We start from the raw sequence: 72,089 nt of genomic DNA, 5'->3' as shown, positions 1-72,089 counted from the left end.
CCCTTAATCTACCTCCAGCATGAGTACCTCCTCTACCTATTCACCACTTTATTACCCTAAACCTTAAATCTACCCCATCAGAACCTCCTACACTACCCAAACACAAGTTTATTTCCTACAACACTCCCCTATCACGACCCCCTATACTACACAACACCACTGCACTACCTTAAAACCTAAAACGCTATCCTCAGCATGATCTCCTATGGTACATAAATACCACTGCTCTATGCTAGAACACTACCCTAGTATGACTCATTATACTACCTAATCACCATTTCACTACTCTAAAGCTTAAACGTATCACAACAGGACCCCTTCTACCCCAGCAGAACCTCCTTCACTACCCAAACACCATTTTATTTCATAGACCCCTATCCTACCACGACCCCCTACACTACACAAACACCACTGCACTACCTTAAACCCTAAAACGCTATCCCTACCATGACCCTGTACACTACATAAACACCAACGCACTACCCTACAGCACTACCCCAGCACGACCTCCTACACTACCCATTTACCAATGCACTACCCTAAACTCTAAAACACTATAACAGCACCATCCACTACAGTACCCAAACACCATTGCACTACTGTTAGAACTGGCTATTTCTGGTAGGCTAAGGCTGACGCCAAAGCCAGGCAGAAACCACCATTCTAGTCAGGGCAAGGAAGTCACTAAAAAGTCCTTCAGCAGTCCAGGACCTCAGAGAGGGAGCAGCATAGCCCCCAGCAGGAAAAGTCCATCAGGAGTCCAGGGGCTGGGCAGGGTTTAGGGATTCCCTTGAGCCCCAGCAGCAGCACGCCCCTGGCAGATTCAAGTTAGAAACAAGAACATTTTGGAAGGGGACACAGCCCCTTCTTATACACAGAAAAGTCTTTGAAGTCTTTGTGTAGGCAGTGTGAGAACCAGCTAGGACTGGTTTATAGGGAAGTCCCTTCAGTATCAGGGACAGAGGTGACAGTCACCCAGCGGGGGGTGGGGCCAGCATTGTGGCAGGCAGGCACAGCCCTTCACTATCAGGTGCTAATCTCCTCCCACTTCCCTGGCAGCAGATGCTGCCTTTCATCCACAGGCTGACTCAGACAACCTCCTGGGGCTCTGCAGCCCCTGTCACACTCAAACCAGACAGTCAATCCACAAGCAGGCCCAGGCACTCCTGGGCCAGGCTCACCAGCCAATCACGTGCCAGCAGACTCACTACACAAATATGCCCACTTCTAAAAGTGGTACTTCTAGACTAGACACAACAATGCCGCATACACCATTACACAGCATTCAATCTCACGAGTTCACACATATCAAACTCGACCCTGCACTCCCCACACATCAGGAACTGCCATGGGCATACATATTCCCCATTCATTCCTATGGGAGGGCAGGTCACTCACCACACATACACAGAGAGCACACGCACTTTACACTGTGCCACAGTGAAAAAGTGCGCAGAGGCCTAAAATCACCAACCCAGGTTCCAGGAACAGGCTAGGAAAAAGCAAAAAGTCTCCGGGTGAACCTGCCCAAAGGGCCGGGTCCAACAACTACCCTAAAACAATACCACAGCACGACCGTATATACTACAAAAAAAACAGTGCACTACTCTAAACTCTAAATCTACCCCTAGTATGACCCCCTACACTACATAAACACTACTGTACTACCCTAAAAACTAAAACATTACCCAGCATGACCCTGTACACTACTTAAACACCATTGCACTACCCTAAACATTAAATCTATCTCACCACGACCTCCTACACTACCCAATCACGACTGTACTATCCTAGAACACTACTCCAGCATGACCCCGTACACTACCCAAACACTACTGCACTACCGTAAAACACTACTCCAGCACGACTCCATACACTACACAAACACCACTACACTACCTTAAACTCTAAAACACTATCCCTAATATGACCCCATACACTACATAAACACCACTGCACTACCCTAGAACAGCCCCTCAGCATGACCTCCTACACTACTCAATCACCATTGCACTACCCAGCATGACCGCCTACATTACACAAACACCACTGCACTATCTTAAATCCTAAAACACTATCCCTAGCATGATCCGGTACACTATATAAACACCACTGCACTATTCTAGAACACTGTCCCAGCAGGACCTCCTACACTGCACAAAGACCACTGCACTACCCTAAATCCTAAATCTACCCCCAGTACATCTACCTACACTACTGATTCACCAATGTAGTACCCTAAACTCTAAAACACTACCCTAGCACGACCCCCTACACTAATGAAACACTGTTACACTACCCTAAACCTTAAAACTATGTCATCACGACATCCTACACTACTGAAATACCACTGTACTACCCTAAAACAGTACCTCAGCATGACTCCCTACACTAGAGAAACAACACTGCACTACTGTAAATTCTAAATCTGTACTGTTGCAAAACCATAGTGAGTGTTTATGTACCATGTAGTAATCTATTTACTAAAGTAAAAGGGATCCAATTATGAATTCACTCAGTGTCTTTCCTTATAGGATTGTAATCATTTATCGGCATATGCATAAAAATTCGGTAAAACAAGTCCTTATTTGCGAAAAATAAGGAATCGCAAATAAGGACTCGCATACCGCGATGCATCAACAGATTCGGTATTAACTACCGAATCGCAAAAAATTGCTAAATAAATCGGAAAACACGATTGCGAGACTGCAAATTAAAGAATAGCAAATACCGAATTAGCAAATACCAAATCGGTATTTGTGATTTCGGTATTAGCGAATTCGCTAAAAAAATAAGTCGCATCGGAAGCAGGTTGATGACATCACAAGCAGGAAGTAACACAGCCCATGCTACATTCAGTGCCCTGAGGAGCTTAGAGGAGGAGGAGGCAGAGCACAGGAGCTGAGGAGTTATACAGTAATAGCACAAACCAGCTATTGCACAGACATCCAGGATGGAGAAGAATGCACCCCAGGACAAGGTCACGCCCAGGAAGAGGAAGCGAAGGTTTTCTGATAAAGAACTTGAACTACTCATCAAGGGGGTGAGCAGCAAACATGACAGGCTGTTTGGCAAGCTGTCCCTAAAGGTGCCTGAGGCACAGAAGGGCAAGATCTGGCTGCGCATCAAGGAGAGGGTAAATGCTGTAGGATTCACCCACCGCAGCATAGACGATCTGAAGAAGAGGTGGTATGACCTCAGGAAAAGGGCAAAGGAGAGGATTGCATAAAGGGTAAAGGATGCAGCTGGCACAGGAGGGGCAACATCCAGCGTCACACCAAACACAGCCCTCGAGGACCTTGTTGAGGCTACCATTGAGCCAGAAGCTGTTGTGGGGGTCACCCAATTGGACACTTCCGGCGCTGCAGCAGGAGGACAAGGTAAGATGCATGCCAGTGCAGATACGCAGTGTGTTGTCTACCCCTGCCCATTCCCCCAGTGCACATGTATCCGTGCCTAAAGCATATCCCCTCACCAGAGTGTTGCATCATGGGAGTTGTAGTCATATCATGAAAGTGTGCATGTCTGATCCCTGATGTTAATGAAATGAAACCATTAGCACAGGGCCAAATATCAGTCCAAATATGTCCTTTATGTAGATGAAAGTATGCAATACAGATACATCCTGACAAAATAATACCAATGCACTGTTTCACACACAGATGCATCACTCCTGGATTCAGATGACAGCAGATGCCTCATCATCTTTGAAACCCCAGTAGTGACCGATACTGAGACTCCGCAGGGACGTCAAACCACGACACCACCAACACCATCACCACCGCCACCATCACCACCACCACCATCATCACCACGGCGGACAACCCCACCACCATCACAGCAGATAACAACACCAATACCACCACCACCACCGCGGAAATCAACACAAAGCCGCAGGGAAAATGTCCCCTCCCTGCAGGTGATAGAGACGGAGCAGAGGCCAGCAGCCACAAATGTTCCACGATAGTCAGTCGTCACTCTGCCAGCTCAAACACCAGCATGTGTCCGAGTCCGACAGTGGGGCAGGCCCCTGGGTAGAGCTGCAGAGAGATCTGAGGATCCAACACACAGCTACGGAGTGGTTGAGACACAGATGCTGCGTGTCCAGCACCTGCAGGGGAGACACATGGGTGCTATAAACATTAACATATCAAAATTGGCAAACAAAATTGGCACCATGACTGACGCTGTGCGTGAGATGACCACAGCCGTTGCTGAGGGTAACAGAGACATGAAACTGTGCCTGTAGGATCCCACACGTGCTGTCATAGCAGGGCAACAGAGCAAGCGCAAGAGGCATTGGCAGAACATGCTCCGTTCCAATGCCTCCATTAGGGCCATCAGTAAGCTGTGCAACAGCACAGCTGTACTATCACGCAGATCTGTTTCCCTGCAGGTCGACTTGGGCCATTACTGTGGAGATGTGGCAAAGTCCTTAGAAAAAGTGACCACTGCAGTGGAGCATCTGCAGTCCGGGACTTTTAGTGCCAGCAGTTTGGGAGTGGAGGAGGGGAGTGAGGCTGCTTCAAGCGTCAGCAGCGTCTCTGCGCTGGAGGCCAGGGAGAAGAGGCGCAGTGCATGCAGCTCCACAGCCACTGACACACATCGCGGTGATGTGGAGGAGTCACGCGACTGAAGGCTGGGGGTACGTGGGAAGCACAAATAGTCATGTTCCATTGGCTCCCTAGCCATGGTGACGTAACCATGGGCCACCTATACTACCACAAGATACTCCCGTGATGACAACGGACATGTATCCCAAACTATTTTTTTGTATCTGCGTCATGTTGGCGTCTCATTTATATGCACCTGACAAGTGCTCATGTGCATTAAACAATTGCAAACAAGATCATGTTGTGATGGCTCATTCATACCTGTCTCAGAAGTGATGTTGTGTGATGTATGTCCGCCTCCTTTGGCCTTCAGCTGTGTTAGGCACGTGTGCCTGTTGGTGTTGTGGGGGGGGGTTGCTGTGCAGGTAAGTCGTCCTCTCCGTCCACCTCTATTGGTATCTCCTTCTTGTGGCAATGTTGTGCAGCATGGCGCCACCGCTATCATCTGGCAGCAGGTCACTGGGTCATACTGCAAGGCACCTCCGGTCTTGTGTAGTATCCGGAAGCGACTCTTGAGGATGCCAAAGGTTTGCTCTACCACATTCCTGGTGCTGATGTGTGCTGTGTTGTAGCGCTGCTCCTGAGGTGTTGCTGGGTTGAGGTAGGGAGTGATGAGATATTCCCGCAAGGCGTAGGTGCTGTCACCTGCAGGGTGGGGAGAAAAGGGTTAGCAGCATGAATACAATTACATAGATGAGGATGGAGTTAATGATGAGGCATTAGTATGTACCTAGTAAGTGTCCCTCTCCAAATTCACCGTTGATCACACGCCTGTGGATGCCATTGTGTCTGAATATGTATGCGTCGTGTAATTTTTAAAATAACTGTGTGCTGAATTGTCATTCTTGTGTCTTACCTGCTTGCCGACTCCCGCCCCGTTCCGCCGCGTCCATTTCTGGGCGTTTGCTGCGGAGGGCGAGGAGGAGCCTACCACTTCCGGGCTCGGGCGGCCAGGTCAGCGCTCTAGTTGCGCTGTAGAGGCGTGGGTATTTAGTCTGCAGCCTCGCACAGTCGCGCTGTGGAGAAGAGTCTTGCCGGTGGCAGTGGCAGGCTCTATCCGCTCGCGCTCTGTTGCTCTGTTGTGCCACACTGTTTTAACGCTGATCTATAGCGTCATATCTTATGCTTAGCGACTAAGGCTAATTTTTAAAATACTGTGTGCTGAATTTCAGTCACATACCACATATTTTATGTTTAGCGACTAAGGCTAATTTTTAAAATAACTGTGTGCTGAATTGTCATTCTTGTGTCTTACCTGCTTGCCGACTCCCGCCCCGTTCCGCCGCGTCCATTTCTGGGCGTTTGCTGCGGAGGGCGAGGAGGAGCCTACCACTTCCGGGCTCGGGCGGCCAGGTCAGCGCTCTAGTTGCCCCTACCGCCTATAAATGTGTGTTGCCAGCGACCGCGCAGCGGACGCGTGCAGCGGGCGCGCCGGAAGCGCGCCGAAGTCGAGCCAAAGTCAAGCCCGTCTGCGCCCGTCCGCGACAGGACGGGGCGCGGGGCCAGACTCCCTGGCCAATTACGATCTAAACCTATATCCCCTCCAATACGTTATGATAAACAGACTCTACTAAATCTTCAACATGCTATAACCGCACCATGTTTACATTCCATGGATGCTCTATCACTGCACAATTGTCCCGTGTGCCCTTTCAAGCCAGTAGTGGAATCTTCTAAAGCCCCCCCTACAAACCTTATAAAAGCAGCTTTGCTTAATTGCAGATCCCTTAGGAAACACTGCACTCAAATCTACCATCTACTCGAGGATGAGGCACTCGACATGCTATTACTAACCGAAACTTGGCTGGGCGAACACTCCGACCCAGACATCATAGAGGCGATGCCTCCAGGCTACTCCCTCGCCAGGCTTGATAGGCATAACGGCCGAGGAGGTGGAATAGCTATTGCTGTTAAAGCCCCCTTACAATGCTCCTTATCTCCCCTGACAATTGATCACTGCGAAGCAGCCTCATTTACTATCATACTGGGGCCCCAACACTCCCTATCAGGTATTCTGATTTACAGACCCCCAGGCACGCTGTTTGACTTCATTGCTAGTCTAGTAGAGGCTACTGCACACCTCGCCTTAAGGAAATCCAGACTTATGGTGCTCGGCGATATGAACATCCATTTTGATGATGTTCTAGACAATGATGCTTCCTGCATAAAAGCTGAACTACTCTCCCTGCAACTCACTCTAAAAAATCTGGACCCTACTCATAGACAAGGCCACTTACTCGATCCCATATTCTGTAACTGGAACGGAGCGGAAGTGCTTTCTCCTATCCCCGTTCCCTGGTCTGACCACTTTGTCATTCCCATACACATATGGATATCTGAGTCTGAACTAAGAAATGAGAATACGCAGGTCTATTTAAATCGAAAGTGGAAAAACTTTAATTTACCCACTTTCGTGGATGAACTTGCAGCAACTGGACCTCCCGGAGGGCTTGATTGTGAGACTGCTTATACGTGCCTGAAGAATTGTGTCCAAACTGCCCTAGATAAGACTGCTCCGATTCATAGGTCACGTGTCAACAAAAAAATGAGAAAATCCTCCCCTTGGTTCACGTCAGAACTTCAGACTACTAAGACCGTCTGTAAAAAATTGGAACGCGAATGGCGCACCAAATTCTGCCCTATAGCTAAAAATCACTATAAAGAAGCCCAAGCGCCCTACTACAAACTCATTCGCTCCGCTAAAGCCCTCCACTATAAAATCCGCATTGGAGAAGCGGAAAACTCTTCAAAGGAGCTCTTTAAAATTTTTAAGGAAATATCTGTGGTATCCAACGAGAGTACTGCTCTGAATGACTCAGTTGATACGTGTAATAACATCGCCAAATACTTTGCCAGTAAAATTACCAACATCTACGCCAACTTCTCAACTGAGCCACCCTCTGGTTCTGACTTCATGGAGGACGTTGAGATTACCCATGCTAGAACTTGCCTAAACTGCTTCTCGGTCCCTCCGACTCCTAATTTAACCAGTATCTGCAAAAGCATTAATTCTGGCTCTCCCAGGGACCCTGCCCCCCCGAAGATTCTGGCAGCCAGCCTTGAAGTCTTAGAACCTCATTTCAGGCATATCCTTCAGTTATCCTTTGCCTCGGCCACTCTACCTGTGGAATGGAAGAAAGCTATTGTTCTTCCAATAAAGAAAAAACCTAATGTCAGTCAAGACACCCTCGAGAACCTACGGCCCATCTCGCTGCTACCTTACCTGGCGAAAGTAGCCGAGAAAATAGCGAATAAACAACTTATGGCTCACCTTGAGTCTAATGACGCCTTCCATATTTCTCAATCTGGTTTTAGGGCTGGATACTCCACAGAAACTGCCCTGCTGAGAGCAACAGAAACCCTACGGGCGGGTGCTGATCAGGGCCAGATTATGGCACTAATTATGCTGGACCTCAGTGCCGCGTTCGACACTGTAGCACATTCCATCTTGCTGCAGTGTCTGAACAAAGCCGGGGTCACCCAGGAAGCACTGGGCTGGTTGAAAGCATTCCTCAACGGCCGCTGCTTCCAGGTTCAGAGAGGCGTACACCTCTCTGATAGCATACCTCTGGAACAGGGGGTTCCTCAGGGCTCTGCCCTGAGCCCTACCCTGTTCAATCTTTACTTGGCTCCTCTGGCTGCTGTGGTCCAATCGTTCGGCATTGAACTAGTTTCATATGCCGACGATACCCAACTTCTCATCTCCTTGACCCAATCACCCTGCAGGGCAGCCGACAACTTTAAAACTTGCATGCAGGCATTGGCAGGCTGGATGAACCAACACTGCCTGAAACTTAATGGCTCCAAAACGGAGGTTCTGGTGATTGGTGGCAGGGACACGAGTTGGACCAAGGAGTGGTGGCCATCTTGTCTAGGGCCATTACCCACCCCATGCCAATCAGCCAAAAATCTGGGGATCTGGATTGATCCCAGACTTTCCTTCGACAGCCATGTGCACAAAATGGTGGGGAAGTGCTTTGGTGTTATGAAGACCTTAAATCGCACCCTTGACCTCCTTCCTCTTGAAGCAAGGCGCACTATGACCCAAGCTCTTGTGACCTCGAGGATGGACTATGGCAATGTGCTTCTGCTCGGAACAACGCAGAAAAACATCAGGAGACTTCAAGTGCTCCAGAATACCGCTGCACGCCTAGTCCTTAGACTTCCTAGAAGAGCGGCATCTAAACCTGCCCTTGCCACCTTGCACTGGCTGTCTATAAAGAAGAGAGTCCTATTTAAAGCCCTCCTTATGTGCTATAGGATCCTCGCACACTCTGCCCCTCCCTACATGACCGACCTAGCTATCCCCTATGAACCCACTAGAACTCTCCGGTCTGGGGGAACAGGTCTGCTGAAAATTCCCCGTGTAAAAAAAGCCAGAATGGGAGGCCGCTCCTTTTGTGTAATGGCAGCCAAAGAGTGGAACCAGCTCCCGATGAGCATCAGACTAGCTGACTATGAAACCACCTTTAGAAAGCTTCTGAAAACTCATCTGTTTTCCCTGTAATCTCCTTCCGGTTTCTTGACTCTTTTCCACAGCGCGGGGACACGCCGTGATGGCGTCACCAGGCGCTTTACAAGCCCCTTTATTATTATTATTATTATGCTTCCTGGAAATTGGGCTACAATGTCCGTTATGATGTGCTTGGCATTGCACACAACCTGCACGTTGATGGAATGATATGACTTCCGGTTGCGGAAGTTGTATTCGTTGGCTGAGGGGGGACAGATGGGGACATGCGTGCAGTCAACGCATCCTATCACAATGGGAAATTGTGCCACCTGGTAGAACTCCTGTTTGGTGCGGTTCAAATGCTGTGGGGTTGTGGAGAAGGTGATGTGGTGATGTATCAATGTCAGCATGGCATCTAGGAATTTGTGGAAGAAGTGTGAAAGTGTGCTTTGCGACACGCCTCCGGCTTCTGCTTTGACCCCCTGGAAGCCTCCAGACGCCAGCAGGTGCAGGCTGCATAGGACCTGGACATGGGCTGGGATGGCGTTGGTCCTACGGGTCTGGTGCTGCAGTAGTGGTTCCAGGTCAGCAATGAGGTGCATGATCATAGCCCGGTTCAGCCTGTACTTGTCGTAGATCAGTTCCTCTGTCTGGCCCAGCAATGTGATGCGCACCCTGAAAACCCTGTCCTGGATTATCCTCCTGCGCTGTGCAAGAGCGTTGATTCTCCTCCTCCTAGCAAGCACGTAGGGGGCAGCCATTTTGGTAGACATACAGGGTCTCCAATGGCATATTTGAAGGGTTTCTGATTGTCTGCACCTGTATACTTTTTTCTTTTTTCTCTTCCTTCCAAAAACTTTACCTCCAGTTTGAGATTCCCCTTATTTTGCTCATGCAAAATAGCGATTTTGGGCATTTTCGGTATTTGCGAGTTTTAATGCATTTCGTTGCGATTTTTTAATAGCGATTCGGTATTTCCGGGGGCTGATTTCTTTCTGGGTACCGCGGGGGTTATATGCGATTCTTTATTTTTTTAAGATTTGGGGTTGATGCATTGGATTTTCAGGTTTTGCATGCGGTATCGGCCTGTTTTACCGATTCGCTATTTTACCGGGAGCGATTTTGTTTGATGCTTCTGCCAGTTAGTAAATATGCATGTAGTCATACAGTGCTTCAGGTTCTAGTGCTATGGAGTGCTTCAAACTGCTATGCATTATGTAGTTAGTGCTCTTATCACCTTTCCAGTTGTGCTTCAGGCCTACAGTTTTTTTGTCAGAATTTGTATGAAATGTGTTTGTATAGTAATAAAAATGTATAATTTTTAAAAGTTTTTAATAAATACTTATTTATGTTTATGTTTTACAGGTACTGTTTATCATCGTTAAAATAAAGTTATCATGACGCAGAAAGAAAGAAGAAGAAAAAGTAATAATAAGGATATTTATTTGAAAAAAACTCAACCACAAGTATTGGAAGACCAACATAATGTGACTAAAACCAGAACAATTTCTGGTAAGACTACAAAAGGCTTGATAAAAAAAATATTACTAGATTCAGAAAAAAAATGCAAATGTGCAAAGCAGTGAAAATCACAAAAAAAAGTGCAAAGAATAGGAAAGGCAAAAAAGGCAATGTAAAAACAAACGATACAACTTATAGTAAAATAAGAGAAAATCAATGCAAAGAAATTAGCCAAACATTATTTTACAACAGAGTTATCCATAATATACGTACGGAAACACACAAAGAAATATAGAAAGAGAACACAATTTTATAAAAAGAAGAAGCATATCGAATCCATTGTTGAAAAGGCTTTTGAAGTAAAGAGGAAACTCTTCATTTTAGTATTGAAGAGAATTCGATCACTAGATAAACGAATCCATTTAATGAAGGCCAAAAGTAAGAGGAAAAGAGTGATTAACAAAACTAATTTTTGTGATATTTTCTTAGGTCAAAGGAAACATAGTTCAAGTTCAGAGCCTTTTTTTAATGAAGAGAGTTATTTACAGAGCAATAATTAGTTGCATGCAGTTGACACCAGTGGTCGAGCTTATGAGGTTAGAGATGGTTGTCCAATTGAGAAAGAGCAAATGGTTGCTAGAAATGCAGGAGAAGTGATAGATGATGAAGTTCTAGGCAGACGTCCTAAAGCCCCAGTGTACACCTGGGATTGAATTAGTATTTGTAGTGTACGACAAGAATCTATTGATAAATTAGGCAATTTCTTACAAGCATATTGTAAAAAAGGGGTAAACAAAAGATTAAGCTGTTGCAAGGACTAGACCCTTGCAGAGTGAGAAATCATACTGGTTTGCAAGGTCATTCTCTGGCTTGTCTTTCTAGGAAAGTATGTCAAAGTGATTTTCATCATTTCAGGATGTTGGCAGTACATCAAACTCAAATGCGAAAGTTAGTGAGAAGATTGTATTATGCAAAAAGTCCAGCACTAAAGTTAAATGAGTTGAACAGTGCTCTTTTGCGAGGGTCAGTATCCGATGTGAAAAAGTTTTGTGATGATATTGAGTTTTGTTACTTTGGTCCTGCAGAAGAGAGTGAAGGAAGAAACTCAGACATTAATAGAAGAAAATGTTGTAGAGAATGTTGAACATAGTTGTACAAAGAATTTCGAAAATGAAATTACAAAGTTTAAGGTGATTTCAGGTGAAAGGCCAAATTTTTCTTGTATTTGTTGTCGCCAAACTCACTGCAAAAATCAGACTAGGAGTGTTGATCTGTATTTAAAAAGTGAAAAAGAAAATAATGATTCGTGGAAGGAATTTGCAACTTATTTGTTGGATGAGAATTGTTTTGATTTGGGCTCTGATCAGCATATTTGTAAATATTGTTATAACAATTTAGATGAGAATAGAATGCCTGCTAGAGCTGTGCATAATAATTTAGAGTTAGTTGCTATTCCTCCAGAACTGACAGATCTCAAAACCAATTACTCTATTCTCATTAAATGTGTGCACCCATTTCAGGCTCTTGTTCGTATGGAGCCTAAAACAGGTAAATTGCCTCTTTCAGATTTACAAAGAGGATTAAAAGGAAGATTTGTGTATTTACCGTTAGATTTAAAGAAAAATATTGAAACAATTGGTGTAGACAGTGTAGAAAGTGAACCACTAGTTATTCTTGTTAATGGTGTGCCGACTAAGATTAAAAAAATCTGGCAGGAGTTAGTGGATGTTAGGAAAGTGCAAAAGACAAAATTGTATTTGATAAAAAACAATACATACTATAAGAATGTTTATATAGGAGAAGAAGAAATAGTTTTAGCAGAAGATACTGAAACGTCAAGTGGATACATTGGAAAAGTGGATATGTTAAGATGTCAAGAAATCTATGAACATTACAGTGTGCATCCACTTCATTCAAAAGAAGTGCTGGGAAACACTTTTGATTTGTTCCAAATCAAAAAGCAAAAGGAAGTCCCATGAGTGTATGGGAAGAGAGCATGGAAGCTTGTTGTTTTCCACAGTTGTTCCCAACTGGAAAAGGAGGATGATATGATAAACGTCCTGTGCAGATTCTTGCATCTGAATATTGGACAACAAGATTATATGCAGAAGATCCAAGATTTCGAAAGTGTATCCCTTATATATTTCATCTTTTGTTTGAAAGTGACTTGTCTGGACTTTCATATGCAGTCAACGATATTCTAAAATCTGGAATACATCTGCAAAATGTATCTGCAAAAGATTTTTTTATTTTTTTATTATTTTTTTATTTTTTAAAAACCTTTATTAGCAAGAAAGGATTACAATTACAGGCCTACAACCGCCAGGGCCGGCCAGTCACATAAAATAACAGTAGCGCATTAGAACAAAGCTCATCAGCCGACAACCAAAGGTCCGGCAGCGATATCGCATGACATTACTCAAAATGCTACGGATGAAAGGATGTTAAAAAGGTTTCACATTTTATACAAATAAACAAAAAAACGTAATCAAAAAAAGAGTCGAGGCTGTACCCTGCAATATAGTATCAGTTCCATATGGCGCGGGGAGAGGCGAACAAAGAACAGTGTTAAGAAACAGGAGAGATACCAGGAGAAGGGGGGGACACAGAGCAAGAAACAAATCGTAGAACACGGGAAATTAGGAAACCGAAACGTACAGTCAAGGAGAACAAGGAGTGTCGGGAGGTTCAGTAAGGGGGGGATCACATATCCCCCCTCGATATGAGTTCCATTGGTCCTAAATCCTGCCCCACTTCTTGGGCCTGCCACGGGAGACATACACAATTTTTTCTCTGAACAGGCACCAGTCCATGTGCTCTTCCCAGTTGTGAACTGATGGTGCCCTCTGAGATCCCCACAATTGAGCAATGTCTCTTTTCGCAACCATGTTCCCTAGCATGACCCATTGCGTCTGAGCAGCAGTGCAGTCATTCGGCTCCCAGATGTTCAACAAACAGCGCCTGGCCTCAGGCAACAACTCAACGCCCGTCACCTCACCCATCACCGCATGCACTCTAGTCCAAAAAGACACCACTTCCGGACATTCCCATATGATGTGGAGGAAAGTAGCAAGCACACCACAGCGACGCCTACACAGCCCATCCGCAGAAAAACCCATATGCATCAATCGTGGACCCGTGACATACACTCGGTGCAGAATCTTCAGCTGTACGAGTCGCAGACGCGCCGGGATCGCGACCTCTTTAGGAGAGGATATCGCAGCCTGCCAGTCTTCATCATCCAACTCCAGCCCATCGTTAGTCCAAGCACTCCGAAGCTGAACAAGCAGGTCCGAACGATCATTGATGAGTTTTTTATAGATAAGGGAGATAGTGCTGTCCGGAACATGCCCATCCAGCACCCTGTCCTCCAGGGGAGAACACTCCGGGATAGTAGATCCGGCTGGAAAAAACGATTCAATGGCATGTCAAACCTGGAAATAGCGAAAATACTCCGTGTCATTCAAATTATATTCCTGCTTCAATTCAGCAAAGGTCTTAACTCTATTTTTAGCCCAGAGATCACCCACTTTACTAATGCCAATGAGGTCCCATCTATCAAAACCCTTCGACGTCCATAGCTCCCCCAGTCTCTCAGCGGCAAACAATGGGGTTGCTCTGGTCAGTTTATCCGCCCACCCCGTAGCCGTGGTCGCACTACCCCACACTCGCACTGCCACTCCAGTAGGACCCGCCAGGTTCCTCCTGGCGCCTCGAGAATAGAGCGCCCTATAATAATCACCCCCGGGCAACAGCCACCGATCCATCTCAAATGCAGGATTCGAAGCTGGACCATACATGGCATGGTTCACAGCGCTCAGCTGAGATGCCCAGTAGTATCTTTTAATATCAGGCAATGCTATACCACCTTCGTACCAGGGCAACGTCAACTTCGCCAACGCAATGCGGGGCCGTCCAGCCCACACTAGTCTCCTCTGGAGGCCCTCGATTTCACGAAAGTAACTGGCTGGCACCAGATCAAGCGTGTTTTGGACAGCATACAGAAAACGGGGAAGAGACATCATCTTAAACAGGGCAGCTCTTCCCAAAGGGGACAAGGGTAAACTACACCATGCCGCAACATCCGACCGAAGCCGGACAAGCGGAGGTAACAAATTCCGCTCGTAGCGCACCATGGGGTCCAGTGAAATATTGATCCCCAAATACTTAAAGCCACCTCTAGAAACCGGTATCGGGCAAGCACGGGGCAGGGAGGGCGAGTCTCCAGTCAGTGGGAAAATACAAGACTTGGCCCAATTGATAACTAAACCGGAGTTTCGCCCGAAGGAATTCAAAGCGTCGAAGAGGACTCCTAGTGACTTACAGGGGGAGGTCAGGTACAGTAATATGTCGTCGGCATTTAGTGATATGCGATCTTCGAAGTCAGGGGACCATCGAATACCCTTGAGTGAGGGCTCCCAGCGGAGCCACGCGGCAAGGGGCTCAAGCGCGAGCGCAAATAGAAGCGGCGACAGAGGACACCCCTGCCGCGTGCCTCGTCCGAGAACAAAGGGCTCCGAGGCTCTGCCATTAACCACAGCCTGAGCCAACGGCTGCTCATACAGAAGCTTGACCCACGCGATGAACTTCGGGCCGAAACCAAATTTAGCAAGAGCAGCCCACAAATACGGCCACTCGACCGTGTCAAAGGCCATTGAGGCATCAAGGGAAACCAAGATGGCCGGTTCATTGAGAGACCCCGCCCTCGCAAGGACACCGTGAAGACGGCGGAGATTGAGCGCAGTATTCCGATGAGGAATAAAACCAGACTGGTCCGGGTGTATCAAATCGCTAATCACCGTGACCAATCGATTTGCCAAAAGCTTCGCTAATATCTTGGGTTCCGCATTCAAAAGAGATATCGGTCGATACGATGAGCAGCGCTCGCGGGGCTTGCCATCTTTATGGATAACCACAATGGACGCCAGCCTCTGGTCCCTATGCCGCAAACATCCGACTAAGATACGGCGCCATTTTGTCCGGGCATAGCTTGTATAATTCAACTGGTATACCGTTCAGACCCGAGGCCTTCCCCGAGCGAAGGGAGCGTATAGCAAGTGCAACCTCATCAGTGGAAAAGTCCGCCTCCATAAGCACCCTGTCCGACTCTGAGAGACTAGGCAGCACGAGATCACGAAGCAACAAGTGCGAGTCCTCTTATGGCATATTCGAGACCGGCGCGTATACAACCCGAAAGTGCCGGGCAAACACCTCGACTATCTCAATCGGGTCCACCACTCGTGTACCGTCAACTGTCTCACCCACAGGCACCACTCGATTCAGTCTGTCTCGTTTGTCCAGCCAAGCAATCAGCTTTCCCGCTTTATCACCCACATCATACAAACGCCCCTGTTGCACACGGTTCATCGCCTCAGCCGCGTCAGTCACCAAAGCCCTGTATTCAGATTGTTTAAGAGCTAAAAAGTGCAATCGCTCGGGTGTAACCCCAGACTCCAACTGTTCCTCCAACCCAGCAATTTCAGTTTCCAAGCTCACCACCTCCTCATTTTTGTGCCTTCTCTCGCCAGCGATCAAAGACAGAGTCTGACCACGGATCACAGTTTTATAGGCCTCCCACAGGGAGACCAGGGAGGACACCGATCCCTCATTTTCAGCAAAGTAGAAGTCCATACACTTGACCACCTCCGATCTAATTTTGGGATTCTGAAAATGCCATGGATTGATCGGGGCAATCCGACCCCCAGCCCCCACCTGTACATCGATTTGAAGCCAAAGCGGGGAGTGGTCGGAAATCCCCCTAGCCAAATGCTTGATTTCACGTACCGAGACCAACTGCACCCCCGGCACGTGGATATAATCGAGTCTCGAGAGACTCCCATGAGCTTCCGAGTGGAAGGTGTACTGGAGCTGTCCAGGGTGCAGCTGTCTCCAACAATCCGCCAGCCCAAAAGCATCCAAAAATTTCCCCAACCATAACTGCGATGCGGGAAGAAGCCTGGGGGGGCTACGGTCACTCTCTCCATTAACCACAGAATTAAAATCGCCACCCAATACCAGCAAACCATCAGGCAGCCCCAGAATCACCCCACCCAAATCGGTAAAAGTAGTAGACTGCAGACCAGGCGGAACATAGACAGACAATATGGAGATCAACTTTCCCTCCCACCTCCCCGTAATAGCCGCGTAGCGGCCTTTGTCATCCAGCACCGTGCCATCTATCTCCAGGGGGAGGGAGTTCCTAACCAGGATACCTGCCCCCCTCGATCCAGTGGTAAAGCCGGAATGGGCCACCAAACAGTAACCTCGCCTATTCAATGCCCGACACGTATTACCCACCAAGTGCGTCTCCTGGAGCAAAACCACATCTGGGGAGGAGCGCTTCAAATACTGCAGTACTATCCCCCGCTTTATCCTGTCACCAAGACCGTTAACGTTCCAGCTCCACACTCTCAGCCCCCTACCCCCATCCCAGAAGTAAACAGTCTGCCCCCCCACCATGAAACAAGCACACAGCAGCAAATATAGAACAAAGCGCAGCCTCGATACAAACAAGAAAGAAAGAACCCCCCCACCACCCCCAGTGAACCCACAAAACACAAACCTCCCTCCCTGCACACCTGCGGTAGACCGAAAAGCCACCCCAACTTGCAGTGTGCCTGTCGCTCCATTAAACTAACCTACAAAAAGAGAGAAAAAGTCCCCAGAGGAGGAAGATTCCCCATTCCCCCCTACCCCCGGGTATCCATATTATAAAAACACAGTCTCTGAGCCACTGCCGTGAAGTCAGGTTCGCCGATGCAGACTCACTACTCCTGTTCCGCCAAACCGCCTTCAGCACCCCTCGAGCTCTCCGGGCCATCATGGCGCATCGGCAAAGTGTCTAACCAGTCACTGGCCACCTCAGGGCGATCAAAGAAAAACGCACAATCCTCATTCTCGATCCTCAGGCGGGCCGGGAAAAGCATAGCATATTTCAGTCCCATATCTCTAAGGCGCCTTTTCACTCCCATGAAGCCCATTTGTTGTGTCTGCACCGCCTGAGTAAAGTCCGGGTAAAAACTGATCGATACATTCTCAAATTTGGTGGGTCCATTCGTGCGGGAGGCTTGCAGGATAGCGTCTCTGTCCCGGAAATTAAAAATCCTGGCTATTATGGGCCGCGGAGCGGCTCCCAACTTCGGCTTCCCACCAGGGACTTGATGAGCCCGCTCCACAGCGAAAAGTTTACTGAGGCCCTTCGGTGCCAGGTGTTTCAACACGAGGTCCTCCACCAGGACGTCTACGGGCAGGTCCACGGAGGTCTCCGGAACACCCACGATGCGAACGTTGTTGCGTCTGGCCCGGCCCTCGAAATCCTCCAGCCGACGGGCAAACAGATCATTAGTCGTCCGGAGATTGCGAACTGTGGCCTGAAGATCCGAGACATCCGTGGTCAGACTCGCAGTCTTGATATCAAGGGACTTGACCCGGTCATTAGTTTTCCCCAAGTCCGCCCTGATGAGGGTGACCTCGATGGCCACCGTGTCTATCTTAGCTGCCAAGGTTTCATATTGCTGGCCCATGGTGGTCCGGACACTTACAATGGCGCCCATAACGTCCTTCAAAGTTGGCTCCTCAATTTCAGGAGCACCGTCACCAGTTTCCTCGAGGGCCCCACTCGACCCGCCCGGGGATCCCTTAGGGCGAGTAAAGCGATCGATAGTCTGGGATTGGGCAACCCCTCCCCGGGACGGGCCTCTGGTGGTGCGCTTCTCAACAACCGCCCTGCCCGCCATGATGAGCAACAAACTCCGACGGGACCTTTAGGATCTGGTCAAAGTGATTACCGTCGAGGCAAGTTCGTAAAGGCGAGAGGGCAGGGATCCAACGCTGACTGAAGGTTGGCCACAATAACAGAGCCGGTGCGCCGATCGGCTGCAAGTCGCTGACCACAATGACCGAAAACGAAACCGAAAGTAACCCAGCGGTAGAGGGCGTGGCGTATCAGCCGTTGTTGTTCGATTACCACCTGGGTACCTCGGGGACTCGAGCCCCCGGTTGGCATACGATGTGGGCCTCAAAGTTCAAAGTGCAGTAAGTCTGGTGTCCGGCGGCCAAATCGATTTTCGAAAAGAATGTGGGCATCAGCAGGGCATCAATAACAAGTACCCGTCGTCCAAATCAGGATTATTCACAGGATAGTTGCGGGAGGCGGAAAGGGTCTCGGGAGCCCTTAGCTCACACGTCCATCTTGGAAACGCGCGAAGCTCCTCCTGCAAAAGATTTTATGGATAAAGTGCACCAGAGAGATGATCATCTAAAATCTCAGCTCATTCATGTGATAGCATGTCAGTGTGGGACTAATGAATATTGGTACCGTCCTCATGGAGAACTGAAATGTATGCTACGGAAATTAGGAACTCCAACATGGTTCCTTACCCTGAGCTGTGCTGAGTACGCTTGGGATGATTTACTAGAATTTCTTCGAGAGGCAAATTTGAATGTAAAAAACATTGAATACAAGACACCTGAATTGTGCTCTTTGAATCCTGTTAATGTATCAAGGTATTTCAATCATAGATTTGAGGCTATGATGTCTTTTATCTGCAATAAAAAATATCCTCCTCTTGGAGAAGTTGTGGATTTCTTTTGGAGAAAGGAGTATCAAGCAAGAGGTACTCCTCATATACATATCCTGTCATGGATTAAGGACGCTCCCAAATTTGGAACAGATATGGATGATACTGTTTTGAGTTTTATTGAACAATATGCAACATGTGCTGTACCCAAAAGCACAGAAGAAAACAACGTAAGAGCACAAGTCTTACGATTCCAAAGCCATCGATGTGGAAAATACTAATACAAATCAAAGGACAAGTTCTACACCAAATGTCGTTTTGGATTTCCACGTCCTGTAATATCGAAAGGAAGAGTGAACAGTTTTATGTCATCTTTGTGACATACTATCACAAGAAAGTCTCCAAAAAATTCCTACAACTTAAGAAGAAATGAAGAGTCAAAATACATAAATGAATACAACCCAGTCATTTTGTCCATGTGGAATGCTAACATGGATATTCAATATGTTGCAGACAATTCCGTTGCTGTTGCTCGATATGTAACATCTTATATTACAAAATCAGAAAAGACAGAATTGAAAGAAATGTGGGAAGAGATTTCTCACAAGAAGACTCTAAGTAAGAAATTATACAGTTTCAGTTTGAAGATGTTATCGCATCGAGAAATCGGAGCATATGAATGCTCAGATCGGTTATCATCTGCAAGTCTATACTCCAAATCTACAAGAATCATTTATGTAACTCTAGGTCTTGCAGCAATGCAAAATTTAGTACTGAAATCTCTACAAGAAATCGAATATTTAGCAGCAAAAGATCTAGAAAGTACAGATATTTTGAAAACGAATATGTTGGATACATATTACCCAAACAGAAGTCATCATCTTGAGAACTTGTGTCTCTATGAAGTGCTGCAAAATTACACTTTTAAACAGAATACTACAGAGAACATCAATGATGGAAAATATGGAGTCATTGGTTCCAAAAGATGATTGGTGAAACAAACAAAAGGAAATTTGATTAATCACAGGAAGCTGAATTGTGACACTGCTGATAAAAGGTAATTTTACTATTTAGTTCTTTTACAACTATTCAAACCATGGCGTTCAGAAGTGGAATTACTTGGAGATTTCCAGAGCTATGAAGATTCCTTTAATGCTTGTAAAGATAGCATTCAATGCAGTGCTTTCGCAAATTATGTGAAAATGTTGAACGATGAAATTGATCAAGAAGCTACAATTGCAGCTGAGATTTCTAGAGACAGTTCTCAAGACAGTCAAAGTTCTGCTGCGCTGAGTCAAGATCCACTAAGACAACCAATTGTTGAAAACGAAGCAGCAATCGACATGAATGAGGTGGAGAGAGCAATGTATCAAGCTCAAGAAGATGTAACAAACTCAGGCAACTTGGAAGAACAACTAAATGTTGAGCAAAAACAAATATATGAGCAAGTGAGACAACAGATTGACCATGGATTACTTCATGAAAAGAAAGAGTGCTCATGTACGTCATTTCAACCTATGTACGTGAGTGGACAAGCTGGAACAGGAAAAAGTTTTTTCATTAAAGTAATTACAAGTTATCTACAGAAAACAACTGTCGCATTTGTCTTGTGTTGTCACTGCTCCAACTGGTTTGGCAGCACACAACATTAAAGGAATTACTTTATATCATTTACTAATGCTACCAGTAGAGCATGAAAACAAATTGGAATACCACAAGCTATCTGGAGAAGCTTGTTGTGAAGTTTCAAGAGTCTTGAAGAAAATGAAACTTCTCATTATTGATGAGGTAAGCATGGTATCAAACTTAATGCTTGCCTTTGTGCATTTAAGAATGCAGCAAATTCTTAAAACAGAGTATGACGTGTTATTTGGAGGAAAACACGTCATAGTTTTTGGAGATCTACTGCAACTGACTCCTGTAAAACGACAACCAGTTTTTAAAACACTTGTGCATGAAGACACCAGAAAGTCTCTGGGTAGTGTTGGAAACATGAACATTTGGTCATATTTTAAATACAAAGAACTCATTACAAATAGGCGACAGGCAAATTATGTTGATTATGGAACTATTCTCTAAGATATAAGAATTGGACTATTGACAGAACATGGCAACAAGCTTTACAGACTCGATTACTTTGCAATTTGTTTCCAAATGAAAATGTAGTTCCTGAGAAAATATACATGGAAATTGCAGATAAGAAATTTGTAATCTGCATAATGCCAACACTCCATGAGTGTTCTATATTCAATGAACAACTTTTGAAATTGGGAAATGAAGCAACAATAAAAATGGAAGCCATCAATAAAATAGAACGTGAAGGAATCACTATTATTTTGACCAAACAATTTAAGACAAAATTGGATTCTTTAGAAAAAACAATATCTAAAACTGCTGGTTTAGAAAAGAATCTATATGCATGTAGGAACTGTCGGATAATTTTAAGGCGTATTTTGGATGTAGAAAAAGGTTTAGTTAATGGAGCAATGGGCATAGTTGTGGATTTTGTTATTTATCAAAATAAAGATGGTATTGAATTCTTAAAGATTAAATTTGATCGGATTGAAGAAGTGAAACAAATTGGTCATTGTTCTGTTCGTTTTTTGCTTGTTAAAGATTTATATGTCCATAGAAAACAGTTTCAATTTTCTCTGGCATATGCAGTGACTATTCATACATCTCAAGGTTTAAGTGTTGACAGTGCTTTGGTGAACATTGGAAATTCTGTGTTTAAAGAAGGTATGGCATATGTTACTTTGTCTAGAGTCAGAACATTATCTGGTTTGTTTTTAATGATACTAAGATTATTGCAGATGCCAATTGTGTCAAAGAGTACAATAGGTTAAGAAGAACATATGCTCCTAATTTAGGTCAATATCCTGTATATGAAAAGCGTGTGGTTGCTCGAAAAGAAGGTATGAGAATATCTGTACTGAAGGTGTAGAGAAGGGAGAAAAACAAGAAAATGTTGTGATTGCAAGGAAAAAGGAAAAGGACACTGTTGAAGAGATTGTTGGTTTTCCGTTTGAAAATAGTTCTGGTGTCAACTGCTATGCTAATGAAGTGGTCAATGTTGTTTTTTTTCTTGAAGGTTTCCAACAGCAAATTATGGAGAATCGTGAAAAAAGATTTTGATCCTTGTTACATTCTCTTTATGAAAAATTGAGAACAGATAAAAGTAAAATACAAAGCGTTTCTGATGTTCGTAATCTTTTAGATGTATGTTCTGGTTCTACACAATTTACACAAAATATCTAACCAGATGCTCAGGAACTTCTAATGTATATGCTTACAGACTTGGAAAATGAAGGTGTAGACATAGAGAATATTTTTGGCCTTTGTTATAAATGGGAACATGAATGTGAAAATTGTATGTATACATGTTGCACTAATGTAGACACTGAAAGATTTTTATATTTGACATTACTGGACTGTAAATCAGTGTCTTTCAGTAAATTAGTTGAAGCTGCAAACCAAAACATGGAGTGTAGGCAATGCAAATCAGAAATTTTATCAACATTATTTATCCAAAGATATGGAAAATATATAATTTTAATGATGCAACGTTGTACAGCTGATGGAAGAAAATTGGACACTTTAATAAAACATTTTGTAGCTACACAACTATCAATATCTGGAAGGACTTTTGTAGCAGTAGCAATAATGTTCCACAATGGTCCTTCAATAACATCTGGACATTACACTGCATATCTCAAAAGTGAGAAAGGCTGGAGTCTTTGTAATGAGGCTGAGTTGGTTTTCAAACAACGTTTGCCTTTCGAATTACCAAATTCCTACCTAATATTTTTAAAGCCAAAGTTTTAGGAAGATAAATCAGACTCTGAGGAATTTATTGTTATCATTTCATAGGATTATCATTGGACAATTTACATAAAAATTACTGCAAAAATACAATTTGGCATCAAAGAAATGGATTTCTTTGAATTATGGACTTTTTGTTGCACATTGTCTCGGTGTATAATTTTAACTGGCATTATTTGTAGTGTTTATAAATTTAAGTTATAACATTTTCTTAGCAGTAATCCTTTTTATATACGTTTGATTTGTATTATCTAGTATTTTACTATAGATGTATTATTGTTTTTTTTTGTCCGTTGTTATGTGATGAGTATAATTGAAATCACTGTTTCTAGTGAAATTCAATACATTCTAAGAACAGCAAAAAAGGCAAAGAAATTACTTTGTAAAATGTTAAAATTATGATGTGCTCTTAAAAATGTATTATTATGTTATAACTATTTTTTCTTTTTTTCACAGATCTTAATTTTAAGATATCAAATTTACCACCATTTAGATAATAAAAAACAAGTGAATAAAATGTGTACTGTTTTGTACGTGTATTACTGTTGAGGTACGTTTTAGTAAGTCTTCAAATGCACAATGGACTGTGTTTCCACATAGTTGACCAAAAGGAACATGGATGGACTAGATTTCTGTCAGAAAATTGTAATGCAAAAAGGTATAAAATAGGGGATAGCTTTAGAACACCTGTCTGCAAGATATATGGTATAGTGCAGAATATACTAATATGGTTGTTTTGCAGGTCTTGATAATTTCAGAATTAAAAGGAATGAAACTCTTTAACTTAAACCACATCAGTCAGTGTTTTTGCATATGTCATATTAGATCACATCCCTTCCCTTCAGTAATATATAATTATGTCCTATCAGTTTCCTAAAACGTAAAGAGTGTAAATGGTTGTTAATCTTTGTTATCAGTACACAAATTTACTCCTATAATAACAATTGGCCTACCCATTAACTCTCTTTCTTATTTATAAGGTGAGGAAAAGGCATACTGTATACATTTTCTTTTCCATGTAAATATATCATCATACACAGTACTTTGCGTTGAAAAGGTGTTCTATAGGTTTTGCTGTGCGTGTTTGCACAGAACACTCAAAGAACAAAACACTTCTGAGAAATCATAAATCTGGACATGTTTGTGAATGCTGCACCATCCTCCTATTGGTGTAGCAAAGCATAAGAAGGAAAATTGTTTTCACTTCTCATTTTTTTCACTTTCAATATATGCTGCAATGCACAGCATATATTGAAGGCGAAAAATGCCTTTACTGATTGTTTTTGTGCAGGAAGGTGTCCCTTCTTGCACACAAACAATCTCCACATGACACGGACATCTTTGCACCATGGTGCAAGGGTGGCTGTCTCACCACATGGCTGCAGTTTGTGCAGCTGTGCAGAGCGAACCACAGAGTTGCAACATATTTATGTACATATGCTACATCCCTGTGCTTCGGAAGTACGTACCACAGCACATTGTAGTTAAACAGTTTACAGTGTCATGCTGCTGCACTTCCTTATAATTCTGTACTTATGCATTCACCACACATCAGAAAAGTATTTTTACAGTCAATTATGCACTACCCATACATTCATCTTAACTTTAACACACTAGCATACTAGTTTAGATCTTTCTTTAACCAGTGTAGTTAGTTTTTTTTTTTTTTTTGGGGGGGGGGATTATTTGAACGATTTTGTATTTTTTTGTTTTTTTAAAACAGGGGAAAAAGGAGAACTGGCAAAAGAGAACTAAAAACTGGGAGGAGAGGAGTAAAGAAATCTAACAATGGTGATGGTCAACAGCTTGACACACCAGATCCACCGACTGCTCTCCATATGCTATCAGCCGTCCACATTTTACACAGTTCATTCTAAGTTTCCCTAATTGGGTGACGAATATCTGGGTGTGCAGTACTTGCTCCATTCGTTCTCGGGACTTCTGATGAAGCAGGAGGAGCCTTTCTCAATCTCCTTAACTCCTCCCTTGCAAAGTTGACTGGATGCTTAGATTGCAAGTGCTTCCGCATACTTGCAGTTCCGCACGAACACTTTTTGTTGGGGTCTCCCCTTGAAAGCACTTCCTTGCATATACGGCAAGTAACTTTTGTTGCATTTACCTTTTTTAAGCCTGGTGGAAAGGTGAAACATTTCCAGACAATGCTGCTATATTTTTCCTTTGGTGGAGATTCAGGAACAAATTCTTGCTCTGAGTTCTCTGAATCAGAGTATGGTGGTGGATTAGCAGCAATAGTATCTTTAAATGAATCTCTTCTCCAAAAAAGAAAGAGCAGCAGATCTTTTCAGGAGGTCTTTCCCTAAGAAAAGTTCTAATAACAGTGATTAAAATGGGTGGGGTCCTTCAATAGTTTCAATAGGAAGTGTAATGAACCAATCAAACCTCTGTTTTTGAAATCACATGGGGTGCACGTAGGTTGCGTGTAGGATGCGAAATTGCATTAAAAAGTGATGTACTTTTTAAGAATATTATTTTTATAATAACCTCAGATAATCTCTTGTCTCAATATTTATATTAAATTTACATAAATAAGTTTTCCAACATTAAAGAAATCGCGGAAGTCGCACACCCACCATATCCGATATGCATATTATGTCACGCGCTTCCGCGCGTCCATCACGTTGCGTTATACATATCCCGTATGCGGCAAGCATCGCGCACAAGTTGCATAGCAAAAAGTCGTACCCGTCGAACACCCTACGCGGATCCTAGACAGTGACCCTAAAATGTCGGACACGTTTCACGCAGTAAACAAGCAGGGTGTTCGTAGGGTGCGCAACTCCAAAAAAAAAGAAAAAAAGAATAAAAATGATTTAAGTATATTATGAACAATATATAATAATGAAAAAAAATATTTATATGTAAAAAAATGTAATAAAAAGATTGTAATGTAATTTAAAAAATAACATCTAAAAATAAAAACATTAAAATAATGTAGTTAGAAAATATACAAAAAACCAATAAATATATTTAAAAATTATTACTTAAAAAATCTTTGAAAGTCACTAAAAAAACATAGGTTTTGCATATGTTATAGTTATGAATTAGCATTTAAAAAACCTTAGAAATTCACTGAAAAAACCATATGTTTCAGACACGTTATAGTTAGGAATTAGCATTTAAAAAACTTTTGAAATTCACTGAAAAAAACCATAGGTTTCAGACAAGTTATAGTTAGGAATTAGCATTTAAAAACCTTAGAAATTCACAGAAAAAACCTTAGGTTTCAGGAGTGTTATAGTTAGCTGGACATTTCACTCGGTGAAAACCATTGAAATTCCCCCGTTATAGTTAGTTGTACTAACAATAACTCGCGTGCCCGAAATCCACTGCTGATGATGTCACATATTACATCATTCATGACATGGTCAGTGACATCACCGATGACATCACTGATGACATCTCAAATGACATCACTGATGACATCATCCATGTGACAAGCTGATACTCCTCATCATACAGTAGCATAACCTTTCAACACACATTATAAAGTATGGAGCATCATGTTTGAAACCAGTGACACACCAATGCAAGTTTCTAAAAACCCACTTAGTGATTCCTACATGTATACACAAATCTAAACACTTACATATACATTCAGTCATACATGCTAACAAGATCAATAGAATACTATGAAATATACTTATACACCTAAATCAACATTAAACACTAGCACACATCCTATTCGCTAATGCAAAAATCTTACTTATGCAAACAATTGATCATACTTATATTCACTAAGCTACATACTTACACAAACACCACTTTATTTATTCATATAGTTAGAAAGTCATACTTAGTGTGTGTTTTTTTTGTCCTCATTTGCCTTGACCCTCTTATAGAAAACACCAACCAATTTGCGTGTCTTAACGGGGCGAGCACAGAGATCTAATTTATAACTCACACCCGGACACGAGTTAACTTATTGGCGGAAGAAGCATCTAGAGTTAGAGGGCTGACTGGTTTACTCCACCGAGGTATCTTTCAACCTGTTGGACCACATTATTTACCTGAGGAACCCGTAACATTGATCCATGGAGCAGAGAAGGCATAAAATCATAGGTCCTGGAAAAAAAAAAACAGAAATCCTATCTCCACTGTACCAATAAGTCCCAAAATGCTAGCTTTTTCCTGCTGCAGGATCTAGCCAAGTCCACTCTAGATGTTTCATATAGGGACGACAGCCAGCCCGAATGTGTTGGTGCGACGGTGTCTACCCAGAACTTACAAATTTGTCCTCTTGCCAGACGGATTGCGTAAAAGAGAAAAGATCCTGCATGACCGGAGATATTATCATCAGTGCCAAAAATAATTAGTGGAAGGCTGATATTCAGTGTTCCCTTGAGGATAGAATCCAACAACATCTTTACTTCCTCCCAAAAAAGACGTATAGGGGGGCAATCTTTAAACATGTGCACATCAGATGCTTCTGACAAACAGCATTTATTACATGTTTTCCCTGGCTGGAATTTTGATAGCTTTAAGGGAGAAAGATAGGCACGATGGGCTGTGAAGAGATGATTGCGCTTCAGCCATGCAGGTTTGACTAGTTTGTGCAGAAGAGTGAATGAATACGTCCACGTCTGCTCCCACTGAATGCCCAACTCATCTCCACACAAATCATCTGCAAGTTTAAAATCCCCATCGACCTCCTCCAAGATTGCCCAGCACCAAATGGAAACCTCTTTACTACCCCCTGGCCTTGCCACCAACAGATTTTCCAAGTTGCTGTCTTTCCCCAGGGGGACGCCCTTCCTGCGCTGTGCCTGAGCCCAACTATTCAGCTGCATGTATTTAAACCTGGATTAGCCGTGGCCTACTCTCCCCGAAGCTCTTCCCAAGACAGCAATGAACCCCCTGCTAACAAGTCTCCCCACTTCAAAATACCAGAATCCTTCATGGGAATAGCCAAACTGTCCTGTAAACAAGATGGAATACCTGGCGAATCCCACAGTGGTGCAAAATTTGAAACATAACAAAGCCCTATTTTCTTTCTTATTGTTGCCCAACTTTTAGCCAAAGATTGGAGAATTTTTTATTTGACTTTTTTGAAGAACTTTTGATCCCCAAACTTGTACAAGAAGCCATCGGCTGGTAGATCAGCACCTTTTAACATGGCCCGGAACATTTCTCCTCCTGGTGTAGTAGAGGGTATGTTTAAAAGCATTCTCGAATGCGAGAGCTGAAAAGCCCATGCATAGTATTGAAGGTCAGGTAATGCCAGCTCTCCTTTTTCCCTCCTCCGCCTGAGCTTCTTCCACGCCAATCTGGTGGCTCTATATTTCCAAAGGAAAGAGTTGATCTCCCGTTGACATTTATCTAGTTGTTTAGTGTCAAATGCCAAAGGGATGGAGTTAAAAAGGAATGTAAATTTGAACAGGATGGACATCTTCACTAAGTTTGTCCTCCCCAAGATAGATAAGGGGAGGTAGGCCCAAGACTTTAGCTGTTTCTGACATTCTTTAAACACCCGATCTAGATTGTGTTCAGCGATTTTCCCTACCTCCTGTATGATTCTGATCCCCAGATAACACATGGAGGAAGCTACATCGAGTTGTGTATTAGTAATGTTCCAGGCCATGATTTCGGTTTTGTTTGCATTTATTTCATAACCTGAAACCTTACCGAACTCCCCCGCCCTCTTTATAACAATGGGAAACGCAAGGTCGGGGTCAGATGTCAAAATGAGAATATCGTCTGCATATAGGGCTACCCGCCTTTCCCATCCTCCAAATTTAAAGGAAGGACTATAGGGATCCTCTCTAAGAACCTGAGCAAAGGCTCAATTTAGAGGTTGAAAAGGAGGGGGGAAAGCGGGCAGCCCTGCCTTGTGCCCCTTGTAATTTTAAAAGCCTCCGTCAATGAGCTATTGACAAGCAGTCAAGCTGTTGGGGCCTTATATAGGAGTGCGATCGCTCGACAGAATCTGTCCCCTAAGTAGAATTTTTTCAGAACCGCAGCCAGATAAGCCCAATTCACCCTATCAATGCCTTTTTTTGCGCCCAGGGTGAGAGCAGCCAAGGGAAGAGAAAAGGTGGAAGCAATGTCTATGGCCCCGACAAGATTGTACGTGAGATCTGCTAATTGACGCCCTTTTACAAAGCCCTTTAGGTCTTGATGGATGATGGTGTCTACTACACCCCCCAGCCTTTTAGACAGGATGGCAGCAAAAATTTTGTAGTCATTATTGAGGAGTGAAATTGGGCGGTAAGACCCACACTCTGTCGGGTCTTTCCCTTGTTTAGGGATCAGGACTACCGGCGCCTCACTCCATGAATTCGGGGGATCCTCTCCCTTCAGGAGGATGCTGTTAAAAAGTTTCGCCAAAGTTGGAGTAATGGCCTCTCTAAGAGCACGATACAGCTCCCCTGGTAAGCCAGCTGGGCCTGCCGCCTTCCCTCGCTTAGATTGAGAAATAACCTTGCTCACTACCTCCTCCGAGATTTCTACCTCCAAGCCAATTCTTTGGTTTTGAGAGAGTCTAGGCATGGAGACTCTGCCAAGCCAAGTGTTTCTCTCTGTATAGTCCTCACTATTATCTTCCTTCTAAATAGTCTGGAAAAATTTCTGAGATGCGCTCCCAATATCGGAGTTCGAAAGACAGGGAGCTGACTCGCCCTCCACCCTGATCTCTCTAATGTGATTTCGCGCTTGGTCTGATTTTATTTTCCAAGCGAGCATCTTGCCTGCTGCCTCTCCGAATTTAAAATGAGAGATTTTACTCGCTTCCCATCTTCTAGCAACCCTATTTTGGAGGATGGTTTCAGGTTGGTTTTTCAATGAGACTAATTTTTCTTGATCTTCCCTTGATCCTATATGGGGGCCTAGCTTAAGCTCGATAGAATTCATTTCCACCTCGAGACCCTTGATGTTATCCCTAAATAGCCTTCTTCTGTGAGAGGCTCTGCTAGTAATACAACCTCTCCAGAAGGCCTTCAAAGCATCCCAAACAATGGAGATATTTGCTGAGTCTACATTTACCTCAAGGAAGTATTTAGTTTCAGATTGGAGAAAAATTATTTCATCCTCCTCTAATAAAATAGTGCGATCAAAGGACCATGAACTATGTCTATATTGCTGGACAGGGATTAGGCTCAAAAGGATAGCTGAGTGGTCAGAAAGATGGGATGGGAGCTATACTATATCTTCCACTGAGTCTTTAAGACTGTAACTGAACAGTGCATAGTCTATTCTTGACTTGTGCTTGTATTTTAAGTTCTTAAACGAAACCCCCAATTGATCCCCCGCCCTTTCCCTTCATATATCTGCCAACCCTAGTTGTGTCATTATTATCAAAAGCAATTGCCTGGGTTTAGAAGAGACACAGGCTCTGGAGTTAGGTGATTTATCAAGTTTGGGATTTAGCACAATGTTAAAATCACCAACCCAGATTACAGGGTCCTGGAAGTCCAATAGGTGACAGTGGATAGTGTCTAGATAAGAAGGGTTGTCCTGATTTCGACCATAAGAGCCTACCAGAGAGCACAACAAACCTCCTAGAGAGACTCTTAGTAAAAGCCATCTCCCGCTGTGATCTTCCATATATTCCACTATTTGGGCCTTAGCTTGTTTTTTAAAAATAAACAGAATCCCTCTGATATTTGCAGTTTAGTCCGTACACACGAAAATGTCTATCCATTTCTGATTTTTTAATAGATCTGTAGTCTCGGATTTGAGGAGATGGGTTTCCTGTATGGCAATGACCTGCGCCAGGGAGTCTCTCAAATATTGAAAAATTCTATCTCTTCTACCCTTTGTGTGCAGGCCATTGACATTCCAGGATAAATACTGAAGCAGCATCATGTAATCCCATCCTCCTTCACCATCCCCAAAAAACCATTATCACGCAACCCTCGATGCGTCCCTGACCTAACAAAAAGAAACCTACGAACTCCATAACACAAAACCTGATGGAAATCAAAACTTAAATGGATCTGAAAGGGTACTAGCATATGAGGACATTTTGAACTTTCACCCCCACCACCCCCGTGCCCCGGTCCCCCACCCACCCCTTGGGAAACCCATCCCTACTTACACTGGCCTGATGTATGACCAGTATTTGCGCCCACTGGCTAGCCCCCTCTACCCTACCCACTGATACTATGTTCCTGATGCTAAAGAAGTAATAAATATTTTTAACCTCACTTTTAACTCCATTTTTGTTTTTTTAAACTCTTTTTTACTCATCATTACAGTCTTTATTACACCTATATATATATATATTCACTGAAAAAACCATAGGTTATAGACCATATATAGTTAGGAATTAGCATTTACAAAACCTTGAAAATTCACTGAAAAAACCATAGGTTATAGACCATATATAGTTAGGAATTAGCATTTAAAAAACCTTATTTTACTCACACAAAACCATTGAAATTCCATATATAGTTAGTTGCACTAACTATATATCGCGCACCCGCAATCCACTGCTGATGATGTCACATATTACATCATTCATGACATGGTCAGTGACATCACTGATGACATCACTGATGACATCTCAAATGACATCACTGATGACATCATCCAGTGACTGTGTGTTTCTGTAAAGTTTAAATATGTTTTACATATTGAAGAATGAGTAGATGTAGAAGTGTCTGGATGAAGGATTTAGTAGGTGCGTGACTGACTGTATGAGTGAGTGATTAAATGTGTCTCACTGAGTGCATGGGTTAGTGACTAAACTGTCTTAATTTGTGCATCATTATGTCTGTTGTTCTGTAAACTGCTGCATGTGTTGATCAGTAGCTATATGAGTAACTATATGGGTTATTGATTGATTGCCCAAGTATTTGTATGGGAGACTGAGTGTGTGTGTGGCTGGCTGGGAGGTGTGTGACTCTGTGCAGATCAATGTGTACTTGTATCAATGATTGTATAAGAGAGTAATTATGTGTTAGTATATGTTTCAAAATGTAAGGTGCTCTATGTTTAACTGTATAGATTAGAAAATGGAAGTGTGATTGATTCTTTACAGGACTGACTAGGTGTGTGAGTAACTCCATGGATGAGTGACAGAGTGTGAGAGTCTGTATAGGTGTATGAGTGCATATGATAGTGTTGTAAAGATGAGTGATTGTATGTATGAATGATTGTATGGGTAAATGAGTGAATGTGTGTGTAAACATAGGAATCACTGAGTGCGTATGTAGTAACTAGTATTGGTGTGTCAATGGTTTCAAAAATTATACTCTGTATTTAACACTGGGTGTAACAGAGGTTATATTAAAGTGTGAGGAGATGCATTGTATTGTCACATGAATGATATCATCAGTGATGTGGTCATTGATGTCAAATGAGATGTCATCAGTGATGTCATCAGTGATGTCATTTGAGATGTCATCAGTGATGTCATCAGTGATGTCACTGACCATGTCATGAATGATGTAATATGTGACATCATCAGCAGTGGATTGCGGGTGCGCGATATATAGTTAGTGCAACTAACTATATATGGAATTTCAATGGTTTTGTGTGAGTAAAATAAGGTTTTTTAAATGCTAATTCCTAACTATATATGGTCTATAACCTATGGTTTTTTCAGTGAATTTTCAAGGTTTTGTAAATGCTAATTCCTAACTATATATGGTCTATAACCTATGGTTTTTTCAGTGAATTTTCAAGGTTTTGTAAATGCTAATTCCTAACTATATATGGTCTATAACCTATGGTTTTTTCAGTGAATTTCAATGGTTTTTTAATAGCAAATATCATAAGCTGTCGAATGTCAAGTACGTGGTAAGTAAAAACATTTTCGTGTTTATGCACACTGATCTGCTTTGATTGCTGCCCCCCACCCCTCATTTCTATTAGGAGTACTCTCTCTTTGCAGATAGTGAAGGGTAGTTAACGCAGCCCTTTGCCCCCTTTGTAATCCGTCGTGCCTGCTTCTCTCTCCATTTGATTGATTGTTCTCTTTGGTTCATTCTCTATTTACAAACAAGCACAGAGTCGCAATACTCTGTTTAGTCTTTGCAGATAGCGAAAAATCGTGTAAAAAAACAAAAAGAATCGAGCAAAATCAGTAGGCCACTAATGGGATCTCTTTTGACCTCGCTAAAATAGAAACATTAGGAACAACCTGTTGAAAATAGCAATGCGTATGTATATAAGCGGCGTTCATTTGTGTTCACAGTACCCCTTGTTGATTGTTTCAATCGAGCATTGAATTGTTCGAAGTTAATTCTCTTAAGGATCTTCTCTACCTGCAAACGAGGAAGAATAGGAATATTCTATCTCCCTTTGCAGATAGTGAAGGGTAGGTAACGCAAGCCTTTAACACGTCGTACCTATTTCATTCCTCATTGATTGATTGATTGTCCGAACATTGACTGTTTGGGAATTAGTTCTTTTTGGAGGTATTCCCTGTTTGCAAATAAACGTAGGAAAATCTTTGCAAGTAGTGAAAGGGTACGTAATGCGGACCGTTCTACCCCGTTGTAATCTGTCATGCCTATCTACTCCCCACTGATTGATGCACCTTTTTCACCCGGACCATTTACTAGAGATACGTCATCTGGCCCGACCAGAGAGCACCCCTAGTGAAAAGGACATATGCAATAATAACGAAGTGATCACTGTATCCTGTTAACAGAAACTTTACCATGAAACAACCTGGAAAGAAAAAAATAGGAAAACGAAAATCAGTAGGCCACTGATGAACATGAACTTTTATTAAACAACGAACAAAGAAACGATAACATAACGTAATGATAAAACCTATTCATGTCCTAGAAACAAGAAAACGTTAAAATATGCCAGTGGTGAGAGACCAGAAAAACAGTAAGAGAAACCAAATCACCCCTCGCTGTCCCACCGCCTGCCACGCCAAAAAAATCGATAGACTAGGGAAAATGCAAGTCAGTAGAACATCCACCCCCACTCTGGAAACTTCCAAGGTGGGGCAGGGTTCCGGCTACGCCCAGCCGGGAGCAGCCCATATAAGGCAGGTCCTGCTGCCACGCCTCGGCCAGGAGATCCTAACGTAGGGTGTAGCCGAAGGAGAGGCTGAGGCCAACGGGACCCGGCCAGGGGATTGCCTTTACAACGCTGGACAGTTGCAGGGGGGGGGAATGTCTCCTCGACCCTCCCCTCTCTCTCCCAGTCCGGCCGCGGTGGCCCTTGAGAGTTGCAGGTAGTCCCGCCACATGCTCTTCCGGTCCGACCACCAACGGTCGGGGGGCCGAGGCCGACGGGATCCGGCTGCAGCCGATAAACCAAGAAACCCGTTCATGGGGCCAGAGCCAGGGGCGTCCGGCCGACATCCACCGGAAGCCCGGCCCGAAGACAGACGGGACACTTCTTTCTTTTATAATGGCTGCGACAACACTGGGGGGGGATGTCTTGCACATGCCTCCGACCCCCCCCTCGTCCTCATCGCCTGGTCCGGCCATAACAAATCTCAAGCGAGACGCCGTGGGATGCACTGGGAGGGAGAGACGGTGCGAACAGGCCTCTCCCGCCTCCCCAGGTGGAGACTTCCCAGCTGCACCCTCAGCGCTCCAGGCGCCCGGAAAACGGTTCTTCCACTGTGGCCATGCTGCAACGTCTCGCCCGGCAGGGTGGAGCCCGTCCGCTCATGTGACCCCGCGATCGCCGGTAGCTGCCGAACTCTCAAAATGGCGGTCGACCTGGCAAGAGCGGGCCCAGCATAAAGAAATGGCCCGGTCACTGGTTGACTCCACCACCGTAGTCCTCCACGACCTTGAAGATTCTAGAGGAGCCGCGGGAGTCTCCGACCCCCGATGGGGAATGACTGCCATGATCGCCCGTGGAGTGACGAAACTGTATCCGCGGGACGTCGGCGCTCCCATGCTGGCGCCAGCCTCACTTTGAATTACTAGAATCCTGCAGACCTCACTTCCGGTGAAAGCACAGTGTGACCCGGTAGGAAAAATTATTGCACCCCCTCCCCTTTTTGACTGATAGTTCAAACCACCGATCCTTTCCTTTGCCCTTTTAACGGAACTTTGGACTGCCTCCCCCTCTTTTACATTTTCTAGAGAAAACAAAACATTAACCACTACATTAGCATAGCAGTTGACACCAGAACTGTTTTCAAATTGAAAACCAACAACATCTTCAACAGAATCCTTTTTGTTTCTGCTGTGACCCTGCTACAGCACAGGCATTGTCCCCAGCAGTAATTCTGCAATGCCGGTAAGAATAGCTGTGGTGCCTACTGGACTCACTCACCCCCGCGGCGCCCCACGCCGTTTTTTGCTGGGCGGCAACTTACTAGACATCACTTTCGTGCCATCTAGATTTCAGCGCGTTCTGCTGCCTTGGAACTATTCGCACAACAGACCGCTACTGACAAGAATATTTCATTATTGGTGCTGTCAATTTCAATAAATCTATTGGATAATTAAAAAGAAATTGCCACGGTCTCTTCGTTGTTTAAATGTTTTTACTGTTTTTGTTTTGTTGTATATATTTATATGTTATTAAAGTTTTATATACCTACTACTTTGTTGGAGTGCTATATATTTTTAATGTGACACATAATTGTAAAAACTTTGATGTACAAAGAGTCATTCCTGGAATCTTCCGCTTCAGGCTCGGTCCCCTCCCCAATCACAATACAGGATGGTTTTCAGATAGTAGGAACACGTGTGGTGTGACGGATCTCATCGAGTGTGGGCCTTGATCTACTATAACTCCTTTGAAGAGGGGTGATTCTTTACAGCTGGGGCCATAAACTACATCTGCAGGGCTAGCTGATAGCCTGGACAATCGGACACAGAGAAAGAGGAGTGTCAGAGGGTGCGGTAGTGAATAGGGCGAAAGGGAGGTGTCGGGCGGGCACAGAGTGTGATTCTCAGGGAAGAGCAGCGCAGATGGGGGGAGGTTTATTGCCCATGCATAAGACAGAGAGCGGTGGTAACCAGTGCCCAGGGAAGATGCTTGCGTGGGTGAGGAGCCATGCTACGAATCGACAGCGTGCAGAGAGTGGGTCTGGTCAAGACACCTAAAATGGCTGCCGTGCACGACAAAAGTGTGGCATTTCAAAAAAGGCAAGATGGCGCAGACAATGTTTTTCAACACTTCCTCATTTCCTTCGAATCGAACGTTAACAGACGTTGGGGCATATTACCAAAGTTAAGCGATATTTATCGCTAACGATGCTTACCAACCAATTTTTTACCACTAAGCATCATCAGAAATTATCGAAGATAAACCTTACTATTATCAAGGTTTATCGCAAATGCGATAATAAACGGCCGCAATGCATGAATATCGCTAAAAACTCAGCGATATTCATGCATTACCGAGCTAATGCTCTTAGCCATGTTATCCACCTCCCATTGGATAACATGGCTAAGAACTGCTCAGGGCAGGTGTTACTTTTTGGAGATATTCGCGCTTAGCGCGAATATCTCCAAAAGTTGGTAATAGGAGATAGATATCTTGCATGTTGTAATGCAAGTTATTGTGGTATATGGAACTCATACCATAATCTCTCAGGAAAGCAGAAACTGATCCTTTTGGGACCGCCTAAAAAGGCCTAGGGGGTGAGGAGTACTCTACTTTGCCCCCTTTTCACGTTCCGAACTATTTTATTTTACTCTCTTCTGTAATTACACAAAATACCAGCGATAAGATGCATCGGAGACACACAGTGAGAGAAAGGAGGCCGGAGATGAAGAAGACATGTCAAATACACATTGGAGATAATATAGTGGCAGAAGGGAAGTAAATATGAGTAAACTTACCATGTAACATAAAAATGTTGCACTCTATACTATAAGTCTCATTTTATACTACAATCACTTCGCTACAACCTCATAAATTAAAAATAAAAATGAATAATGTCTCAAACAATTTTTGATTTCTAAATATAAATTTATTCTTCAGAATTTTCTAAATTTGAAAGAACTAGTAACATGTCCTCATCAGCAATGTCCTCATTAAAAGTCTCCAATGATGATTCTTGTAACTCTATGGTCTCCAAACACTCGATAAATTCGCCATCAAGAGATTGATCAAAAAAATCATTCAAGTCATCTCCTCCTTGTGACAATATTTCATTATTGGTGCTGTCAATTTCAATCAATGTAGTGGAATCATTCAAGTCATCTCCTCGTGACAATATTTCATTATTGGTGCTCTCAATTTCAATCAATGTAGTGGAATCATTCAAGTCATCTCCTCCTTGTGACAATATTTCATTATTGGTGCTGTCCATTTCAATCAATCTAATGGAATCATACAAGCCATCTCCTCCTTGTGACAATATTTCATTATTGGTGCTCTCAATTTCAATCAATGTAGTGGAATCATTCAAGTCATCTCCTTGTGACAATATTTCATTCTTGGTGCTGTCCATTTCAATCAATCTAATGGAATCATACAAGTCATGTCCTCCTTGTGACAATATTTCATTATTGGTGCTCTCAATTTCAATCAATGTGTTGGACAATTCAAAAGAAATTGCCACGGTCTCTTCATTGTGAGCCATTTTATTTTGAAATTGCTTGCTGTAAATTGCAGAAAAAAATAATCACTTTCATTTATCGTTTTTAGTAATACATAATATAAAACTAACTTTATCAAGTATTTAGTATAACAGAAGGACTGCAAATAAATAACAGAAAACATTTTTCAAATTATCTTCAAGTGTACAACATAGTTCCCCTTACAAATTAACAACTCACCTTTTTAAAAGTAGCAGAAGTGTTAGTACTGTGTAAATCAAACACCAGAAATTCACCACCAAAAATTCCTCACAAATGTACCTCAGACAGTAGTATCACAAAATGGCTGTGGTTTCCTCTCATTTGACATATATACATAACCAATTAACTTTCATCACACACAAATACAAAACCAAAGTAACATTTTAATTGGTTCTAAATTTCAACACTTTCAAATGTGTTTTCCCCATGCAATTTTCCATAGGACATTTACATACGTCTACAGCCTGAATGGCTGAACGGAATTACACCAAACTTGGCAAAATGGTACATCAAACCTAAGAGGTCAGGAAGGATCTACTATGCCCCCTTATGGTCATTTCCCCCTTCGCTTTGGCCTCCTCTTGTCTCTCAATCCTACCGAGGGACAAGATGGCGGCCGCTACGGACTGTTTGGAATGTTGACAGACGCCGGAGAACCAATCAGCTTCGCAAAGCTCCGTAACGCGAAAAGTACGCGAAGCGGAGCGCTGTTACAGATATATATCTTTTTTTGAACGTTAATTTCTCAAAATCCACTGGAGCACATATATTGAGACCTAGCAAAGGCACATCGGGCTACCAGTCCCTAATATTTTGCCAAGTTTCGTGCAAATCCATTCAGCCGTTCGATTATTATTATTTTGTTTTTTTTTTGCCCCGCGGGGCCCTTTTAAAACCTCCACATCAAACCTAGGGGGTCAGCGAGGATCTACTATGCCCCCTTATAGTTATTTCCCCCTTTGTTTTGACCTCCTCTTGTCTCTCGATCCTACCGAGAGACAAGATGGCGGCCGCTACGGACTGTTTGGAATGTTGACAGACGCCGGAGAACCAATCAGCTTCGCTTCACAAAGCTCCGTTGCGCGAAAAGTCCGCGAACCAGTGCGCTGCCCGGTCCGCTGTTACAGATATATATCTTTTTTTAAACGTTAATTTCTCAAAATCCACTGGAGCACATATATTGAGACCTACAAAAGGCACATCGGGCTACCAGTCCCTACAATTTTGCCAAGTTTCGTGCAAATCCATTCAGCCGTTCGGGCTAAAAGTGAGGCCAACCGCCCTATGGAAAACTCAATGTTAAAAACACGTTTTGGGACCCCCCTTTTTTCTCGGCCCCCCCTTGACGAACCCCCCCCAAATTTTCAAGGGCTGCTCAGAAACATAATGTGCCATTTTCCTGAAAATTTCAGCCAATTCCGTCCACAAACGCCAAAGTTATTAGACATAGAATTTTCAAAAAACCCATAGAGAAAAAATCCTAACTATATATACCTACTGGCGACCGCCAGTAGGTAATATATATATATATATATATATATATATATATATATATATATATATATATATATTTTTTTTTTTTAATAATCCCAATTTGGTTACTGTCTAGTTTCCCTTTCTTACCTTTTCTCACTCTCCCCTCTTTTTTAATTTTTTTTAAATCCTACCTCTGAACACTTTTTAACTTTTGGGCCCATGTCGGTTGAGAAGGAACTGAGATATTTAATGCGATAAGAGATAATCTCTTGCCCAGATTATATTCAAATCGAACTGCCTCCTCCCCCACGTGAAACATCCCTTATGGATTCGAGCAGCTCGTCGGCCTCAAGGAGGGATCTGATAGTATGCATTTTTTTGTTAAACATAATCCGCAGGAACGCAGGGAACCTCAGTTGCACAGTGGCGCCAAGAAGTCTAAATGTCTCCATCCTTTGGCCTAATTCCCATTGCCGATCCAGTGTGGTTTTGGATAGATCAGAGCGAACCTCAAATGGGAACTCTGGACCCTTTAATGATTTAACTTTCAGTGCCAGATTCAAAATCTTTACTTTTAATGTGCACGTGAGAAAATTAACTAATATTTTCCTAGGTTTGACCCTGCCAGGATTTAGACGGAAGGGGTCTCTGTGCACCCTTTGGATGTCTTTCTCCAAGATATCGGACGGTTCCCAAAGATCCAGTGAGTCCTTTAATAAAGCAACCACAAAGGACTTGATGTCGCTCCCTTCTTTTCCCTCCGGAACCTTCAGAAGCCGGAGATTATTCCTCCGTGAGTAATTTTCTAGAGTTTCCACTCTTTCTCGCATGGCATCTCCCTCTCTCCGTAGGGCTTGAATTTTTACTTCGGCCGACCCCAAATTTGGTTTGAATACCTCCACTAAACCCTCCAAGGATTCAGTCCTCTCGTTTAGTCGATCCACTTTTTTCTCAAGGACCTCGCAGGCCGCGCTTATCTCAGATTGATTCTCTGCAGAGACCAAAAAGCCATTTTTTATATCTGCCTTCACAGAGGTAAGAAGGGCCTCGATCGAGACTCCAGCCTAGCTCTCCACCTCACCCAAGCCGCAGACTTCTGGCAGAGAGAACGTAGGCAAGGCAGGGGGGGACCGCAACACGGCCTCCTCAGAGTGGCCAGGGTCATCTAAGGTGGTCTTGTGGCTGACTGACCCAATTGGCGCCAAAGAAGGTTCCACCTGTTCTGTTGACTCAACCATATTTATTGGAGTAACCGGGGATACAACTGAGAGAGCCTTAGACATTAAGGGGGCCGTGTTGACGGAAGAAAAGAGGTCGCCTGGATCTGTATGGCCCTTAGAGTCGGTAGGATCAGTAGGGTGAATATTCAAAACCTGGGGCAGCACCCTGAAAAATAAGCGCAAGGAAGGAGTGATACACACTGAGCTGTTCTTTTTTTACTCCTGCTCTCTGTGTTTTTTAAGATCTTTAACTCTGGCCTCCTTCGCAACCCCCCCTTTACTTGGAGCACCGGACTCAAGCTGACCCCTTGCTGTAGTCCTATGATATTGTCTAAAGCACCACAGGGACCCCAATCAGCACCCCTCGTTCCAGCAACAGCCCCTGTACCAGCCTCCTGTGGAACCTGTGACATCTGTGTGCCCTTACCTCGTCTAGATTTTTTCCTAGCCGCTTTCTTGCCCGGAGGATTATTTAAAATAATAGGGTTGATCTCATTTGCCTCCTCTAACAACACTTTGCGTCCCGACCACTGTACAGGGGCAACCGCACTCTTACCGTCCACGCTGCACCCCCCAGGGCCGTCCTGTAACAGCGAGGTTGATTCTGCTGAAACCACGGGCCGCCCCACTGCAGGTGTAAAGAAGACACCGATTCTGGGTTTGGCGCTGGTTCTGACTCCACCCATGCTGCCCCGGAGGAGACCGCGGGCCGCCGCTCTGCGGCCACTTCTCAACTCCACGGCTGCTTGCAACCAGTGCAGCAGGAGGGAGGGGTGTGGAGACCGCGTTGCGTCTTGAGACACATCCGCCGCAGCACCAAACCACAATAGTGGTAAGAAAAAAGGGTACTTCGCAATTCCTCTACTTCCTTAGCAGCGTCAAAGATCCACTTGCGCCATACATGGGGAGAGAGAAGGGCTGCCTACGAGGACGCGCGCTACCGCTCAGCACGCGGGCGCCATGTTTCCCAACTTTTTCCATACTTACACATAGATTCATGTAGACAAATTGCGATCGCAATAGCTGCGACTTAGCAATTGCGATCGCAAATTGAGTAAAAAGAATTCATGATAGAGAAAATAGCAAAATAGCGAAATCGCTAAATCAAAATTGCGAGTTCGCAAATAAAATCGCAGAATCCTGGAACAAGTCCATTTGCGATTTAGAAATAGCGAGAAACCATGGATTCTGCGAAATCATTTGCGAACTCGCAAAATATTCGCAATCGCCATTCAAGAAAAATCGCTGATAGCGAAAAACACGATAATCGCTATTTGCGACACGCAATTTAAGGAGAACCCAAACCAGGTGGTAACCAGCAAAGAAAAAAAAGAAGAAAAAAAACCTTTAGCTAACTACAAAGGACTCTCACAATGCCAGGACTCTACATGGTGGTCAGGCGGCGTAGGCTACAGTAAGCAGCACGGAACAGACGTAGGATCCTGGAGCGGATTTTCCCTCAGCGGGTCACCCTTCTGGGCCAAACCAGGGAGCAAATCTATGCTAAACACCACCTGAATGGGCCAATGATCATTAAGCTGATCAAGGACCTAGACCCCCTGATGCAGCACCCAACAAGGAGGACCAATGCCGTTCCCACCCATGTGCAGGTATTTTGCAGCCTGCACCTACTGGCCTCCGGAAGCTTCCAGGGGATAGTTGCTGTTGCAGGGGGGATATCCCAGCCCACCATGTCCCGCTGCCTAAGGAGTTTCCTGGATGAAATGCTGACCCGGCTACACCACTACATATCATTCCCCACCACCCAACAGGACTTGAATGACACCAAGCTGAAATTCTACAACATTGCACATTTCCCGCATGTAATTGGATGCATTGACTGTACCCACATCCACATCTGCCCACCAGCACAAACGGAATACATGTACCGCAACCGCAAGTCCTACCACTCCCTCAATATCCAGATGGTGTGCAACGCCAAGAATTACATCACGGACATAGTGGCACAATATCCGGGCAGCACACATGACTCCTTCATCTTCCGGCACAGCGGCATTCACACATCACTGGCCAGGGGAGACTTTGGCGAAGGACACCTACTAGGTAAGTACACATGCCCCCAAATAGTACACTGTGATCATGTATCTGTGCAGAACAGGCACTCACCCTGTGCTTCTTACCCTCAGGTGACAGCGCCTACGGTCTACGTGAGTACCTCCTCACCCCATACCTCAACCCTGCCACACCACAGCAACGGCGTTACAATGCTGCACACATACAAACAAGAAATTGCATTGAGAGGACATTTGGCCTATTGAAGAGCCGTTTCCGCATAGTGCACAAGACTGGTGGGGCCATCAAATACACACCTGAGGTCTGCTGCCGCATCGTGGCTGTGTGTGCAATACTCCACAACATTGCTAACAAGCACAGGATACCAGTGGAGATATCTGGCAGTGAGTCGGAAGGGGACAACCGCCCGCCTCCACATGTGCGTCATGCACGCGGAGAAAATCCTGCTGAAGGACACAGGCGCCACAACCACATCACTATTAACTGTTTCTAGTGCACCCATTCCCCTCACAAAACACTGCACTCATGCATGACAAATGTAATAATGACATGAGTGTGAATCAAGTCAGACCATTAATCTTTATTGTTCATGCACAATAAATTGGCCTTTACTCATTTTGGTGTCTCATGAAGAGAGTATTACGCCATACCTCCCCATGCTGGGGTAGTGGGCTTGCAGGGGTGTACTGCATGGCCTCCCTGAGAGTGTCTGAGTTCTCACTGTCGGTTACGACGAGACGCCCCAAGTCGTCTATCTGTGTCCTGAGGGATGGTGTTGGCCCTAGTTGATGCTGTTGGCCTGCTGCTGCGGCGACTTACAGGCATCGGTGGCAAGGATGCGCTGCTGTTAGTTGACGCTACCTCGCTCACGTCGTCAGGCCCCTCAGCTTCTCCATGGGCAGTGGACTGGCTGACGAGCACTGCTGCTTTAAGCAGATCTAGTGACCTGGCCACATCCTGGCAAAACTGCACCATCTGGCCCTGCATGGCAAGTGACCTGCGTGCCAGCTGTGATGTTGCATTCCCAACTATATGGTTTGATCTGGTGTAGGCCGATAGGCGGGCCAGTAGTTGGCGGTGGTGGCGGTGGGTCATGTCCTGCTGGGCTACCAGCAGCTGGCTGTTCTCTCTTACAGCAGCGGTCATCTGGGCAATATTTTGGCCTGTTGCCTGCAGCTGGGTGTGAATTGCTGCCAGGTGACGCGCCTGTGTACGGTGCACCACCAGCATGCGGTGTTCAATGGCCAGGCCAGGATCAGGTAGTAGGAGTGCCCTGCCCGTGCCTCCTGAGCCCTGATGCTGCTGGTGCCTCAGTGCGTTGGTGTGTGATCTGGCTCCAGCTGTGCGCCTAGTCTGCCTCCTAGGCGCTGGTGGTGGGGCCTGTACCACTGCTGTGGCTGTTTGTTGGGGTGTTGGCTGCACACCTGTGGCTGCAAGAGTGGCCCTGTCCGCACGGGGTGGTGGTGGTGGAAGAACTGCTAGTGGCTGTGATGGACCGGGTCGTTGGTTGGACTGGTCCTCACCCTCAGTGTCCTCCTGGGTCTCGGTGATGTACAGGGCCTCGCTATCTGTGCTGGGTTGCTCAACTGCACCTGTAATGTCAAAGGGTGCATGATTAATGTTATGTATCTTGCACAAGCAATGTTGATACATGCATGCAGGCTTGCTTTCCCTGACTGGCTTTTGGATTAACTTTGAATTTACTGCTCTGGCTGTGTTCAGCTAACTGGGGGTATATGATTTCACTACGACTACCACAATGCAATGGGGCATTTCAGGTGTGCATGGCCTGCATTGTTGGGGATGTCATATTGCTATCTCAGGAGTCATGGGCATTGTTGGGGGACAGGGTCGCAGTCGCATGGCACTTACCTTCAGATTGTTGGCTGGGTCAAGACGAGTCCAGCTGCATGACCCCCACGCAGGCTTCTGGTGCAATGGTGTCCTCTATCAGGTCCTCCAGTGGGGTGTTCGGTGTGGCTACAGGTTCCCCTCCACCGGTGGCCAGTCGCTCCCCAAGCCTCTTGGCAATACGCTCCTTAGAACGACCTCTCAGGTCGGACCAGCGCTTTTTAAGGTCATCAATTAACCGCTGGGTCACCCCACACTGAATTAACTTTAGCGCATATGCGCTGCCAGATCCCGCGCTTGTCTGCCTCTGGCACCCTCCGGGAGTCTTAGCCAAAGAGCCGTGCATGGTCCTTGGTGACCTCCTCAATCAAATGCTCCAGTTCAAGTTCTGAAAACTTGAGTTTTCGCTTCCTCTCCTGCCCACTGCTCCCTGCTGCATCCTGGGACATCTTGGTGATTTTTGTCCTGCTGGGGTGCTGCACAGTCTAAGGTTTGGAGCTCTTCAGTATCCTGCTCCCACTCTCTGGCTCTGTGTTCTGTTTGTGGGTGGGGTAAGCCTACTTCCTGGTTGTGATGTCATCAGTGGGCTCGAAATGCGACTTCCCGTTTTTGCGATCTCGCAGTTAGCGAGATCGCAAAATGCGATTTCGCTAATTGCGAGGTCGCAATTTCTACATGGAAAAATGCAGATTCTGCGATTAATAAGCGATTGTGGCAAGATCGCAATCGGCAATTGCGATCGATTGCGATTCACTTTTTTGCATTGCATTTCTACATGAATGCCATTCTGCGATTTTCAAAATGCGATTCGCTATTTTTCGCAATTTGCTAATCGCAGAATGGCACCTTCATGAATCTGGCTGTTAGTGTGTTATAAAATCACTATTACAAATATACAGTCGCTCATACAATCACTGAGTGTTAGGTAAAAGTATTTATATACAACAACTGTCACATACACCGCCTTTTGTATTTCTAGTTTGTTGGACATGAATGATTGAGAAATATATTTTTTCATCACCACACCCATAAAGAGATTCACTCACCCAAACAACTGTTTCCACATACAATCTTAACCTCATATACATACTAAATCAACTGTTTACACATCTTTGGACAGTCACCTACTCCCCACCCAACCACAAACACGTTCATTCACTATACCATACAAATACTCACTTAACTAATTCATAACTAATATAGACTTTCACATACCTAGTAACCAACTTATGTAGTACTTTACACAACAAGATATAGAGTGATATAGATATTCACACTGTTTAATCACTATCCCATATATTTAGTGAGACACTTTAAATTCGTAACTTAGATAGTCAATCACATTGCTACTAAATCCTCCATTCAGACACTTACACATCCACTCACTCTTCAATTGAGATTGTTATATATATATAATACTTATTTAAATATCAAACCAAACCACATTCACTGGATGATGTCATTAGTGATGTCATCAGTGACGTCACTGACCATGTCATTAATGATGTAATGATATGGCATCATCAGCAGTGGATTTCGGGGGCGCAATTTATAGTTAGTACAACTAACTATAACGGGGGAATTTCAATGGTTTTATACGTGTGAAATGTCCAGCTAACTATAACACCCCTGAAACCTATGTTTTTTTCAGTGAATTTATATATATATATATATATATATATATATATATATATATATATATATATATATATTCACTGAAAAAAACATAGGTTTCACACTCGTTATAGTTAGGAATTAGCATTTAAAAAACCTTTGAAATTCACTGAAAAAACCATAGGTTTCACACTCGTTATAGTTAGGAATTAGCATTTAAAAAACCTTTCAAATTCACTGAAAAAACATAGGTTTCACACCAGTTATAGTTAGCTGAACATTTTACTCATACAAAACCATTGAAATTCCCACGTTATAGTTAGTTGGACTCACTATAACTCGCGTGCCCGCAATCCACTGCTGATGATGTCACATATTACATCATTCATGACATGGTCAGTGACATCACTGATGACATCACTGATGACATCTCAAATGACATCACTGATGACATCATACAGTTATTGTGTGTTCCTGTAAAGTTAAAATGTGTTTAACATATTGAATAATGAGTGTATGTATGAGTGTCTGGATGAAGGATTTAATAGGTGCGTGACTGACTGTATGAGTGAGTGATTAAATGTGTCTTACTGAATGCATTGGTTAGTGACTAAACTGTCTGAATGTGTGCATCAGTATGTCTGTTGTTGTGTAAGCTGCTGCATGTGTTGATCAGTAGCTATATGAGTGGCTACATGGGTTATTGATTGGTTGCCCAAGTATTTGTATGTGAGGGTGAGTGTGTGTGTGGGTGGCTGGGAGGTGTGTGACTTTGTGCATATATGTGTGAGCAGTTGATTCACTTGGTATATGGGTTCAAGAGTGCATGTGGAAAGAGCTGTATGGGTGGTTGACTGTCTGCATGGGTGTGTTGGTGAGTGAATGGCTATCTCAGTGCTCCTTGTCCAAGTAAATACATATGTAAAACACAGTGCATGTGAGAGTTCGCATATATAAATGACTAAACATCAGAGCCTGTGTTTGCGTAAGTGACTGTATGGATCAATGTGTACTTGTATCAGTGAATGTAAAAGAGAGTAAGTATGTGTTAGTATAAGTTTGAATAAGTAAGGTTTAGTGTGTATAACTTTGTAGTTGAGGAAATGGGGTGTGATTGATTCTTTGCATAACTGACTAGGTGTTTGAGTAACTTTGTGGATGAGTGTCAGCATGTAAGTGTCTGTATAGGTGTAGGAGTGGATATGATAGTGTTCTATTGATGAGTGACTGTATGTATGAGTGATTGTATGGGTGAATGAGTGGATGTGTGTGTAGACCTAGGAATCAGTGAGTGCGTATGTAGTTACGGGTATTGGTGTGTCAATAATTTCAAAAATGGTAGTTTGTATTTAACACTGGGTGTATCAAAAGTTAGATTAGAGTGTGAGGAGGTGCATCGCATTATCACATGGATGATGTCATCCATGATGTCATCAGTGATGTCATTTGAGATGTCATCAGTGATGTCATCAGTGATGTCACTGACCATGTCATGAATGATGTAATATGTGACATCATCAGCAGTGGATTGCGGGCACGCGAGTTATAGTGAGTCCAACTAACTATAACGTGGGAATTTCAATGGTTTTGTATGAGTAAAATGTTCAGCTAACTATAACTGGTGTGAAACCTATGTTTTTTTCAATGAATTTGAAAGGTTTTTTAAATCCTAATTCCTAACTATAACGAGTGTGAAACCTATGGTTTTTTCAGTGAATTTCAAAGGTTTTTTAAATGCTAATTCCTAACTATAACGATTGTGAAACCTATGTTTTGTTTAGTGAATTTCAAAGGTTTTTTAAAAGCTAATTCCTAACTATAACGTTTGTGAAACCTAGGGTTTTTTCAGTGAATTTCATAGTTTTTTTAAAAGCTAATTCATTTGTATATCGACTTTGTAGCCTACGATAATTTTTTTTTGTTAGCTGTTTTTTACAAAAATCAATTATATTTAAAAAAAAAATCATTTGTTAAATGTACATATTTTTTTTTTACATTTTTTCCTGGTGCGCTCAGGGTGCGCGCACCGGTAAACTCTCCCGAGAGCGCACCAAGAGCGCTATTTCTGCGTTCATAAAAGAAAATATGTATGAAAAGTAAATAATAATGGAAGACATTTAGTACCATACTTATAAAAGCAGTATTTTTGATTTACGAAATGAAAATGATTTTGCATTTCCGTAAAGCTATCAAAACGTCACTCAGGTGCTCCGCGTAAGCGCCCCCGGAAGCGCCTACGTTCACGCCGCATAAGCGCCCCCGGAAGTGCTCCGGTGCGCGTAGCGTAAGCGCGTCAAGTCATGTGACCTTAAAATAACTCTTTTCATTGGTTGCTAACAGTTTTTTTTACAAAGAATGAAATCCCCACCCATTTCCTTCACTTCTTCTTTCACTTTTGTGACTGCAAGACCTGTGTTTTTGCTCTCGGATCTTTGTTGGATTACTATCTTGGATTACCATGGCTGCCAGAGCATCCAGCAGTGAAGATGACACAGAGTGATTTCTTGATGAAGAGGTTCCTCAGCCGAAGACAAAAGAACACTTCATATGGAAGTTTTTTTCTATTCCAAATGATCAGAAAAAAGTAAATGCTCCAAAGGTGGAGTGCAGGATTTGTCACACTGTCCTGTCACGGGGTGACCCCACCAAGAAATATTCATTTGGAAACTCCACTATGATTCGACATGTTGAGAGGAGGCACCCCCATAACTTTGCCCGGGAGAGTGTCAGAGCTCTGGCACGAGAGGATCCCAGTGATGGGGCCTCTACATCAACCGGAGGAGAAACTACATCAGGGAGGGGGCGATCACAAGAGCTGATTCCTAACATTCAGCCTGCTTTCAATAGAGGGGTGATTAAATGCAGATATTGTGATCAGCTACTTTGCTATGGGGAACAAAGTGTTCTGCTCATGGTTCGAGCATTGGAGAACCATCGCTGCCGTTCCCAGCCCTCATTTAGTTTTTGTTTTTTGCTCCTGTTGAGCAGTTTCCCATTCCCTGTTTTTGTTTTTGTTAAAAAAAAGAAAAAAGAAGAAAAAAAAGTTCTTTTCAGAACTACCTCCAATTCTCATCAAAGAGTTGTATTCTTAAAAAAATGAAAAAGAGTAAGTGAAGTGGAGTGCAGTGAGAGAGGAGAGGAAAATGAGTAAGAAAGCAAAGAAAGGGACAAGAGGGGAAGGGAAGTGAAGTAGGGGGACTGAAAGAAGGTGAGAGTGCGGAAGGAGAGTGAGGAGCAGGAGAGTGAACATGGGGAATGTGGATAAGTGAAGAAAATGTAGTAAAGGAACGGAGGTGTGAAAGGGTAAGAAAAGAGCAGTGATATTTAGGAAAGAGTGGAGATACAGACTGGATAAAGGCAAGTGAGTGTGAGACAAGGTGAGTAAGGGAGTAAAAAGACAGAGAAAGTAAAAGAAAAAGTGAGAGTAGAAGACTGAGGGCCTCATTTATAAGGCCATGCGTCACTTTTACGCCGCCGGTGCGTCACTTTTTGTGACGCACCAGTGCTGTAAAAACTGCACCTTGTTGAGTCATATTTACAAAGTGACGCATCTAGGTAGATGCGTCACTTTGTAAACCCCTGCGCCATATTATACCTGCGTCAGGTGTAATGTATGCAAAGGGGGCGTATTGACGCAAGAAAGGGTCGCAAGAAAGGGTCTATGAGATTTCACTGCGTCACTTTTAGGACACCATTGTGTCAAAATCTTGCGCCTGCCTCACAGCAGGCATAAGACTGACGCAGGTCCTTTCACATGGGGCTGGCCCCATGTGAAAGGATGCATTGCTGGAGTTGCGTCACTTTTGTGACACACTCTAGCAATGCATCATTTTTGCGCTTACAGATACGTCAGAAATACTGACATATCTGTAACTCCTTGCGACATAATGTGTCATACATTAAATATGACGCATGAGTAGAAGACTGAAGGTCTCATTTATGACGCCATGTGTCACTTTACGACACCGGTGTGTCACTTTTTGTGACGCACCAGAGCTGTAAAAAATACACCTTGTTGAGTCATATTTACAAACTGATGCATCTAGGTAGATGCGTCACTTTGTAAACCCCTGCGCCACATTATACCTGTGACAGCTGTAATGTATGCAAAGGGGGCATATTGACATAAGGAAGGGTCGTAGAAGTGACGCAGTGAAATCTATGAGATTTCACTGCGTCACTTTTACGACGCTGTTGCGTTCAAATCTTGCGCCTGCTTCACAGCAGGCGTAAGACTGACGCAGACCCTTTCACATGGGACTGGCCCCATGTGAAAGGACGCATTGCTGGAGTTGCATCATTTTTGTGACACACTCCAGCAATGCATTACTTTGCTCTAAACACTCTATTTTATTTTTTTACTCTATTTTTTTTACACTGTTTTTTCCCCGTGGTGCGCTCAGGGTGCGCGTACCGGAGAGCGTACCCGGGAGCGCAGCCAGCGCTTACCTCGTGATTTTTTTTTTTTAAATAAGGTTTTTTTGCCCTTCAAGGTCCTTCTAGGCCCCCCTCAGAAAACCTAGGGGGTCAGGGGGTGTCTACTCTGCCCCCTTTTAATTATTTCCCGCTTTATTTTTCACCTCTTGTGTCTCGATTCTACCGAGACACAAGATGGCGGACTCTCCGGACTGTTTAGAATGATGACAGACACCCGAGAGCCAATCAGCTTTCCGCTCGCGCACTCCCGTAGCGCGCCGGGGGCGCTCCCCGGTACGCGCACCTGTTAGCGCTCAGAGAGCGTCTATAGATATATATGTGTTTTTGAAGTTAATTTTCTAAAAAACCACTGGAGCAATTTTCAGCAAACATATCAAAGGCACATCTGTGTACCAGTCCCTACAATTTTGCCAAGTTTGGCGTAATTCCGTTCAGCGGTTCGGGCTGTAGACTCGTCAGACCGTCCTATGGAAATTAACATGAGGAAAACACATTTTGGGACCCCCCTTTCTTCTCAGCCCCCACACAACGAATCCCCTTCAAACTTCCAGGGAAGGAGCGGAGCGGAGCTGGCCAAAAGTTTGGAAAATTACACGCAAATTCCTCAACCGGCGCCAAAGTTATTCCCAATAGAATGTTGCGGATTTCCTATGGTAGCCAATCCTAACTATAACTACCTACTGGCGACCGCCAGTAGGTAATATATATATATATATATACATATATATATATATATATATATATATATATATATATATATATATATATATATATATATATATATATATATATATATATATATATATTCACTGAAAAAACCATAGGTTATAGACCATATATAGTTAGGAATTAGCATTTACAAAACCTTGAAAATTCACTGACAAAACCGTAGGTTATAGACCATATATAGTTAGGAATTAGCATTTAAAAAACCTTATTTTACTCACACAAAACCATTGAAATTCCATATATAGTTAGTTGCACTAACTATATATCGCGCACCCGCAATCCACTGCTGATCATGTCACATATTACATCATTCATGACATGGTCAGTGACATCACTGATGACATCACTGATGACATCTCAAATGACATCACTGATGACATCACTGATGACAACATCCAGTGACTGTATGTTTCTGTAAAGTTAAAATATGTCTTACATATTGAAGAATGAGTGGATGTATAAGTGTCTGGATGAAGGATTTAGTAGGTGCGTGACTGACTGTATGAGTGAGTGATTAAATGTGTCTCACTGAATGCATGGGTTAGTGACTAAACTGTCTTAATTTGTGCATCATTATGTCTGTTGTGATGTAAACTGCTGCATGTGTTGATCATTAGCTATACGAGAGGCTATATGTGTTATTAATTGGTTGCCCAAGTATTTCTATGGGAGATTGAGTTTGTGTGGGGGTGGCTGGAAGGTGTGTGACTCTATGCATAGATGTGTGAGCAGTTTATTTACTAGGTGTATGAGTTCAAGAGTGCATGTGGAAACAGCTACATGGGCAGTTGACTGTGTGCATGAGTGTATTGATGAGTGAATGGATATCTCAATGCTACATGTCATAGTAAGTACATATGTAAAACACAGTACATGTGAGAGTTGGCATATATAAATAACTGTGCATGAGAGCCACTGAATGAGTGAGTGGTTGTATCGATCATTGTGAACTTGTATCAGGGATTGTATAAGAGAGTAAATATGTGTTAGTATATGTTTCAATAAGTAAGGTGTGTTTAACTATATAGTTGAAGAAATGGAGGTGAGATTGTTTCTTTGCATGACTGACTGGGTGTGTGAGTAACTCCATGGATGAGTGGCAGTGTGTGAGTGTCTGTATACACTGAGTGTATCTAAGGTTATATTAGAGTCTGAAGAGGTTTATCGTATTAGCACAAGAATGATGTCAAATGAGATGTCATCAGTGATGTCATCAGTGATGTCATTTGAGATGTCATCAGTGATGTCACTGACCATGTCATGAATGATGTAATATGTGACATGATCAGCAGTGGATTGCGGGTGCGCGATATATAGTTAGTGCAACTAACTATATATGGAATTTCAATGGTTTTGTGTGAGTAAAATAAGGTTTTTTAAATGCTAATTCCTAACTTTATATGGTCTATAACCTATGGTTTTTTCAGTGAATTTTCAAGGTTTTGTAAATGCTAATTCCTAACTATATATGGTCTATAACCTATGGTTTTTTCAGTGAATTTCAATGGTTTTTTAATAGCAAATATCATAAGCTGTCGAATGTCAAGTACGTGGTAAGTGAAAACATTTTCGTGTTTATGCACACTGATCTGCTTTGAATGGTGCCCCCCCCCTCATTTCTATTAGGAGTACTCTCTCTTTGCAGATAGTGAAAGGTAGTTAACGCAGGCCTTTGCCCCCGTTGTAATCCGTCGTGCCTGCTTCTCTCTCCATTTGATTGATTGTTATCCAAGTATTTACTATTTTAGAATTAGTTCTCTTTGGTTCATTCTCTATTTACAAACAAACACAGAGTCGCAATACTCTGTTTAGTCTTTGCAGATAACGAAAAATCGTGTAAAAAAAAAGAAAAGGAATCGAGCAAAATCAGTAGGCCACTAATGGGATCTCTTTTTGACCTCGCTAAAATAGAAACATTAGGAACAACCCCTCATGACAAATACAAAACTAGTGAGATGAACTGAACTCCACACAATGATGGCTGCAAAACAGCTCGGCTCCGCCACCCACCCCGCCCAAAATAACGATAAAGAGCGGCTGCCATGATTGGTTGCGGAATGGCCATGACGGAGCTACGAAATGGTGCTGCTCTCATGCTAACCCCAGCTTCAGTCTGAAACATCCAGAAACACTGTAGACTACCAATTCGATCAGTTCCGGTAGCGCCCCAATGTAACCCGGTAGAGAAGAACTAGCCCTCCCCTCTTTGACTGATGGTTCTTGTTGCCTGTCCCTTCTGTTGTCATTTAACAGAACTATTTAGCCTGCTGAAAGGGGTTGTGTTTCGACCGCTGGTTGGTGGAGACATTTTGACTATATTCTGGACCTGCGTTGTCGCGTAATGCGTCATATGACGCGCCGCGTTAGCGCATCCGGAAGTCATCCGGGGCGCGCAGCGCGTAACGTAAGCATAACAAGTCATGTGACTTGTTAATAAAACTTTTCATTGGTTCATTTTACTTTTCTTATTCTAATGATGAAAGCCTTGGTCATATCACCTAAAAATTACGCTTTTAATTACTTCCGAACATTATTTTTTCTTAAATATATGTTATAATGTTCCAGGCTAATGTACTTTCCCGGAAATTTTACAACTGTCCTGCAAGTAAAATATATTCTTTTTTCGAGAAAAAGAGCGTTTCTTCGTCCCATGACGGAGCCGTTGAGCAAAAGAGGGTCGACCTGCTGTCTTAGTCGCCGATACGCCTGAATATGAGATTCTTATCGATCACTTTATGTTGCAGGAATAGAAAACACAACAGCCCTTGACCATTTATCTTTACTGCGTTCCTTCGTATTATACCTTTTACCCTTCATGTAATTGGTCTGCTTTATTTCACTTGCCTTTTAATGATTCTAAAACAGTGACTATTATTAAAAACTTTACCAATGTATATACTACTACCATGTTTTCTTTTAAAAACCTTTATTGTGAAAATTTCATTATACAAATACGAGCCTATAACCACGTGGGCCTGCCACGGAGCAAACTGTAATCGTATATGATGAATAGACATTTACACTGTAGAGGAACGTAACGGGCGGGCCATTAGGTTGCAAGAACTAAGGTGTCTAACAGTTACGGAATCGGTGGACGTACATTTTATAATTAAAATACGACAGGGCCAGTTACAATAAAATTATCTAGATATACATTTGCGGGCAAGTACCATGGGTGACGTTAATTCGAACTTTCAACAGTACAGTAATCAATAACACATCAGAACTTAATATCAATAGGGATGTCGAAATATTCAATCAATTCTCGTCCCCGCCCGCCATGTGCTTCAAAACTGCATACGTATCTCGTGATTTCAAGGTTCTGCAACCAGTACACAACAAGGAGTTACGAGTCCCATTTATTCTGGCGCCATTTTGGGCGAGGACGGGCAGGTCCAGGATATAGTCAAAATGTCTCTACCAACCATCGACTATGATGATGTTCATATGCTGTATTTATTAGAGTAACACTCATCTGTCCACATGAAATTAATTTACCACAATCTAAACATGTCATTTTAATCTTTCCAAAGTTCTTCTAAATATTTGGGACCGTTTCCCTTGCCTCTGAAGCTCTCAGTGCCACTTCTTTGATGAATGTACTAGCAGGTCAGGGGTTCTCCTCCAAATCTCTCTTTTATGCAGCACTATAATTAATTGGTGCCACCTCTCCATATGACGATGCATGGTATAGTTACCACAACTATATTTTTTTTCGGTTCCTCTGGAGAGTTCATCGTGGCAGATGAAGCGTGTAACGTACCGGGCATTTACCTTTTTTTGCATGTACAGGAAAGGAAAAAAAAACCGAGCGTCCAAGTTCTAAGGTGTCCCAGGGCCATTTTAGTGGACCAGGCCCAAATCCAAAGAACAGGCCGCCATTTTGAGAGTCCTCTTGCAGCCGCCTGTCGCTGTAGCATCAAGAGCAGCCGAAACTCAGCTGAATGGCAACTGAAACGGTAAATGGGCGCCCCACTACATTTCAGCATTGTAGGATGACCACACCAGTACAGCAACTTGCTAGACATCACCTCGGTGCCATCCGGATCTCGGCGCCCCACTGCAGATGAAGAGCCTCTCAACTATGAAACCACCACGGTGACATCCGGATCTTGGCGCGTTGTGCTGCCTTCGGCCTATTCGCACATCGGTCCGCTACTGACGCCATCTCACAGGCTAATGGGGTGACCCACGCCGAGTTTCAGCATTGTAGGATGACCACACCAACTTGCTAGACATCACCTCGGTGCCATCCGAATCTTGGCATCTCAACGCCTAGTGGTATCTTCCATACAGAAAATATTGTTACGCTGCCTTTGCCCCCATTCGCACATCAGTCCGCAACTTAGACATCACCTCGGTGCCATCCGGATCTTGGCATCTCAGCGCCTTGTGGTGTCAGTCAGAAAATATTGTTGCGCTGCCTTTGGCCCCATTCGCACATCAGTCCGCTACTGACACCATCTCACAGGCCAATAGGGCGCCCCACGCCGACTTTTACCATTGTACGATGGCCACACCAGTGGCACAACTTGCTAGACATCACCTCGGTGCCATCCGAATCTTGGCATCTCAACGCCTAGTGGTATCTTCCATACAGAAAATCTTGTTACGCTACCTTTGGCCCCATTCGCACATCGGTCCGCAACTTAGACATCACCTCGGTGCCATCCGGATCTTGGCATCTCAGCGCCTTGTGGTGTCTTCTACTCCGAAAATATTGTAGAAAATATTGTTGCGCTGCCTTTGGCCCCATTCACACATCAGTCCGCTACTGACACCATCTCACAGGCCAACAGGGCGCCCCACGCCGACTTTTACCATTGTACGATGGCCACACCAGTGCCACAACTTGCTAGACACCACCTCGGTGCCATCCGGATCTTGGCATCTCAGCGCCTTGTGGTGTCTTCAAATCAGAAAATATTGTTGCGCTGCCTTTGGCCCCATTCGCACATCGGTCCGCTACTGACGCCATCTCACAGGCCAACGGGGCGCCCCACGCCGACTTTCAACATTGTAGGATGGCCACAGAAGTGCGACAACTTACTAGACACCACCTCGGTGCCATCCGGATCTTGGCATCTCAGCGCCTTGTGGTGTCTTCTATTCAGAAAATATTGTTGCGCTGCCTTTGGCCCCATTCGCACATCGGTCCGCTACTGACGCCATCTCACAGGCCAACGGGGCGCCCCACGCCGACTTTCAACATTGTAGGATGGCCACACCAGTGCGGCAACTTACTAGACACCACCTCGGTGCCATCCGGATCTTGGCGCGTTGTGCTGCCTTCGGCCTATTCGCACATCGGTCCGCTACTGACGCAAACTCACAGGCCAACGGGGCGCCCCACGCCGACTTTCAGCATTGTTGGATGGCCACACCAGTGCGGCAACTTACTAGACACCACCTCGGTGCCATCCGGATCTTGGCGCGTTGTGCTGCCTTCGGCCTATTCGCACATCGGTCCGCTACTGACGCAAACTCACAGGCCAACGGGGCGCCCCACGCCGACTTTCAGCATTGTTGGATGGCCACACCAGTGCGGCAACTTACTAGACACCACCTCGGTGCCATCCGGATCTTGGCGCGTTGTGCTGCCTTCGGCCTATTCGCACATCGGTCCGCTACTGACGCAAACTCACAGGCCAACGGGGCACCCCACGCCGACTTTCAGCATTGTAGGATGGCCACACCAGTGCTGCAACTTGCTGGACACCACCTCGGTGCCATCCGGATCTTGGCGCATTGTGTTGCCTTCGGCCTATTCGCACATCGGTCCGCTACTGACGCCGCCTCACGTGCCAACGGGGCGCCCCACGCCGACTTTCAGCATTGTAGGATGGCCACACCAGTGCTGCAACTTGCTGGACACCACCTCGGTGCCATCCGGATCTTGGCGCGTTGTGTTGCCTTCGGCCTATTCGCACATCGGTCCGCTACTGACGCCGCCTCACGTGCCAACGGGGCGCCCCACGCCGACTTTCAGCATTGTAGGATGGCCACACCAGTGCTGCAACTTGCTGGACACCACCTCGGTGCCATCCGGATCTTGGCGCGTTGTGTTGCCTTCGGCCTATTCGCACATCGGTCCGCTACTGACGCCGCCTCACGTGCCAACGTATTTTCTCCACATTTTACACCCTATGCCGCATACCAGGTCATGTGACTTGTTTATAAAACTTTTCATTGGTTCATTTTACTTTTGGTTTCCTAATGATGGAAGGCTTGATCATGTGACCTAAAAACAACACTTTTCATTGGATGAAAACTTTTTTTTTTCCCAAACGATGAAAGCCCCACCTTGTTTCTGGATGTTTCAGACTGAAGCTGGCGTCAGCATGAGAGCACCACCATCTCGTAGCTCAGTCGTGGTCATTCCGCGAGCAATCATGGCAGCCGCTCCCCACCAGAAGCCTGCAGGAGTCGGAGCCCCCAAAACTTTTGATGAATTCTCAAGGCGGAGGGGACGCTTTCGAGAATGGGGTCCAAGACCTAGCAGACAAGCGTCCGATTTCCAAGGTGTCCCAGGGCCATTTCAGTGGACCAGGCCCAAAAAGGAAACAGCCTGCCGCCATTTTGAGAGTCCTGTGACAGCCGCCTATCGCTGCACCGCAAGAGTGGGCGCAACTCAGCTGAATTGCGGCTTTTGACACAGTGGACCAAAAACGGACGGAATGGCAACTGAAACGGTAAAGGGGCGCCCCACTACAACAGATGACACTCCACCTGGACAGGCCCGTTCACCGCCTCCCCCGGGGCGCCCCGCGCCATTATTCGGAGCAGCATTGTAGGATACCAAAACCAGTGCGGCAACTTACTGGACATCACCTTGGTGCCATCGTTCTGCTGCCTTGGAACTATTCGCGCAACAGTTTGCTACTGATGACCCACCCCCCGCGACGCCCCATGCCGTTATTTGCTGGGTGGCAACTTACTAGACATCACTTTAGTGTCATCTAGATTTCAGCGCGTTCTGCTGCCTTGGAACTATTCGCACAACAGTTTGCTACTGATGACCCACCCCCCGCGACGCCCCACGCCGGAAATCTGGACGTTGTGCTGCGTTGGGACTATTTGCACAGCCGACCGCTACTTCGTTGTTTTTCCCTAAAAATGTTTATATGTTATTACTATTTTTGTTTTCTTGTATATATTTATAAATTATTAAAGTTTTATAATCTTACTACTTTGTCGGAGTGCTATATATTTTTAATGTGACACATAATTGTAAAAACTTTGATGTACAAAGAGTCATCCCTGGATCTTCCGCTTCAGGCTCGGTCCCCTCCCCAATCACAATACAGGATGGTTTTCAGATAATAGCAACGCTTCTGCTGTGACGGATCTCATCGAGTGTGGGCCTTGATCTACTATAACTCCTTTGAAGAGGGGTGATTCTTTACAGCTGTGGCCATAAACTACATCTGCAGGGCTAGCTGATACCCTAGGACCAGCCTGGACAATCGGACACAGAGGAAAAGGAGTATCAGAGGGTGCGGTAGTGAATAGGGCGAAAGGGAGGTGTCGGGCGGGCACAGGGTGTGATTCTCAGGGAAGAGCAGCGCAGATGGGGGGAGGTTTATTACCCATGCATAAGACAGAGAGCGGGGGTGACCACTGCCTGGGGGAGATGCTTGCGAGGGTGGGGAGCCATGCTAAGGATCGACAGCGTGCACAGAGTGGGTCTGGTCAAGGCATCTAAAATGGCTGCCGTGCACGACAAAAGTGTGGCATTTGAAAAAAGACAAGATGGCGCAGACAATGTTTTTCAACACTTCCTGATTTCCTTCGAATCGAACGTTAACAGACGTTGGGGCATATTACCAAAGTTAAGCGATATTTATCCCTAACGATGCTTAGCAACGATTTTTTTACCGTCAGAAATTATCGCAGATAAACCTTGCTATTATCAAGGTTTATCGGAAATACGATAAAAAACGACCGCAATGCATTAATATCGCTGAAAACTCAGCGATATTCATGCATTACCGAGCTAATGCTCTTAGCCATGTTATCCACCTCCCATTGGATAACATGGCTAAGAACTGCTCAGGGCAGGTGGTAGCTTTTGGAGATATTCGCGCTTATCTCGAATATTTCCAAAAGTTGATAATAGGAGATAGCGATGTTAGCGACTGTTTCCAGTCGCTAACATCTTGGCATGCCCACTTTGCATGTCATTAGTGATAAATATCACTCACATGCAAAGTGGGGCCCAAGATGGTCGCTATCTTCTACTAGCCGTCGCTAACTGGTGTTAGCAACAGCTAGGTAATACACATATAATTTTATCTCCGCGAAGCGGAGCGCTGTTACAGATATATATCTTGTTTCTGAACGTTAATTTCTCAAAATGCACTGAAGCACATATATTGAGACCTAGCAAAGGCACATCGGGCTACCAGTCCCTACAATTTTGCCAAGTTTCGTGCAAATCCATTCAGCTGTTCGATCCTACCGAGAGACAAGATGGCGGCCGCTACGGACTGTTTGGAATGTTTACAGACACAGGAGAGCCAATCAGCTTCGCTTCGCAAAGCTCCGTAACGCGAAAAGTACGCGAAGCGGTGCGCTGTTACAGATATATATCTTTTTTTGAACGTTAATTTCTCAAAATCCACTGGAGCACATATATTGAGACCTAGCAAAGGCACATCGGGCTACCAGTCCCTACAATTTTGCCAAGTAACGGAGGTTTGCGAAGCGGATTGGTCATTCTGTCACTGGGCTATAGTTGGGCTACATCTGGCTGATATTTGGGCTACATTTGTTTTTTTGTGTGTCTGGCGGCCATCTTTGGGCTACATTGGGCTACATTGGGCTTCATTGGGCTACATTGGGCTACATTGGGCTACATTTGGGCTCCAACATATATATAGGCCAATGTAGCCCAATATATATTTTTCAAAGTTAATTTTCGTAAAAACCACTGGAGCATATATCTTGAGACATAGCAAAGGCACATCGGGCTACCAGTCCCTACAATTTTGCCAAGTTTCGTGCAAATCCATTCAGCCGTTCGAGCTAAAAGTGAGTCCAACGCCCTATGGAAATGAAGGAAATGAATGGGTAATTTGTAATTAGCAAATAGCTAATCGCAAACTAGGAATGGTAAAGAATCGCTATTTATTCCTTAAAGTTCGCTATTTAGGAAATGCAAAAAACTTTGATGATACATATGGCGGTTCATCTCTAACAAGATAAGAAGCATAGGGATACATTTATGATGACTGGCGCATCACCAGGGATGTGTTAGTCATTCTGTGCCGCTGTTCCGTCACCTATGGTGTGCTGCATTTACAATGCGGCGCATCATGGGGCAAAAACAGCACAGATGCGTGATGTATCTGTGCCGTAAAGGTGGCGCATTGCTGGAGTTGTATCGCAAGTGTGATGAAGCTCCAGCAAGGGTCGGGGGTGCCCTTGTCGCAGGGTTTCTGTTCTCACACAGAACTGTGGACAGAGGATTGGAACCTCGGCGAATTAGGGTGTCCCAAAACTCACGTTAGTAATCAAAAACTCCTTAGCAAGCTAGGTACAGTGTCACATTGGATATAACAAACTCTCAATGTTTAGACAATCCAGAATATGAACTTATAGTACCTCAGGATACGTGGAACTCATGAACAGTCGGTCGTTATATATTTCTTAGAAACCAGAACATGGAGTTAAGAAGAACACATGTGTATTTGAAATGTTTATTTACTAATGCCGTCTTCTGAGGCGTAGTATCTTAGATTATACAAGTACACATATTATCAGTAGCAAAATTACCAGCATAGTCAGTAGTACATAAAAAGCGAATGGTGACAGTATGTTAACATGCTGTAAATGAATAAGAGTTAGCAACACTTATAAGCAGCCGCGGGCCGTGGAGGGAGTTACGGTGAGGCAGGGGGGCGGGGAGGGGGAGAAGCAGGGTGGAGAATACAAGTACACATATTATCAGTAGCAAAATTACCAGCATAGTTACTAGTACATAAAAAGCGAATGGTGACAGTATGTTAACATGCTGTAAATGAATAAGAGTTAGCAACACTTATAAGCAGCCGCGGGCCGTGGAGGGAGTTACGGTGGGGCAGGGAGGCGGGGAGGGGGAGGGGCAAGGTAGAGAGGGCTCCACCCTGCTTCTCCCCCTCCCCGCCTCCCTGCCTCACCGTAACTCCCTCCACGGCCCGCGGCTGCTTATATCTCACCCTCCCTAATACACATATTATATTATTTGCTAAGAAGGTCTCTTTGTGTTGGTTTAGGGCGTGCCCATACTTTAGTGTCTTAGATTTGAAGGAATCACATCAGCATACACCAGCTCTCTCTTCATGTGAACCGCATCAACTGTTGTGTATGTGTGTTCGGCAAAGCAATATAAAACCCGCCTCATGCCCAGAATTGGCAGAAGTTGCACTTATGTTATGAGTATGAAGTCGTGGAGATCAGACCTCATAACAATTCTGTATCGTGTTGTTCTTGAAACTTTAGCACTCGCTGTACAGATATAGTTTAACAAGCAAAGCAGATAGTAGAGCAATAACATATTATTCTCATGTAAACCACGATGAACTACTAGGTGGAAAGCTAAAGCAACAACTAAGTGTCGTGTGCAGAAGTTGCAAAAAAGGAAAAATGGCGTTTAAACCGGTAATGAGCCCATGCTAACTTAACACGGTGTAAAGATATCCAGGACCTAGATGACACCTCCCCATGATCCGGAAACGAACTGAATAAGATAATAGAAGTGCCATCTCATGAGAGTAGATTGCAAGTTTATATGTGGACGGTCCGCAAGGTAAAGCATTAAAAACTAGGAAAATTTAATGCTAAAGAAAAATAAAACAGCCAAGTACTTTATCGAGTCTTAAGCCAATAGGCAAGGTAAATAATAAAAACTTGACAAATAAGTCAATGAATTGTCAATGAAATGCTAGTACTCAGCATATCAAACATGAAAAAGGTCTATGACATAACTGTGTATGCAAAATAAGCTGCAACAGCCTCCAATAGGAAGTCACCGTCTTCATCCGAAAACAGTTCAGCCATCCAATTTAAAAGCGGAAAAGAACATACGTGCTCTCCCAGCACCGGATCCTCTATCACCATCAGAGGACAGCTCGGTGGGTTTTCAAGAAAGCTCTGTTCCAAGAAAGACTGTGCTGCCGCCAGTAAATTCCAGGGACCAAGTAGTCCATGCATCAATGCCACAGCCATAATCCTTTCGCCAGGACAAACCAACTCGTGAGTAATGATAGGAGTCATCAGCTGATTAAAGTCGACGTCAGGAGAAACCGGTCCGCAGAGACTCAAATCAATGGCCCAATCGAAATCACAGGTCAGGCAGTGAAATACAGGCTGGACACAGGTGAAGTAGGAGAATAGAAAAGATAATCCATATGCCGTGCTTAATATCGCCAACGGCATTGTGCCATAATATTCTAGCATGCGATTGCGGAACAGTGTCAGCAGCTGCAGGGTGGGAGGTTGCATAGGAGGGACATCCATATTTAAAAATGTAAAAAAGCACAAGAGCGTCCGCTGGTAATGCAAGTAAAAATGCCAATCCACGAACCAGAGTGGAGAAAATAGAATGAAAGGAAGCAGGGATGACTCCAAAGATTTTCTCAAATGAAGTCACGAGACCACTGGTAACAACTTTAAAAAAGTGCGCCAGGGTCTTTGTGGAGGATGCGTTAAAGATAGTCGGAACCATCTTGCTGAAATTGAAAGGCAAATCTGAATTAAAAGTATTCCTTTTATCGTAACAGTAAGTGAACGGGTTATTTGCTGCAGAAATTTTCTATTTCCTCCCACACATGAACATAGGGAGTTTTCAATCTGGCCACAAATACCAACCTTGGGACAGATTTCAACGGCATGGCAAGAATAAGAGCTCTTTTGTCTCAGAGAGAGGTGGCCTTGAGTTCGGCCCGTGAAACTTTCGTGCTTCACATAGCGAACACCCGTACAGAGGTGCAGACCCTTTTCAATTAACTCAGAACAATCTTCATTATTGAGCATCAAATAACTACCATTTTCCAACAACTTGAACGTGGGGATGATAGCAGGAACTGGCGTGCCTTGCAACACGCAAGCCATATTTGGTCGGTGTTTGTTGCATGAACCGTGTAACTGTATGTGCCTACACATTAGTGAATGATCTGGCGTCTCAGTGCATTCCTCTCCATTCAGATAAACTTCTTGATCATCTTTGAAACATCTGTATGTGTATGGAAGCGACCAGACCTCATGAAGAAAAGCACTACCTAAAGGTTCATAACGACCTATTGGTATATATTTCATACAATTTGAAAACTTATATAAAGCAAAAGGCAGCGTTATTAAACCGTGGATAAGGCACGTTGCCAAAAAACCCGCAATCCTCTGCTGATGATGTCACTAAGCATGTCATGAATGATGTAATATGTGACATCATCAGCAGTGGATTACGGGTAATAGTATCTCTAGTTTACTCCCCTATAGCTGTCTTTCTTTTAACATAAGTGTCTGTTTCCTTCCCTTATACTTACTGTTTTTGGTTCGCTTCTAGTTCGCGTACCGGCGAGCGAACTGGGAAGCGAACTAAGAGAAATAGAGGTTGGCACAGTTCCAAATATTGTACCAATTTTTTAATAACGGGGAGGTAGTTCTGAAAAGAACTTTTTTTTTTATTGTTTTTGTTGTTTTATATTTTTTTTATTATTTTTCGGAACATTTTTTTACTTTTTTTGAATTTTTCTGAGGTTTTATATTTTTTTGGGTTTTTCTTGGAGGGGGCAATGAAAACGATTCATTGTAAAGGGCTCAACAGGAGCAACAAAACAAAAAAAGAAGTATTTATTATTTTGGGCGTTTCGTACAAACTTGCATATGATAGTCAATAGCTCTGTTGATCAGAGTGATGCTTTTTTCTCCGTAGGAAATGAATCCATCGCAAAATACGCAGGTGTGTTTTACTTCACCAAATTTCATTTGTATATTTGGCACCATCTCCCTGCCCTCTGGTCCCGTTACTTCCGGTACAACAGATCTTCTGGCCATAATAGGGAGATTATCTAGGTCGTTCCGAAACTGTGCAGCACTGTAGTTGTTAGGATGCCACCTAGTCATATGGCGATGCATTGTGTAGTTTCCGAAACTGTATTTTTTCTCGGTTCCTCTGGACAGTCTATCTTGACATATAAGGCAAGTTACGTATCTTGCATTTACTTTTTTCTGACCTTTGGGAATTTTAAAAAATTGCCAAATGAAGTTTTCTTTCCGGTGAGACGTCTTGGGCTGCTCAGGCAAAAACTGCCTCTCTTCGTGCTCGTCGTCCTGTTCCTCTTCTTCCTCTTCTTGTTGAATTATAACTTGAGCAGGTGGTCCACTCTTCCTTGGATGTGGTGGAGGTGGTGGGGAAGCACCAGCTGAAGCTACTAAAGAAGCCATTGCTCAGTGATCACAAAGGGTCTTTCTCTCACAATGATGAAAGTCAGAGTGAGGAAAGAAGGAGGGATTTTCATCATTTGGGAAAAACAAGAGTTCTCAACCAATCAAAAGTGTTCATTTTAGATTATATGACCTAGTCTTACATCATTAGGAAACCAAAAGTGAAATGAACCAATGAAAAGTGTTATTACCAAGTCACATGACTTGCTGTGTTTACGTTAAGCGCTTTGCAGGGCCTCACGGTTTGCTTCCAGAAACCTGCGCTTTGCGACTCGCTTCGCGTACCAGTTCGCTAACGTAGCACGTCATATGACGTATCACGCGACAACGTGGAACGTCATGCGGACGGGAGGCGTCACGATGTTGTTTTCTAACGCGGCACTTGCGGTAAAGAAACGTTTACCGGCTCGCGGTCTATTTCGCGGCATCAAGGTCAGCTAACGGGAAGCTTCCCGATTCGCGAAGCGGGAACGTAGAAAAAAAAATATTAAAAAAAAAAAATATTCATAAACATATAAAATATATTTTTGGATTTAAAGAAGAATACATTTTACAGCTACAGATATTAGCTGTTAAAAAACCAATGAAATTCACAGAAAAAACCATAGGTTATAGACCATATATAGTTAGGAATTAGCATTTACAAAACCTTGAAAATTCACTGAAAAAACCATAGGTTATAGACCATATATAGTTAGGAATTAGCATTTAGAAAACCTTATTTTACTCACACAAAACCATTGAAATTCCATATATAGTTAGTTGCACTAACTATATATCGCGCACCCGCAATCCACTGCTGATGATGTCACATATTACATCATTCATGACATGGTCAGTGACATCACTGATGACATCACTGATGACATCTCAAATGACATCACTGATGATATCTCATTTGACATCAATGGTCACATCAATGATGATATCATTAATGTGACAATACAATGCATCTCCTCACACTTTAATATAACCTCTGTTACACCCAGTGTTAAATACAGAGTATAATTTTTGAAACCATTGACACACCAATACTAGTTACTACATACGCACTCACTGATTCCTACGTCTACACACACATTCACTCATTCACCCATACAATCATTCATACATACAATCACTCATCTTTACAACACTATCATATGCACTCATACACCTATACAGACACTCACACTCTGCCACTCATCCATGGAGTTACTCACACACCTAGTCAGTCCTGTAAAGAATCAATCACAGTTCCATTTTCTAATCTACACAGTTAAACATAGAGTACCTTACATTTTCAAACATATACTAACACATACTTACTCTCTTATAGAATCACTGATACAAGTACACATTGATCTGCACAGAGTCACACACCTCCCAGCCAGCCATACACACACTCAGTCTCCCATACAAATACTTGTGCAACCAATCAATAACCCATATAGCTACTTATATAGCTACTGATCAACACATGCAGCAGCTTGCACAACAACAGACATGCTGATGCACACTTTCAGACAGTTTAGTCACTAACCCGTGCATTTAGTAAGACGCATTTAATCACTCACTCATACAGTCAATCACGCACCTACTAAAACCTTCATTCAGACACTTATACATCCACTCATTCTTCAATATGTAAAACATATTTAAACTTTACAGAAACACATAATCACTGGATGTTGTCATCAGTGATGTCATTTGAGATGTCATCAGTGATGTCATCAGTGATGTCACTGACCATGTCATGAATGATGTAATATGTGACATCATCAGCAGTGGATTGCGGGTGCGCGATATATAGTTAGTGCAACTAACTATATATGGAATTTCAATGGTTTTGTGTGAGTAAAATAAGGTTTTCTAAATGCTAATTCCTAACTATATATGGTCTATAACCTATGGTTTTTTCAGTGAATTTTCAAGGTTTTGTAAATGCTAATTCCTAACTATATATGGTCTATAACCTATGGTTTTTTCTGTGAATATATATATATATATATATATATATATATACATTACCTACTGGCGCTTGCCAGTAGGTAGTTATAATTAGAACCTAGTTTCCATAGGAAAAACATTTTTTGATTTGCTAACAACTTTGGCATCGTTTGAAAGTTTGGGGGTGATTCATCAAGCGGGGCTGAGAAAAAAGGGAGGTCCCAATACATGTTTTACCCATGTTACAGTCCGAACTACTGAACGGAATTACTCCAAATTTGGGAAAAAGGTAGAGCTTGGTTCAGAAAGCAACCTTTTTTTAAAAATGGTTTCATCCCTTCAGTAATTGCTGAGAAATTAGAAAAATAAAAGTTTCGATATCTGGGCGGAGACTAAGTCCCGCGCACGAGTTTCACTGTGATTGGCTGCCAACACTCTAAACCAGGAAAGGTTGGCAGCCATCTTGTGACTCGGTAGAAGCGAGTCACCAGAAAACAGATATATAAATAAGTATACATAAGACTCAGTGATTGTATGAGTGACTGTATCGCGAACTGTATACTTGTAATAGTGATTTTATAATGCACTAAGTATGAGTTATTATCTATATGAATATATGAAGTGGTGTTTGTATAAGTTTGTAGCTTAGTAAATGTAAGTATGATCAATTGTTTGCATAAGTGGGTAGGATGACTGCATAAGTGTGTGCTGGTGTGTAATGTATATATAGGTGTACAAGTATATTTAATAGTGTTCTATTGATCTTTGTTAGCATGTATGAGTGAATCTATAGGCAAGTGTTTAGATGTGTGTGTAGATCTAGGAATCACTGAGTGGGTTTATAGAAAGTTGTATTGGTGTGTCAATGGATTTAAATATGATACTCTGCATTTTACAGTGAGTGACGAAAGTTTATACTAGTGTATGATGAGGTGTGCCTGATTGTCACGTGCATGATGTCATAAGTGATGTCATTTGAAATTTCATCAGTGATGTCATCAGTGATGTCACTGACCATGTCATGAATTATGTAATACGTGACATCTTCAGCAGTGGATTGTGGGCTTGCAAGTTATACTTAGTACAACTAACTATAACGGAGGAATTTCAATGGTTTTGTACGAGTGAAATGTCTAGCTAACTATAACACCCCTGAAACCTGTGTTTTTTTTCAGTGAATTTCCAAGGTTTTTTAAATGATAATTCCTAATTATAACCAGCCTGAAACCTATGGTTTTTCAGTGAATATCAAAGGGTTTTTAAATGCTGATTTCTAACTACAATATTCCTGTGACCTATAGTGTTTGTTAAGTAAAATTTAAAAACACGTGTATACTCTTTATAGTAAAAACAAACTTAACAGTAGTGTTTTATAACTTATAATTATACCTCCTGGTTTTATGGTATTTATTTTTGGGACATTTCCATCTGTATCCATATTTTTTTTTAAATAATTGTATGTGTATTTACCCATACATATTTCGGGTTTTGTAAAAAAATGAATCTGAAATTAGTATAATTCCACATTTATTTTACTGATAAATATGCACTCATGGCTGAAAGACTGACCGTTTTCACTCATGTACACACTCTTAGATGATAAACTATACACAACCTTCATATTAAAATGTGCAAGTTTTCTTATACGAAGATATATAATGCTCTTTAAGGCTCTTTACTAAAAGTCTTTTATTGTTTTTACCCTTTTATTTTTAGAACGACAGACCTATTGGCCTACTACTCATCATTAACAGTATTTACAAACGCTCAAAAAATAACCCAATTTCCGTATTTATCTGTAAAATAAATACTTTTCCGTCTGTATTTATCTGTAAAAATCAGTAAAAACATAAATCAAGGAGCCCTACTTATAATTTAAGAATATTTTCAACTTAATTAGCAGTAATTAACATATAAGTGTGGTAAAAGTATGACGCAGCACCTATAATACCTGACTTTCAAGAACAGCGTTTGATTCCAAAGTCCATCAGCATCTTAGTACACAACTATCTCACTGTAAGTAACACCTTGCTTAATCTTCCCAACGCCGCAAGCGCCGGCACACCTTTCTTTCACACTTTACAAATGCTGGCATTTTTTTAATTAAAAAGCATAGTGATAACAATTATTAATACGATTTTTTTTCCTCTGTTGTAAACAATATATTTTTTTATATCTTCTATTTAGATGCTTTTAATCATAAGAATGCAAAGGACACAGTTTACCGGGTAACACTTTTTAAACTTTCCAACGTATGTAGATAATCAGGACCTTATATGTGTTACTATGGAAATTGAAACCTTTACAGCTACACATTTTGTAACTTTTCCCAACACGTGCACAAGTAAAACAGTTAAAACGTGAGCATGTGTAAACTGTAAAATGTGACAACTACATAGGCGCGCGTCGCCAATCTGCGATGCAGGTACCCTTTTCTAGCATTGGATTCTTGTTTTGTGCCAACAAACATATTCCGGAGTTGTAAGTTGTTTCATTATGGCATAGTAGATAGTTATAATTTGTGGCTAGTTGTCAATATTTAAACATTTATATCTAGAAAAAAGTGTTATTGCATGTTTTTCCCTTTTACTCTGTAACGTCAGCAGCTTGTTTTCAGAAACAGATAGATTGCAACAAGCATTGCTCCTTTTCGGGCTCCTTTCAGCTTATATATTGTGACTTTCTATATTATAATATTGACACCGTACTTTGCTTCAGAGGGGTGGTGACCTGTCGGCACAAACACTAAACATTTACAATCAACGTCACCACCTTCCAGTTGTTAGTGTGTTTTCCCCTAGGAATCATATACTGTTAATATATATATTATAATATTAACAGTTATGCTGATCTCAGTGGAGTTCATGACCCATCATCACAAAGAGTAAAGATATATAAGTAACGTCACCAGCTTCAGTGTTTTAGTCTGTTCCCCCCTTTTGATCATATACTGTGAATATATATATTATAATTTTCACAGTCATGATCGCAGAGGAGTCTATGACCCGTCGCCACGAAGATCAAACTTTTTTACCTCCCGGAGAAAAGAAGCTCAGAAAATAATTACATTTCGTTATGGATGTTCTGTTAAATAGATAACTTTATTTTCCTTTTCTTTTTACTGTAACAATGGTATCAATCGTTATATTGTAATAGATTGTCCTATTGTTACAGAAGAGGAATAGGAGATTTTTCAGCGCCATCTGCAATAAAGCTTACGAAACATTAGAACATACCTGATTTTACGAATTTGCAGAATAAAAAATATAGCTTTCATACATACTTTGTTACTTTAAATATTTGATAAACCCTACATTTCTGAATGCTATTTTCTAATTTCTATTGTTCTCATTTGTGGTTCCTATTCACCTTCTCCCTAAAGAATATATAGGACCATTTGTGTATATTAGTACTATCCTATATATTCTTAAATGAGAATGTGATTTGTTAGCGGAACAGTTTGCGACCTCTAAGCACTATGACAGAACGTTCCTGAATTCTACAGAATACAAATTTGAAAAATAATAATGCATACATTTCTATGTAATATGAAGTCACAAGTATTTAACTGTTTTTTACTTCTTCTCCTGACCTCAGATAATGTAGTGCGGGAGTGTTTGTTGTACCACTTCTATTCTACTTTATCTAAAAGTAACTGATGCCCTCTTACATTATCAAGATTATGGGGCAACACTTTTACAAACTATAGCAGAAAAAAGGAGGGTATGGCCACGCTTAACTGATATCAGTTTCTGAAGAAAGTTTATTTGTAAATGCTAAATAAAAACTGTTTCAAACCTAGACTGAAATTTTTGCTGTGCAACCACACCTCTCCATCGGAAAAGTAAACACCACATTATAAGTAAATAGTGCTAGATAAAAAACTCTGCAAAACACTCAGTTTTCCGCCATGATTTTTACACCACACAGCAATTATATAAATGGCCCTTAAAACATATAAAAACAATTTTTACCTTCATAATCCCTGTCCACCATCTTGTGACCACTGTACAGAGTTAATAGTGTTCCTAACCTCCCCTCTACTACTTTCTTTTCCCATACTCCTTTGGAAGTGCGTCATAAAATCACTGACAACAGTGAACCGTTCCCACCCAATAAGGAACAAACTTGTGCTCAAAACATATTAGCCAATAAAATGTCCATGTTGTTCTGCAGAGGAGGAAGGAATGACTGCCAAAACTTCTACTGTTAATGCTTCATAGCCAATGAACATTAAACTACGTAAGGTCCCGCATGGAACATGTTACCCAATGAAATGTCCCTAATACTCCGCGAAGAGGGAGGGAATCGCTGACAACTCTTCTACTTTCAACAGTTTACAGCCAATCAACACTAAGCTTGGGAAAGTCCTCCCTGGAGCACGTCAGCAAAACAGATGTCCCTCCTACTCCGCAGAGTGGAAGTGAATGGCTGCCAACACTTCTACTTTCAATAGTTTGCAACCAACCAACATAAAGCTCAGGAAAGTCCTCCTTACAAAATGAAAGCAAATTAGATGTCCTTGCTGCTCTCCGGAGCAGAAGTGAATTGCAGAAAACACTTCTACTTTCAATAGTTCACACCCAATGAACATTAAGCTTGTTGTTGGAACACCTTAGCCAACTAAACGTTACATTTGTTCCATGCACACCTACAGAACACGCCGTCCTACATTTTAATACATTTCCTGTAACAAAGTGACTCTATCCTTAACAAAAGTGAACACTGCCTAATAAATAAACATTATTTCACATTATATTATAGAAAAGTCGCAATAAGCCGCATTGTTGTTTTCCTGATATAATTTACACAGGCTACTGCAACCCCCTCCCAACATGAGTGAAGCCCCGGGACTGTGGGTGCCCCAACGAACCCCCGCTATTATTTTTATTATATTTTCCACTGACTTCTTCTACGACTAACGGTTCCTATGGAAAACTTTTAAAACTCCAGCACAGTAACTGTTTCGATTAGCAACATAGTGTGGTGAACTTCTAACCTCTGTGCTCACTTCAGTGTTCCATGAACTGTTACTATGGTAACAGGCAGTAAGCAGTATGGGGGTAGGGTTGAAAGGTACTGGCTGTACAGAAACCGTATTATTTACCAAGGATCCTCTACATGACAGAAAGGAAAGCAAAGTAAGACAGAACACTGTGTAGCAGATTTACAAGCCCCTTGAGCCACTTTTGCGTCACTTTTCCCATCTTAATAATGATGCAACAGTATCGCAATGAACTTGTAAATCTGCCCCTATGCACATTACGAGCAAAAGAAGTACGCAACTCTTTCAATTCTTTATCGATCACAATTAGACAGTGTTGCTTCACGATTCACAATGTACTTCAATAAATACTTCGTGCCTATTTAAATGGGAGACAGGATCGTCAACATTACAAAACTTAGGGGCATATTTACAAACACGGCGTTAAAATTGTCGTCGCTTTAACGGCAGCAAACTACAACAAAAACGGTGAAAATGGACTTCAAGATCCTTTGTTATCTTACCGGAAGATTTGTCTCGGGGTCCAACATTTATACCTAGTTCCAGATTTGAAGTGGGAATAACTTCTGAAGTTTATCCCTTACAGGTGGTTCTTGAAATTCCTTTCTCACTGCTCTGGTCCTAGGATGTGTGGGGTTGACAGAAAGTTAGTGAGAAGTCCTTTATGAATGTGCTGAGGCAGCTCCTTTGTAATGTAAGCGTGGAAGGTGACAGCTCCGCCCTCACTCATCCTGTCTGGATGGCCCATCCTGCTAACACCCAGTCCCCTTTTGTGACATGTCTGGGAGGAATACACAAATACCAACTTCCAACAATACCCAGTCATCAAATGTTAGTACAAGAAAAAGCAAATTTTCTAAAAATAAAGTATGCGAAAAGTGATGGATGAAATGCTTAAATTAATCTCAGGCATTGGTAATTACTTAGGCCAAATACCAGTCCATGTTAATTTGCACACTATGCCACCTCAGTTTGGACAACCTACATGCATATCAGTCTTGACTCTGTTCCAGTTCCTCCA

Source organism: Lissotriton helveticus, chromosome 10 (assembly GCF_964261635.1).
Source record: "Lissotriton helveticus chromosome 10, aLisHel1.1, whole genome shotgun sequence".
Lineage (NCBI taxonomy): Eukaryota > Metazoa > Chordata > Amphibia > Caudata > Salamandridae > Lissotriton > Lissotriton helveticus.
This window is presented reverse-complemented; position numbering follows the sequence as displayed.